The 72089-nt window shown below is 36.3% G+C and overlaps 2 protein-coding genes across 2 annotated transcripts; one reads left to right on the top strand and one right to left on the bottom strand.

The window, feature by feature from the left end:
- Nucleotides 1–17831: 17831 nt before the first annotated feature.
- Nucleotides 17832–20874, top strand: LOC143611718 (pyruvate dehydrogenase (acetyl-transferring) kinase, mitochondrial-like). Its single transcript, XM_077085880.1, has 5 exons — nucleotides 17832–18114; nucleotides 18197–18377; nucleotides 19327–19474; nucleotides 19558–19771; nucleotides 20592–20874. The coding sequence occupies exons 1-5, from the start codon at nucleotides 17943–17945 to the stop codon at nucleotides 20648–20650; spliced, it is 774 nt and encodes a 257-aa protein (XP_076941995.1). The 5' UTR covers nucleotides 17832–17942; the 3' UTR covers nucleotides 20651–20874.
- Nucleotides 20875–23442: 2568 nt separating this feature from the next.
- LOC143611720 (uncharacterized) lies at nucleotides 23443–29055 on the bottom strand. The gene is made up of 8 exons (XM_077085882.1): nucleotides 28702–29055; nucleotides 28396–28554; nucleotides 27984–28315; nucleotides 24613–24952; nucleotides 24379–24527; nucleotides 23794–23884; nucleotides 23648–23719; nucleotides 23443–23567 (listed from the first exon to the last, which is right to left on the bottom strand). Exons 1-8 carry the CDS (start codon nucleotides 29053–29055, stop codon nucleotides 23523–23525), a joined length of 1542 nt encoding a protein of 513 aa, XP_076941997.1. The 3' UTR covers nucleotides 23443–23522.
- Nucleotides 29056–72089: the final 43034 nt, after the last annotated feature.

The raw sequence follows: 72089 nt of genomic DNA, 5'->3' as shown, positions 1-72089 counted from the left end.
TATATCATACTATAATATCTTGAGCAATGGAGTTAGTTTGACGGGTCAATTGTCGATAGATTGAAAACTAGGATTTAGGTTGTCTAGATTGTTGTTTGTTGCGTTTCACGCGTTGTTTGAGGGGATTAACAACCAATTCAGATTGTGTAGCCTCGATATGATATACGGTCTATGAAAAAGTTAATTTTTATGTAAACGGGGCTGAATTGGTTGTCGGTTGCTCAAACGGGTTGGTACAACGCAAATTCTCATTTAATTAGTAGTTTGTACATTGTACAAGTGAATTGCCGACCCATTCAACCCGTTAAGTTTCGTGTGGACTTGTTGGTTGTAATTATACTAAACGTTATCCACACGGGGATGAGTTGGTTGATAATTACTTAAATAACTAGTTAACGCGCGTATTCGATATAATTAACGACTTTCGGGTGTAGTTTGGAAATCCTTTGTCCCCGGCTTTAGCTAAGGGTGGTTTTGGTAAATATAAGGCCTCGGGGGCTGATGTAATTGGAATTTGTATGAAACTATGTGTTAAGTGTATTCTATGCCTTAGAATATTTTAGACTCGTTTATGGTCATATATTCCTTAAGGTTATATATATTACTTATGTATATAACCGTGATCGAGACATATATTTTACTTGGGGAAGACCCGGGATGAGGAGGCCCGTATCACGTGTTTAGATTTGTTAAGACGTGACCGAGTCGAATATATTACTTGGGGAAGACCCGAGGTGAGGAGGCTCGTGTTGCGTGATTTGTTTGTGCTGTTAAACCGTGACCAAGTCAAATATATTACTTGGGGAAGACCCGGGGTGAGGAGGCTTGTGTTACGTGATTTTGGTTTTGTTAAACCGAGGCCGGATCAAATATATTACTCGAGGAAGACTCGTTGTGAGGAGGCCCGTCTTGCTTGTTTGACCAAGGAAAAAGTATTTATTTAATTACTTATGATTTTCTCCAAAATTTTTATATTTATTAAATTAAATTGTATAAATGTCGTTTATAAAAACGTGAACTCACTCAACTCAAGCTGATTTTGTGTGTATGTTAGTTTGACTTTCAAGTTAAGGAGTGGAGGTTACTGCTTGGACGTGCTGGAGACTACTCGGACGGTTGAAGGCATCTCTAGTCGAGGGCTTTTAAATGAAACGAACATTTTATTTATATTTGATTTTGGGCTTATTTCCCCGGTTTTGGGATTTGATACTTATGTATTTTCCGTTGCTTATTACTCTAAACTGGTTTTAATAAAATGAACTTGTTTTGGTTTTAAATTATTGAGAATTTTGGGTATGATGACCAACTGTTTAACTCTCGGGTTTCGGGGTGTTACATCCATACTCGGTTTGTTTGAAGTATAGAACTTCATCGGATTTCTTTTTAAAGTTATGTTCGTTCCCGTGCAAGTCTTCGCTTTCTAAATGTTATTATTTATGGGCTATGTTTTGGGTGATATGAATTTGCCCGGTAAGGTTCATCTAAACAATTGTTTCAAGTGCTCGTACTTTAACGGGTTTATTTTTATCTTTTCGACTTAAGGCATCGGCTAGTATATTAGTCTTGCCTGGCTGGTAACGAATTTCACAATCATAATCATTCACTAACTTCATCCATTTTCTTTGCCTCATGTAAAAGTATTTTTGGTCAAAAATATGTTGCAGACTCTCGTGATTTGTATAAACTGTACATTTGGTGACTTTGGGGTTTGCCAATTTTTAATGGCTTCGATTTTTCTTGGGTCTAGGTGAATTTCGTGTTGGTTAACAATATGCCCTAAAAATTGCACTTCTTGTAGTCAAAATTCACACATAGAAAACTTGGCATACTATTTCTCCTGCCTCAATAACTCCAAAATTATTCGTAAATGTTGCTTGTGTTCCTCCTTGGTTTTCGAATATATTAAAATATCATCAATAAACACTATAACGAATTTTTCGAGGTACAGTTTACAAACTCGGTTCATGAGGTCCATGAAAACTGCGGGCGCATTAGTCAGCCGAAAGGCATAACTAAAAATTCAGAGTGTCGGGCTCAAAATGCCGCTTTAGAAACATCTTCCTCTTGAATTTTAACTTGATGGTAACCGGATCGGAGGTTGATTTTCGAGCAGTAATTCGCTCCCTGGAGTTAATCTAACAAATCGTTTATTTCTGGGAGGGGATAGTGGTTTTTTTATGGTAATTTTGTTTAGTTCCCGGTAATTAATGCACATCCTAAAGTTTCCATCCTTCTTCTATACAAACAACACCGGTGCTCCCCAAGGAGGATAGCTAGGACAGATCAAGTCCTTGTCTAATAGTTCTTGCAGTTGACTAGATAATTCTGGCATTTCGGAAGATGCAAGTTGAGAGGTCAGTACGAAATCCAACTTATCGGGTTGGTAGTAATCCGGACAACTCACAGGGAAAGACATATAAGTGTTTATGTATTACTAGGACATCTTTTATACGTTTTTCATCGGAACACTTAATGGTTACCTTTGCCAAAATACCATGCACCCTTGGCGTAAACATTTTAACACCTCAAGATGGGACACAAGGGGTAATATTGTACCAAGCTTCTCTCCCTGTACCATAATCGTTTCATTATCCGATAAGGGAATTTTAACTATCTCGTTATTACAGATGATATGTGTTTTGTGCTCAAATAACTCACCCATACTGGCAATTACATTGAAACTTCCTAACTCTATAGGGAGTCGATCAATAAGAAATGGTTGGTCGTTTAGGGTAATAGGACAGTTTCGGAATATTTGGTTAATAGTTATAGGTTTACCTTCACTAATCGGTATATTTCTCCTGGATGAGAAGTTAATGGGAATGAGACTTCTATCGGTACCTATATCAAAATAAACTGGAGCGTATTAATAAGAAATTACGAATGTACCCTTCACCACATTTAAGTCTTGTCGTGTTTTATCTGATCCAATCACTAAACACGGCCTCTAGCCGAGTTAGACTTCAATGTTTGTTCTTGGTTTAACCTAGAACAGTTCTTTTGGAGCGTTTCGTACTGTCACACTCATAGCAAGCATGATGGTTTGTTAAAGGTTGTGAGCGAATTGACTGCGATTGGGGTACTGTCACACTCATACCAAATGTAGGGCACTCGGATCGGGACATTATAGGTCGAGGTGTGACATAAAATGAATATTTATATTGTCACTTATATAATGTTACGAGCTTATGAGCAATCTTTAACGTACCGCACTGGCGTATAATCTGCCCGTGGTGGGGGTGTTACATCAAGTTTGTTTGATTCTCTAAAATATGGGAAAAATACGTCAGCACGTAGCTGGTGAATGACGCTGACTCTATTGTAAAACATTTTACAATATCATTGTGAAATGAACAATAATACCTTCGCAACTACTCATTAGGCACCCAACTCAATTAGGAGAAAATTACCCTAAGTACGTGTACAATTAAATATATACATAAAATCATTTCTCTGAACAGCCAGTAAGCTTCCAAAGACATGTTGATATGATTTGCATGGCCTCAAGGAATGCTGAGTCACCATGTATGAATAAATCCAGATACATGTATATTCTAATCAGAGTGTTTGTTTCTTATTATTGTAACACAAGGTTTTAAGGATTCATAAATCCTAGGCAAACACTCTAACTCTTAATGAGTTTGTAAAAGTTTAGGGCGTATTCACTTTTTTGCTTATGATCAGTTTCTGTTACTGATTCCTGCTTTTAATTGTTATCTCGGACCTATAGTACGAGAATAGCCTTACATAAATATTTAAATCAAATGATTAAGCTTTAAACCTTTAGTCTCATTTCTATTGGTTTAAACATTGATAAATCATTAGTTTATACAAAACTTTTAGACATTTAAGAGCATTCTCCTCTTATCCCTCAAAATCTTGTGATTGTAAATTATGGGGTGAGGTTTTGAGTGTAAATTATAGGGTAGAGAGAGAAAAGGTAGTGATTTTTTGTAAATTTAGGAAAACAAAGTTTGCTCATATTTATTTTTTAATATTTGTCGAATTGGTTGTGAGTAGAGGAGAGAGAAAACTGCAATAATAAAAATACAAAAAATATTATTTAATTAAACAGGAGAGAGAAATGTAGTGTTTTTAGTATAATTAGAGCATTCCCAACTCATTCCCTAAAATTATGTGATAAGAGTTTGTAAATTATATGGTGCGATTTGAGTGGTTGTGAGTGTAAATTATATGGGGGGGAGAGAAAAGGTAGTGATTTTTTGTAAATTTGGGAAAAAAGTAGTGATTTTTTTGTAAATTATAGGGTGGAGAGAGAAAACTGTAATGATAAATGTATAAAAAGTATTATTTATTTAAACAGGAAAGAAAAATATAGTGTTTTTAAATGTAATTATAGAGATGAGGTTGGGGGACAAGCTGGGAATGCTCTTATAGAAATGGGGATGGGGGATATGTTGAGAATATTCTCAAACTATCCCTCATCCAAATCTCTATAATTATACTAAAAGACACGACATTTCTCTCTCCTATTTAATTAAATAATATTTTTTTTACTTTTATTATTACATTTTTTTTCTCCTTTACTCACGACCAATTCAACAAATATAAAAAATAAATAAAGTGTAACACCCCGTAACCGCAGCGGAAACGTAAACGGGATGCAACAGACACATCTGATATCAACAGCATTGCTTATAAAGAACACACCACCATTAATTTACACCACATTACATCGTTCTGAGTTTAGTTACCGGCTAGGCGTTAACACATAAGTTTTACCAACATTACATTAACATATTTAATACAAAAAGATCACTAAGCTTCCACAAAAAGCACGCATCGTCAAGCATGTAGCAATTATTCCAGTTTAGTGGTACCTAAAAAGCATGTAAAAAAAACGGGTCAACTACGAATAGTTGGTGAGTTTCACTGATTTAAATAAACATTGACAAATCATTATAATAATCATATATTAGCGATGTAATTATGCTGAGCCCACAAGTGAAACCTCTGACTATCACACACAACCTCGTGGCATACTCCGCCCACGAACCTGCCCCAAACCGCTATGCCTAACATTACATAGCAAAGTATATATAACACCCAAAATAGACATGTGCAACTGGCTGGGAAACATAAGCAAATCCATGCCGGATCAGTTGGATTTGTCAGACCAATAGTACTATCCACACTCTACCGGCTTTCAGTTAATCACTCGTGTTCCGGGGCCTTAGAATGTTAGCAACTCAGACAATTACCATCTTAGTACATTTCCGTACGATTCCTGTACAATAAAATATATATAAATCCACGCAATTCCATGCGTTCAGTATGTACTTAAACATTTCAGTAGTAACATGCTTCCGCCCCGGGAAAATATTTAAAAACAATTCAGGAAAAGGGGCTCGTGAAACTCACCTTATCGTAAGCAATTAAGTAACACAGTGTGTCAGCTACTAGTCCAGATCTGTAATACGATCCCTAAGTTCGTTACTATACAATCACTATTAATATAACTTTAACCGTGTTAACCGGTGCGTCTGTGAACATTGTTAACCCCGTACGGTACTCGTTCCGGGGGTATGTTAACCCATAAACACTTCTCCGGACTCAGATTGTGATATCGTTTAGAGTTCACTAGTCAAAATTACTATTAGTCGTTTTTTCCGTTTTGCGTGCCTAGCACGGTTATCCGTTTTTACGTTTCAAAAATGAGTTTGGTCACACCCGACCCGAAAATAGTTGTTGACTGATAATCTAATTATAGTTGTGAATTTAGAGCTCGGTTTAGACGCCCCGTTTGGCCGCGGGACCCGTTTCCGTCATTAGTGTACCGGAAACTGTTAAATCGGGTAAAAGGTACCCAAATCATCCGAATTATTTTCGGATGATTTATTTTTACTTGTTTAACTCAATTATATGAAAATAGATCATTTTTAGGGTTTTTATACACCAGTCAGCTCGCTTATGCGAACTTTACCGGTTTACGCGTTTTAAGCTTTAAAAGTTTGTTTTTGCACCAATAATTATCCGTTTAATCCCGGATCTTGAAATTTTGTACAAATCACTTTTTGACAGCGGGGAATTTTATAAAAATATTTCCAGAATAAATTTTTATATTTATAATTTATTTATCTATTTTTAAACACCATTTAAACACTAAATATGTCGTAAATACCAAACGATCTTAGAAAAATCCCAAATATTTCCTGGATGACCCCTGCCATCCACATAGTCCCCTGTAATTTTCTTAGAACCAAAATCTCATTTTACATGCCATTTTCACTAAAACCGAGCTAGAAAACCCTAGAACTCGTTTAACCGAAAAGCCTACTTAGACTTCTCCAACTGACCTAAACTTTTGTGTGTGACTTTTACATGTTATAAAAAGCTTATCTGGAATTTTCCAGAATTTTTCATGTTATTTAACTATTTTTCACCATTTTTAGCCAAAACCGAGCATTAAATTCACCAAATATTCATCCTTTGTCCAAAAATTACCAAATATTCACAGATCTCACATTTTCATGTGTAGATCATCTCTGTGAAATTTCGTAGCCTAACTCTAAACGAGCCACAATCTGTCCAAAACACAAACATCGTACAAAAACCGAACTACCTTGTGTTTCTAGCTTCAAATCGCAAGGATCTTGCTTTCTAGCCTTTGCTATCAACTAGATACAACACCTACAAGCACAATAACACCACACCAAGCAAGTTACACCCACAATCAAGCCATTTCTTTCATGGTTTCGGTTATGACTTAAAAATAAAGATTTAACCGTAAAAATTCGTTTTTAGTTCGTTTAACTCCTTTCTTGGACCAAGATCCCTTGTATAATCTGTATACATCACTTGATCATGCAAGAATCGGTTTAATCTCGGGTTTTCACCCTTTTTCACTTGAAACCTCATTTTCTTGTAATTAAACTCGAGAAAGGAAGATAAACACGTACATAACACGATCTTTACCTCGGTTTTTCTTGCTAGAATCCTCGGTTTTTAGCTCAAGGGGTTGAGAGGAAATGAAGATTGTTGAAAGGGTTGGATGAAAAAAAGAAATGAAAGGATAGGGGAAGCATCCCCATCCGATCGGACTACATGGAGGGGTGGGGTGGGACCCACCTCTTCAATCTTGGCCACTCATTTGGATATCTGTAATCTGGATAATGTTTTGGATAATCTGGTTCAGTTCGTTTTTCGGTTAAACGTTTAATTCGGCTTAAAACGAGGTTAAAACGGTAGTTTTTCGGCTAAAAAAAATGAAATTTATATAAAACCGATTTAAAAACTTTAAAAACTTAAACCATGACTTTCATTAACTTAAAACATCATATTATTAATAATTGCGCATCTTTTTCGGCTTGATCGATCGTCTCTTGCTTGGTTTGGTATTAAACGTTTCGTTTAACGTACCGACGTACCATTAAATCGAAATTATTTTTCTGTGCTTTAATTCACTTATCCCGAAGCTTTAACACTTCGTAAACATCACTACATATCATATATCTCGTCTATAGTGAAATCCTCGATTCATTCGGGCTTCAATAACCGTTAATCGGCTAATCGTATTTCCAATACGATTAACCGTATAATCGAGTATAATCCGTAAAGTGAATCTTACATACTCGTATAAACGCATTATAATTCATATATTCATTATTAAATAACACATAAATAGTATATACCGGCTAGGGTATACCTGAATTTGCCGGAATCGTTACATTCTCCCCCCGTAAAAGAAATTTCGTCCTCGAAATTTTACGCGTCGACTACTTCCTTTTGAGGAAATAGATAGGGGTATTTCTTCCGGAATTCGTCCTTTCGTTCCCATGTATATTCCGGGCCTCGTTGCGAATTCCATCTAACTTTGACCAACGAAATCTTATTGTTTCTAAATTGCTTGATTTTCCCGTCTACTATTTCTATGGGTTCCTCTACGAAATTGAGCTTATCACTTATTTGGACACCCTCTAAAGGTAACACCGATATCTCATCCGCCAGACATCTTTTCAAGTTCGATACGTGAAACACGTTGTGAACTGCACTCAGCTCATCGGGTAATTCTAATCGGTATGCTAACTTCCCCGCCTTTCCAAATCTGACTACGCCCTTCCAAGGTGATACCTTCAAATACACTTTATCACCTTTCTCAAACGACAACGGTTTTCTACGGGTATCGGCATTACTCTTCTGCCGATCCCGCGCGGCCTTCAGATTGTTCCTAATTTCAAGGATTTTGCTGGTCGTTTCTTGGACCAGGTCTGATCTAATAATCTGAGTGTCGCCCACTTCAGTCCAACAGAGTGGTGATCGGCATTTCCGACCATACAATGCTTCGTAAGGCGCTGCCTTTATACTGCTATGGTAACTGTTATTATAGGAAAATTCAACGAGTGGGAGATGTTGATCCCAATTTCCTTTAAAATCCAGTACGCATGCACGAAGCAAATCCTCCAGGGTTTGGATGGTCCTCTCAGACTGACCATCGGTCTGAGGGTGGTAGGCTGTGCTTAAATCAATGCGCGTTCCCAGCGCTTCTTGCACAGCTTGCCAAAGATTGGAGGTGAAATGGCTATCTCGATCGGAGATGATTGAGATGGGTATCCCATGACGGGACACAATTTCATTTATATAAATCTGCGCAAGTCTCTCAGTGTTATAATTATTTCTAATCGGGATAAAATGTGCCGATTTGGTTAATCGATCCACGATTACCCAAATTGCATCATGTCCTCGGGACGTCTTAGGAAGATGTGTCACAAAATCCATCGTGATTTGCTCCCACTTCCATTCGGGAATTTCCGGTTGTTGTAACATCCCCGAGGGTTTCTGGTGCTCCGCCTTAACTCTCGCACAAGTCGTACATTTACCGACATACGTTGCGATATCCTTTTTCATACCCGGCCACCAGTAGAACTCCTTCACATCCTTGTACATCTTATCCGATCCCGGATGTATGGAATATTTCGATCTATGCGCTTCGTCCATGATTAATTCACGAAGGTCATGGAGGGTCGGGATCCAAGCCCGATTTTTGAAATAGAGAATTTCGTCCACGCGCTGTTCGAAATTCTTCTCATTGTCGTAAAGTCCCTCATTTTCCAATTGTTCCTCTTTCAACGCCTCACGTTGAGCGACTCGAATCAGGTCCGAAAGGTTCGACTGGACTATCATCCCCAGCGCCCGCACTTGTAATGGTTTAACCCGATCTTTCCTACTCAAGGCATCGGCTACGACGTTAGCCTTGCCGGGGTGATAACGGATGTCACAGTCATAATCGCTTAACAACTCGACCCATCTTCGTTACCTCATATTCAGTTCTTTCTGATCGAATATGTGTTGCAAACTTTTATGATCGGTGAAGATGGTGCACTTCGTACCGTAGAGATAATGTCTCCAGATTTTAAGTGCGAAGATAACCGCTCCCAGTTCCAAGTCGTGAGTAGTGTAATTTTTCTCGTGTACTTTTAACTGTCGGGAAGCATAGGCTATAACCTTATTATTCTGCATCAACACGCATCCTAACCCTCTACGCGATGCGTCACAATACGCGACAAAACCATCGTCTCCATCGGGGAGACTTAAAATCGGCGCTTGGCACAATTTTTGCTTTAACGTTTGAAACGCCGTCTCCTGCTCTTCTCCCCATTCATACTTTCGATCCTTTTGAGTCAGGAGAGTTAAAGGTTGGGCGATGCTGGAAAAGTTCTCTATGAATCGACGATAATACCCAGCTAAGCCCAAGAATTGGCGGATTTCCTTTGGCTTCTTAGGCGCTTGCCAATTCTTAATTGCTTCAATCTTACTCGGATCAACGTGTATTCCTTGATGGTTTACAACGTGACCGAGGAATTGCACTTCTTGTAACCTGAAGTTACACTTGGAGAATTTTGCATACAACTTCTCCTGATTCAGAAGCTCTAAAATTATTCTTAAGTGTTGCTCGTGCTCTTCTTTACTTTTCGAGTAAATCAAAATATCGTCAATAAACACGATGACGAATTTGTCGATGTAGGGTTTACAGACTCGATTCATGAGGTCCATGAACACTGCCGGCGCATTTGTTAGCCCGAAAGGCATAACTAAGAACTCGTAATGGCCGTAGCGAGTCCGGAATGCGGTTTTTGGGATATCTTCTTCCTGAATTCTAACCTGATGGTATCCCGATCTAAGATCGATTTTCGAGAAATAGCTCGCACCTTGCAGCTGGTCAAACAGATCATCAATTCGAGGAATAGGGTACCTATTTTTGATTGTTAACTTGTTCAACTCCCTGTAATCAATGCACATTCTAAGGCTCCCGTCCTTCTTTTTCACGAATAATACAGGTGCACCCCACGGGGAATGACTAGGACGTATAAATCCTTTATCCATCAATTCTTGCAACTGATTGGATAATTCTTGCATCTCGGACGGTGCAAGTCGGTAGGGTGCTTTAGCAACAGGGCCAGCTTGAGGTATTAAATCGATTCTGAATTCGACCTGTCGGGTTGGCGGTAGTCCAGGAAGTTCTTCTGAGAAAACTTGTGGAAATTCGCGTACCACCGGGATATCATCCACCCGTTTCTCCTCAGAATCTGTGGCCGTCAAGCTCGCTAGATACGCCACGCATCCCTGGAGTATTTATTTTAACACCTTGAGGTGGGATATAAATGGTATCATTGTGCCCGACTTCTCTCCTTGCACTAACACCTCTTCGTCATCCGACACCCGGATCTTGACGATTTTCTTTTCACAGTTTATTTCGACTTTGTTACGTGCTAACCAATCCATTCCCACTATCACGTCAAAACTACCTAATTCTACCGGTAATAAGTCAATCAGGAAGGATTGATCGTTCAGAATAAAAGGGCAATTCCGAACTATCTGACTAACTATCATGGTTTTACCGTTAGCGACTTCTACGGTATAAGGTTCTATGGGTTCACTAATCGAAAGGTTTGCTATCGATAGGAACTTAACGGAGACAAAACTTCTATCGGCACCCGTATCAAATAATACAGAAGCGCAATGATCAGAGACGAGGAATGTACCTGTCACTACGCTGGGGTCCTGGCGTGCTTCGTTCGCCCCCATCACAAAATCTCGGCCTCTCACCGGATTGGACGACGATGCCTGACCCACTGTTTGTCTCCCATTTCCTCCTTGGTTCAGTTTCGGACAGTCTCTCGTGAAGTGATCTGTGCTGCCGCATTCAAAGCAAGCACGGCTGGTGGTCATCATTTGGTTTCCTTGTGGGTATTGTTGTCAGGCTGGTTGGGTCCTAAATGGCAGCGCACGGATAGGTTGCGGTTGTCGGTTCAGATTGTTCAGGTTCCTCCTACAACTCGGTGCGTAGTGCCCATTCCTGCCACACCGGTGGCACACTACCTCCTTGCACACGCCACCATGCTGGTAACCGCATTTCCCACACTTAGGGAACGTCCCTTTCTGCGATTCCTGCCTTCCGCCTGAACTAGTCATGGCGTAGTTCTGGGCAGCGGGCCAAGCACGTTTATTTTGCTGCTTCTCCTGGATCCTATTATCATACGTACCTCGCTTTCCCCCAGCAGACTCTCCTGCCACCTTCAGTGACCCACTCCTCACGAAATCGTATGTGACGATACCAGCTTGCGTCACCGCACCCTCAAACGTCTTGTGTCCCCCAGAGTTGACTATACTCCTTACTATTGGAGTTAGTCCCCAAATATAACGCTCAACCCTCTTTGACTCTGGGGTGACCAACCATGGCACCAATCGCAACAATTCATTAAATCGGTTTGTATAACCCAAGTGGTCTGCCCCCTGCATCTCCAGGTTCCACAATTCGTTTTCTAACTTCTGCAGTTCGTTTTTCGGACAGAAATGTTCCAGCACAAGGGCCTTGAGCTCTGCCCAGGTCATGCGGTTTGTCGCTGCCTGACCGCGAGTTTGCACTATTGTGTTCTACCATGTCAAGGCATGGTCCGTGAACGTGCAGGTAGCATACTTAACAACGTAATCCTCAGGGCAGTTGCTGATGTTCACAACGGCCTCTAATTTCTCAATCCACTTAACCAACCTATTTAGTCCCTCCGACCAGCTAAATTCTAGGGGCTTGCACAACATAAAATCTTTGATTGAACACCCCTTTGATGCAGGAGTCGGTTCAGTGCGGTTCGTTTCTACACTAGGTATAGGGCCATTACTGTCTGTAACGACCACCCTAGGCGGTGCGTCATACTCGGAATCGGGTTATCGTTCAGTGGAGGATTAACATTTTGTTCCCCCTCATTATTGGTGGTCGTTTGATAGCTCGCAGGGGCTGGATTGGTCGTATTGTTGATACTGGCGGCGATGCGCGATACTATATCCGGTATCGCCGCCTCTAACTGTCGAGCAATCAGACGGTCCACATCCACTTCTGACATTTGAGCTGACCGTTTTGGTGCCATTCTACACAACATTAAGAAAAATACATATAATTAATACAAATTCCAATCTCGATACATAACACACATTCCATTCATTAATAAACATTAGTACATATTACATAAACGTCAGTTCACATTACATTCCTACCATCATCACATAGATTAAGTTTCCATACATCAGTCCTACATTGGCATCATTTCGACATAACCCGCTATGGGTCAGTGCTTGAATGATACATCAAAAGTATCTACAATGATATCCCCAAAAAAGGCCCCCTATGGGCTAGTGGCTGTACTATAACTACCCAAGATTCACTCCATGTTAGCATCGCCACTAACTGCTTACACAGAGTATCAAAAAGCGGACCCTGACTACTACCACCCTAACATGATCTAAGCATGGTGGTACACCAAACACACCAACACTGCCACCATCACCACCAACATCGCCATCAAACCCCGAATCCGTGTCTCCATCCGGTCAATCATCCACTGGGAGTATGCGCCCTCCCTCCTCAGCTGGCCAATCGGGTACTGGCTGTCCAGTACGCAGTCCGCCAGGTGTCTCCTCCTCTGGATCCCCACCGTCAAGGCGATGGTGTGCTCAACCACCTGCTCGGTGAGCACTCGGAGCCATGCAGCCTCAGCGGAGGGACGCTCATCCCTCTCCAGCCTAGGGGTACCCCACACGGGTGGAGGCACAGGCTCAGGCTGGGGGCGGGAGGACTCGCCCCTGTGGTAAGTGGGTCTAGGTGGGGTAGAGGTAGGTGGGACATAAGGGACACTGATCCGCGCCGTGAGGCGGGGACCGGGTCTGGGAGGGGTAGGGGTGACCTGTGGTACGGGTGGGGTGGGGGATCTGGCAACCCTAGTAGGGGAGGACAGGCTAGCACTCCTACGGCTAGTCCCACTAGGCTCAGTGCTGGATGCTAGGCGTAAGCTCCTGGAGTTCCCGGAACTGACCTCCTCCGGGTCCTCCTCCACTGACAGACTTCGAGACCTCGACATCCTTACCTGTACACAAGTTAGCAAACATATAGTTCCTTCCATAATGTAAATCACAATTAATATACACATACTTATACAACTTTGTCACATAAAAATATTATCATATACTTACACATATGTTGCCTGTTTTACCTATTAATGTTCCCCGTGACTTCCCCTGAATTCCCTCGTGTGGACAAGTCTGTTATTATGTTCCGGACCATAATAACTCACTTGTCCATCCAAGTTCATCCAGATCTCGTCACTATAAATTATTAGTTGATATTCAGATCTTATAATACTTGAGCTACTGGTTATATTTTAGGTATCTTTTAAAGACATCCTAATTCTTTATAACCAATGGCTCTGATACCAAGTTCTGTAACACCCCGTAACCGCAGCGGAGACGTAAACGGGATGCAACAGACACATCTGATATCAACAGCATTGCTTATAAAGAAAACACCACTACATTAATTTACACCACATTACATCGTTCTGAGTTTAGTTACCGGCTAGGCGTTAACACATAAGTTTTACCAACATTACATTAACATATTTAATACAAAAAGATCACTAAGCTTCCACAAAAAGCACGCATCGTCAAGCATGTAGCAATTATTCCAGTTTGGTGGTACCTAAAAAGCATGTAAAGAAAACGGGTCAACAACGAATAGTTGGTGAGTTTCACTGATTTAAATAAACATTGACAAATCATTATAATAATCATATATTAGCGATGTAATTATGCTGAGCCCACAAGTGAAACCTCTGACTATCACACACAACCCCGTGGCATACTCCGCCCACGAACCTGCCCCAAACCGCTATGCCTAACATTACATAGCAAAGTATATATAACACCCAAAATAGACATGTGCAACTGGCTGGGAAACATCAGCAAATCCATGCCGGACCAGTTGGGTTTGTCAGACCAATAGTACTATCCACACTCTACCGGCTTTCAGTTAATCACTCGTGTTCCGGGGCCTTAGAATGTTAGCAACTCAGACAATTACCATCTTAGTACATTTCCGTACGATTCCCGTAAAATAAAATATATATAAATCCACGCAATTTCATGCGTTCAGTATGTACTTAAACATTTTCAGTAGTAACATGCTTCCGCCCCGGGAAAATATTTAAAAACAATTCAGGAAAAGGGGCTCATAAAACTCACCTTATCGTAAGCAATTAAGTAACACAGTGTGTCAGCTACTAGTCCGGATCTGTAATACGATCCCTAAGTTCGTTACTATACAATCACTATTAATATAACTTTAACCGTGTTAACCGGTGCGTCTGGGAACATTGTTAACCCCGTACGGTACTCGTTCTGGGGGTATGTTAACCCAGAAACACTTCTCCGGACTCAGATTGTGATATCGTTTAGAGTTCACTAGTCAAAATTACTATTAGTCGTTTTTCCCGTTTTGCGTGCCTAGCACGGTTATCCGTTTTTACGTTTCAAAAATGAGTTTGGTCACACCCGACCCGAAAATAGTTGTTGACTGATAATCTAATTATAGTTGTGAATTTAGAGCTCGGTTTAGACGCCCCGTTTGGCCGCGGGACCCGTTTCCGTCATTAGTGTACCGGAAACTGTTAAATCGGGTAAAAGGTACCCAAATCATCCGAATTATTTTCGGATGATTTATTTTTACTTGTTTAACTCAATTATATGAAAATAGATCATTTTTAGGGTTTTTATACACCAGTCAGCTCGCTTATGCGAACTTTACCGGTTTACGCGTTTTAAGCTTTAAAAGTTTGTTTTTGCACCAATAATTATCCGTTTAATCCCGGATCTTGAAATTTTGCACAAATCACTTTTTGACAGCGGGGAATTTTATAAAAATATTTCCAGAATAAATTTTTATATTTATAATTTATTTATCTATTTTTAAACACCATTTAAACACTAAATATGTCGTAAATACCAAACGATCTTAGAAAAATCCCAAATATTTCCTGGATGACCCCTGCCATCCACATAGTCCCCTGTAATTTTCTTAGAACAAAAATCTCATTTTACATGCCATTTTCACTAAAACCGAGCTAGAAAACCCTAGAACTCGTTTAACCGAAAAGCCTACTTAGACTTCTCCAACTGACCTAAAATTTTGTGTGTGACTTTTACATGTTATAAAAAGCTTATCTGGAATTTTCCAGAATTTTTCATGATATTTAACTATTTTTCACCATTTTTAGCCAAAACCGAGCATTAAATTCACCAAATATTCATCCTTTGTCCAAAAATTACCAAAAATTCACAGATCTCATATTTTCATGTGTAGATCATCTCTGTGAAATTTCGTAGCTTAACTCTAAACGAGCCACAATCTGTCCAAAACACAAACATCGTACAAAAACCGAACTACCTTGTGTTTCTAGCTTCAAATCGCAAGGATCTCGCTTTCTAGCCTTTGCTATCAACTAGATACAACACCTACAAGCACAATAACACCACACCAAGCAAGTTACACCCACAATCAAGCCATTTCTTTCATGGTTTCGGTTATGACTTAAAAACAAAGATTTAACTGTAAAAATTCGTTTTTGGTTCGTTTAACTCCTTTCTTGGACCAAGATCCCTTGTATAATCCGTATACATCACTTGATCATGCAAGAATCGGTTTAATCTCGGGTTTTCACCCTTTTTCACTTGAAACCTCATTTTCTTGTAATTAAATTCGAGAAAGGAAGATAAACACGTACATAACACGATCTTTACCTCGGTTTTTCTTGCTAGAATCCTCGGTTTTTAGCTCAAGGGGTTGAGAGGAAATGAAGATTGTTGAAAGGGTTGGATGAAAAAAAGAAATGAAAGGATAGGGGAAGCATCCCCATCCGATCGGACTACATGGAGGGGTGGGGTGGGACCCACCTCTTCAATCTTGACCACTCATTTGGATATCTGTAATCTGGATAATGTTTTGGATAATTTGGTTCAGTTCGTTTTTCGGTTAAACGTTTAATTCGGCTTAAAACGAGGTTAAAACGGTAGTTTTTCGGCTAAAAAAAATGAAATTTATATAAAACCGATTTAAAAACTTTAAAAACTTAAACCATGACTTTCATTAACTTAAAACATCATATTATTAATAATTGCGCATCTTTTTCGGCTTGATCGATCGTCTCTTGCTTGGTTTGGTATTAAAGGTTTCGTTTAACGTACCGACGTACCATTAAATCGAAATTCTTTTTTCTGTGCTTTAATTCACTTATCCCGAAGCTTTAACACTTCGTAAACATCACTACATATCATATATCTCGTCTATAATGAAATCCTCGATTCATTCGGGCTTCAATAACCGTTAATCGGCTAATCGTATTTCCAATACGATTAACCGTATAATCGAGTATAATCCGTAAAGTGAATCTTACATACTCGTATAAACGCATTATAATTCATATATTCATTATTAAATAACACATAAATAGTATATACTGGCTAGGGTATACCTGAATTTGCCGGAATCGTTACATAAAGGCAAACAAAGTTTCCATTTACAAAAAAACACTAAATTTTATCTTCTCATCCTATACTTACACCCTCATAACTACTTAAAACCTCATCCTATTATTTAGAATCTTTCCTCACAGAGTGGATGAGAATGGTTTTAGATTCTCTTTAAGAACCATTTGCACTAAAGCAGGTATAACCGTGTGGGATATCGTTAGTGTAAGGTGGTAATATTCCTCATCGTTTACATCGAAAAGTAGAAAGAAGGAAAAAAAACCCAAGAATGTGAGTGACGTGGCAATATACATACGAGTAATTAATTAGTCACAATGATGATAAAACAAACCCAAAGGAGGAAGGTAAGTTACAAAGAAAATCTGAGTAAAAGTAAAGTGTGTGTGTGTGTGTGTGTTTGTTTGTTATGTGGATGGATATGGATATTATTTGTGGCTGTGAATCGTGATATGTCCGCTGTTTGTTTTGTTTTGTTTATGGCCGCCAGGACGCTTTACGACTCGTTCTCGAAAACTCTGATCGACGAGGTGGGGCTCCATGAAGCAGACCGGCGTAACATGCTGGAGTTCGGCTCCAGGTTCACCGACCGCAATCTCATTCTGGCCGCTCAGTTTCTCCACAAAGAGCTTCCCATCAGGATCGCTAGGCGAGCCATTGAGCTCCAGTCCCTGCCATCCTCAAAGTATCTCAATTTCTTAATTTCATTACATTTGCTTCGTGTGTTTTCATTAGAATTACTTGGATTCTAATTTTTAACAATATGATTGTACCAAACTACCTTTTCAAATATGCTACAGTTTAATAAGGATAAAACTCATCTGCAGGTTCATTTGAAAACCATCTAGTGACATAAATACTGGTTCTCTGCTTGCTCTAATAATCATTCACTCTTATAGGTTTCAAGCCCTGTAGCATTATTGCTTGTCAAAAGCTAGTTTTATATGAATTTTCTTCACCTTTTTCCAATGTGACTGTGTCGTTTTGGCTGACATTTGAACAAGTGATTTCATCTGTTTATGACTTGCAAGGTGAGAGATTGGTACTTGGACTCTTTTCGTGACCTTCGATCATTTCCTGACATAAAAGACAAAAACGACTAGCAAGAGTTTACAAAAATGATAAATTTAATCAAAGTGCGACACAATAACGTGGTCCCCACCATGGCTCTAGGAGTTCAACAGTTGAAGAAAGATCTAGACCCCAAACTTGATTACAAGGACCTAGATGATATCCACCAGTTTCTTGATCGCTTTTATATGTCAAGAATCGGGATAAGAATGCTAATTGGTTAGTTGACTCTTTCTTATAATATTGGTTATTCTGTAACAAATAATAATCACATCCAAACTTTGTTGTTACTGTTTATTAGGGCAGCATGTGGCTATGCATGAGCCGAATCCACAACCGGATAGAATAGGTTACATACATACAAAAATGTCTCCAGTTGAGGTGGCAAGAAATGCCAGCGAGGATGCACGCTCTCTTTGTTTACATGAGTATGGAAGTGCACCTGAGGTTAAAGTCTATGGTGACCCTGATTTCACATTCCCGTATGTTTCTCTCAACTGCTTTTTAACATTTTACTTATGGTTTTGGTTGTGTTTTATCTCAAACGGGTTGGATAAAATATCTAAGCCAGGAGTGTTGAAAGTTGCCCAAAGTTTAACTTTATTCTTAAAAACCTTTTAAAACCATTTTATTCATAGATTATATTATAATCATGTTGATTATTCATATAAGATCTCTGAAAAAATTGATGAAAATGCAGGACTACTTCAAGTCTTCAACCTGTATTAAAAGATGACCCCTTAACCATCCCATCCATATTTCACTTTTTACTAGGGGTGTGCATGAGTTGGTCTTGGGTTTAAACTGAACCAAAAACTGAAATTAGGTTTTTGAGTTTTTGAACACCATTCGTTTTCGGTTTTTATGGTTTTGCCATTTGGGTTTGAAGTGTTGGAGCCAAAAAAAAAAAAGACTGACACAAAAATGATTTGAGTCTAAATCTTTTTTTTTTTAATATAATAATTAATTGATTATTATACATTTGAACTTAAAAATTTGGGTTACTCTATTAAATTCTTATGAATTACTTAAAAGTTCAAAATAAAAAATGAAAAGCCATAAATTCATTTCGGTTTTTACGGAAATATAAAAGCAAACCATTGGTTTTTGTTTGGGTTTGATTATTTCAGCTGATTATTGTTACTCTATCCTATTAATCTAATAAATAACTGGTTTTGCCATGTGTCACAATTCTGTGAACTCAAGGCTGTTTGTCCCGCTTCTCTATTTCATCCCTTTATATTTATAGTGATAAAACATAATATATTAAATACAGTAACCATTTAATATTTTCTTTATTCATTACCAACTACAATTACTAAATCTTCATTACTAACTATTTAATAATTCTTTCATTCAACCAGTGTAATACACGGGTTTCTAACCTAATTGATTAATATACACATGCTTTGGTTTGTTTACTTGTGACAGATATGTTCCAAACCACTTGCATATGATGGTGTTTGAGCTAGTTAAAAACTCATTGCGTGCAGTTGAGGAGCGGTTTATGGACTCAGACAAAATTGCACCACCTATAAGAATAATAGTTGCAGATGGGTTGGAAGATGTTACGATAAAGGCATGTTGAGTTTAAATGTTTAATAGATCATTTTGTATGTAATTAATTAGTTGGCAACATAGCTAAAATATTGTTTGTTGTAGATATCTGATGAGGGTGGTGGAATACCAAGAAGTGGTCTACCTAGAATATTTACATATCTCTACAGTACTGCCAAAAATCCACTTGATGAGCGGGCGGATCTCGGGACTGCAGAGGTGTCAACAATGGCGGGTTATGGTTTTGGTCTTCCTATTAGCCGATTGTATGCTCGTTATTTTGGAGGAGATTTGCAAATTATCTCCATGGAAGGCTATGGTATGTTTAATTTCAAATAATCGAATAAATTCTACAGTAAATTACTGTTTTGGTCCCTGGGGTTTGGCATGTTTAACCCTTTCTTTCAATAAAGGAATCTTTTAACTATTTTGGTTAACAAGCTTTGCATTTTGTAACGGTTTTGATCTCACACACCAACTCCATTGGATTTTTCTGTTGAAGTTAGAGGATATTTTAGTAATTTCATATTAAGGGACTATTTATGTAGTTTTTAAATGTTTTGGTCCCTGAGTTTGCTCATTTGAAGTTTTACTAAGTAACTATTAGTACCATAGTTATATTAGTTTAGCAATAAATCTTGATAAATTTACAAAGATAATAGTTTAATTTATATTGTTATTTATTATCTTAAGTTAATCATGCAAGCAACCCTTTAAATATTAAACAACTACATAAATAGTCTCTTAAATTTGAAGTGACAGAAATACTCTCTAACTTAACAAGAAAATCTAGCAATGTTAGTGTCAAGGACCAAAATGTTACAAACTGCAAACCTCAGGGACCAATATTGTTAAAAGATTCCTTTTTGTACTCTAAGGGTTAAACATGCCAAACCTTAGGGACCAAAATAGTAAATTATTCTTAAGTTATATTTTGAGGTTGCAAAATGAGTTGTTGTGTGGGTTGGGTAACAGGTCAAAACATGTAACTTTCTTGTACAGGTCGAAACAGATTGGTTTGACCTATAACATTTTCAAAACATGTTGGGTTTACCTGAAACTGTCATAGAATTTTGGCTGAAAAAAGATAATTAATCAGTTATATATGATTATTAAAGAGTTTTGTTGTGTTTTTGCAGGAACAGATGCGTATCTTCATTTGTCTCGTTTGGGAGATTCACAAGAGCCATTGCCATGATAATTGAATTCCCTTGAAAGATGTAAATGACTTTGTAATGCCTTGCTGAGATTACCTTGCAATTCATTATTGAGGAGACCTTGTAGACCGATAATTAGGTTGGTGTCGTAATGACATGGGTGGTTAATATTTCGAGCAAAACATAAATAATCATGTCATACTCCAAGTTGATATATGCCAACAACCTATTCAAGGTATCAATGTAATGGACATATTTGTAACGAGTATGTGGCGCACGATTTCAAATGGAACTAGCTGAACTATAGCAAGTGAGAAGTCAAAATTTAACTATAAGCACCGTATATAGAATGTGAAATGAAAGACAAGCATTTAAAAGCTTCTAATATCGAAAGCATCTACTTCAGTTTCAAGTTGTTTTTCTTTAAACAAAATCTCGTCTTCGTGTTAAATACAACTCCCCACTTTATTTGTAAGGTTAAAAATCCTTTCTACAACATTTGCAGCTTCAGAAAACTTCATATCTGTATCGTGCAGGTCGTGCTTGATCTTTTCAACCTGCTATTGTCTCTCGCCTATCACCATTGTTCCTTCAAAAAGCTTGTTTATCATATTACTTATAACCATGTTCAGATTCAAGATTTCTTGATTCAGTTCACCCAGCGTTGCTCATGCTTGAGATAATTCAGATTCCTTCAACGTAAGTTCAAAAATTGAGTGCTCGGATTTATACGTTCAATCTCTAACCTTGCTTCCACAAGTTGGCTTACACTTGAGAGCGTTTTGCATTGACTCGTATTCTGACTTCCAGTTTGTTTCTAAGAACTGACATTTCTTCAGTTGCTTGTGCAAGGCACAGTTTTCATCGTCTAAGCGATTTTGTAACTCTTTGATCACATCTTTTTCCATAACTAAATCCGGTTCAAGTTCTCGGTTCCAAGCCTCTGCAAGTCTAAGCTTAACTCTCTCACTTTCAACTTCCATTTTAGCATCTTTAATACTTTTTTGTGATCCAAGAATTCACATGTAATATGTTAAATTGTAAATATTGAATTTTTTGGTAAATTTTAAAGAAGAGAATATGTTGGGATTTAATGTCAAAGTGAAAAGAAAGCAAGTTACTTGATGGGCCTTAGTAGAACATATCCGGGATGATGTGTTAAGTGAGGAAGGGTTTGATGATTTCTAGGGTGTTGTTAACGATTGCCACATGGCAGTTGACAACACAAAGGAGGTTGAGGCTACGATTAGGTTGCCTCGTGACTTGGGGATGAATCTCGAGGGCATGGAAGATCTTGTTTGTAAGGTTATAGAAGAAGGGTTTGGATCCCTAGGTTGAGGTTGCTTTAATGGTTGTTTTGGTTTTTCCTTATTAGTTTTTTAGGGGTTAATTTTAGTGTTTTGTTGGGGGCTTTTTGCTAGTTTCCCTAGCTCTTTTTATAAAATTTTATCCGTTCAAAAAAAAAAATTGATGGGCCTTAGTGACATGCTTGCGGACTCTAAACTGCTTGTAAACAAAAGACGTAAGAGTTTGACCTTGGTCAACACTTGCACAAAAAGACATTAGATCAAGTCCTGAATCAATATAAAAACACAAAAACCTATCTTAATAACTCCCAAACTCTTTATTGATAAACGAAAAAATATAACTTAAAATTAGTTACAATTTATAATTGGGTTTATATATTCTAACCTAGACTCGTTAGACATTAATTAATATGTACTGCTAAATAATCTTCTATCTTCTATATATAATAAATTAAATAATAAATAAAACTACTTTGTAGGTCACCCAATGGTCAGTTTTCCAGCCTCCATCTCTCTATTAAATATTAGTTACCACGTGAGTTATATTCTTTAAATTATTGTAGAACATCTTCAAGAAATATATGATATGTTATTTAAAATAAGTATTTTTAAAAAAGCATTTTTTCCACTTGTTTAATACACAGGTTTCTAATCTAATAACTAAATTATCCAACTCAGCTGGCACCTAACTTATGATATGTTTTTTACTAAACCAACTTGTAGTCTAGCTTGGATACTTAAGGTCCAGGATCACCAAAGTTAAAGAAGCTTACTAATTACTATTGGGTTCTTGTATATGAAATCTACAAAGAAGCATAAAAGAGACCGTCTATTTTTAACCGACTTGAAGATTGAGTGATTTAAAATCAAGAATAAAGAATGACACTAGAGCAAGACGGGGATCTTGAAGCAAGTGAGAATGGATTCAAGCTGATTAAATTTTGTCTCTTTGACCCGTTTGATATTGCAAGTTGGCTCTAGCAACATCAGACAACAATGGCTTGATTTTGTACCATTTTTTGTTTGGTTGTTTGTGATTTTTTAAACCTTGGCTTGGGGTTTAAAATAATTTTGACAAAGCAATCAAAAAAGAGTTTTAAAACTAAACACGATCAAAATGGAGAGATGTAACAAGAAAGTGGCATACTAGCATGTTCATCAACTACGCTATCTTCTTCTCTATTTTCTTATGAAACACCCAATACTTAAGTTATAGAATTACTTTGTGATTCGTTAATCTTTTTACTGTCTGTACTTCTATTACTACAGAGAATAAAAGTTTATAACAAAAAAATAAGTTGAAAACTTTTAATTTTGACAACCTAACGTGTTTTTGTTTTAGAGTACAGAACGGCTATGAGACCGGAATTACGAATTACGAATACCCTTACCTATACTACTATTTCCTACTGAAATCGCTATCTTCTCAAACAAGTTGAAGAGACTAAAATATGATTTCAAGTGCTCAAATGTTTACCTGTAACAATAACATCGATCCAAAATTGAAATGACTATTTCTACCACAAATCCGGCACACACTATTATCTTAATACCGTCTTTAATGCATGCAAAATAAAAAAAATAAAAAAAAAACCAAGAAAAGAGTTTACTCCAGCTTCACTCGGTCCAGATCACCAATCACTGCTTCAAGCTGCAACAAAGTACATCATACCGTAACCTTCTCCATATAATATATTCACATAATAAAGTGGAATAAAAAAATTAGCAAACCTTAACAATTTGACGCAAAAAGTAATCACCATATTGCTTGGGTGTCTTTGATTCAACCACATGAATCAAATCCTACAAGAACACAGTCAATGATATATTAAAAAATAATACAAGTGGCATAATTTAAAGAAAGAAAGATATATTACATTTTCAATGTAGAAATCAATATCAGCATTGGATATGGTCTTTCCACCAGCAATAGAATGTGTCTTGTGCTTGTATGTCATCAAGATCGTCCTGTACAAATGTAGTTGATCATGACTCGAGGGCAATTTCATATATACCCCTATAAACTTGGAAAATATCATATGCACTCATGCAAAACCAAAAAATATAAATATACCCTCATTTTACTAAAACTTCAAAATTCCATATGGATCCCATCTTTAACTTCAAAATATTTTATTTTACCTATTTTCAGCTTTTTTTTACCTATTTTTATTCTAAAATTTTGAAATTTCATATATGCCCATACTGCTTATCGTCAATGTAGATCAAAATCCAAATTAAATATAGGGTTTAAATAAATATCATGGACAGGGGTAGAATGGACATTAAACAGGTCATTTAAGTTGGGTATATGTCAAATTTTTAATGTTAGTAAGCTTATATGTGAAATTTATTCAAGATTAAAAATGCATATCTAATTAATATATTAAGAACGTATTTTGTGCTCGTATGTTTTGCACTTTGCGACATTGACAACTATGAAACAGACAATAACTACTAACCTTAGGGTAGCTTCATCAACCTCCATATAACTTGCAAGCTTTTCAATAGAAATAGTTGAATAAACTTTCAAAAAAGTCCTGACAACTGACAGTTGCTGCTGCTGTTTTACCTCATAAAGGAACAACTTTAACTGAAGCCTATATGCATCCTATAACCATATGAAAACAACATAAAAAAAAGTCAATAACTTAAAATACATTTTCACATTATTGTAGTTTAGAAGATACTTTCACCTGGTTGTAGTTTACAAGTGGTTCTTCGTAGCTTGGTGCAGAGGGTGTGATAAATTTGGGGCATGCATATGAGAAAAGCTCATCATAAAGAGCAAATGATTCATCATCATAACGTTGCATTCTCAACATTTTTTCACCGTATTTCTCTCTTAGTTGAGAGTTGACCGTTTCATCAACAAGTTTGACTTGAGGACAAAGTGAGAGGCAGATTGTAAGCAGAGCATACATCTGTTCATTCTTCTTTAGTATTTGCTCATACTGTGGTGATTTCTGGTGATACTGCTTCGTCTTGTAAATGTACAAAAGGATTTTGTTGAACTCGTGTATAGCCTCCACATACCTGCATTATCATCGAGGCTTGTTAACTGGCAATTATTATGATGTCCGTCATTAACAAGTTTAGCAAATATAAACTCGTGTGGGCGTGTTAAATACAAAACCAACTAGAAAACCTTGAGAACCGCACAAGCACTTGTACTTTAGCGCATGCCAGATTAAGTAGGAGAAAGAATGGCAAGCGGTTACACAATCAGCTTATGTATCAAACGTAGAAAAATAAATACAAGTGGTTACGTGATTTCATAGTTCTCTACTTAAAATCATTTTTTCAAAAAAATGATCCTCTCTCCACACATACTATATGTGTGCATGTATATGTATGTATGTGTATATACATATGTATGTAGACATGAGAGCATTTTCAAAAGAACAAAATAAATCATTAACATTTTTCATTTTTAAAATACAAAAAAAATGATTGAAATGCAAGTTTATTCATCTTTTCTAATATTGTAAAAATAATAGCTACATATATATGTGGGAAAGTGAATATGGGGTTTTTAAGCCTATAACATATTTCCCCCCCGCCTAAACAAGCAATTACATATTTCCCCTTTTCATATCAAATTACTAAGTTACCCATGTCCCTTACCATTAATAAACTGATTAAAAAACAAAGTTATATTAATAATTATAGAGTTAAGGCCACACCATCTGATCATCTTCTCCAACCTACTTCCGGCAAGCTCGATTTTTCGGACAACCTTCCGGCCGTCTCCCTCTACCTGATCTCACCGGAGACACCAATTCCCTACCCCACAGATCTAAAACACATGGTTACGTGACTGTCGTGCTGTTGCGGGAGATGGGATTGAGCAAACCAATGGTGGTGGTGAAAAGGTTAAAAAAAGCTTACCTCATGTGTATACTACTTCATATGAAAAGAAAAAAAAAGAAGAGTTTGAAGAAGAGAAAGTAACAGAAAAGGCTAAGGAACCAGACTTTACTCTTAACAATGGTGATGTATAATTTGTTATAATATTTTTTTGTTTGTGTAGTAGCAGCTTCAGTTACTTGCTGAAAATACTCATGTTTATTATATTGGAGTTGTTTTTATTGGTAAAAAAATTAAATCAAATACAAAACGTATTTATATTTTATATTTGCCGATGATTAAAAAGTTCAACGCCAATTGAATATATTAATGTGCAATATGTTCGTCTTAACACCGGCTCAGTTTGGGTTGAAATTGAAGAGATATGTAATTGATGTTTTTAGGAAGAGAATATATGTAAATAGTTCTTTAAGTAGTTCATTAAGGGTAAAATAGTCATTTAATTAGTTAATTTAATGAAATGAGGAGATATTAGATATATAATATATGTGGTTTAGGGAGGAGAAATATGTAATCGATTTTTATGAGATGGGTAAATATGTAATAAGGGAATTTAACAAGGGGATATATGTAAATGCCCCTTTATTTATTATATTCTCCTTTCTTTCATATAATTTCTCATCCCAAATTTGTGACGTAAGCTCCATTACAGATCTACATCCCTGCCGCTACGCATCATAAATCCTAAATAATGATCCTCGTTCAAAAACGTAAACATGTTACGATCAATTACAATCCAATAATATCCAAAATCCTTATTCTTGCCTTTCCACATGCGGTTTTAATTTTTTTATCTGTTTTCTTTTTAATTTATGTAAAGCAATTTTTCTGTTAACCATGAAATTATTGCTACCAAGCATTTTTTTCTTCCATGTGATTTCATAATATGGGCGACATAGTAGGGAAAACCTGTTAGTTGCCATAGAAAATCTAAGCTATATGAGATCGCCGAAAACTAACGGATTTTCCCATAGAAAAAAATTCTTGGTAGCAACAATTTCATGATTAACAAAAAAACTGCTTTACAAAAATTAAAAAGAAAACAAATAAAAAAACTCATACAGCAGGTGGAACAGCAGGAATAAAAAATTTTGATATTATTGGATTGTAATAGATCGTAAGATGTTTACATTTTTGAATAAGAATGATTATTTAGGATTTATGATGCATGGTGGCAGGAACGTAGATATGTAATAGAGTTTACGTCACAAGTTTGGGATGAGAAATTATAGGAGAGAAAGAGGAATATAATAAATAAAATTATTCTTTATTGCTTAGAACCAAAATATAATAAATAAAATTATTCTTCATTTCTTAGAACCAAAACTACGTAGTTTTGGTGGTTTCAAATCTAAGCTTATATGCTTAACAGCCATTCACTTTCCCCATAAATATATACATATATAGAAGTGAGATCCGATACAAATAAAATTAACATACTAAACAAACAAATAACCAGAGTAATTATCTTATAAAAGATAAAACGCCCTATTTGCGGTGCGCGCATATAATGTATATATGTGTGAACCCTCGGGTGGGCAAAAGTGAAATTGCACTAATTTTGACGTTATTTTACTAATCTCGTGAAAATAACGTTAAAAGTGGCGGAAGGTTAATCAGGCATCATGTGATGGCGTTGATAGCCAAAAGACAAGGAAAATGCACCAATCGACAAGGTTAATCAGCCTCTCTATTCCTACAGGGTAGAGGTAAGGCTGTCGACATCTTACCCTCCTCAGAACCTACCATAGCTTTGCTATTGGTGGGATATACTGAGTACGATGATGATGATGATGTTGATGATGATTAGTTAAAAAAATATAGTGTACAAATAATTACTCTAATGTTAGCATAATGACTCTAGTTATTTGTACACTTCTCACAATAAAAGTCATTTGTATTTGATCCAAACCCTATATATGTGTATATATATTTGATTATTTACAGAACTTGCACATTTGTAAGTATAATTCCTATGCATAGCCTAAACATGTGTAGAAGTTTATATTAAAATGAACCATTAACAGGAAAAATTAAATGCTTTAGGTTTGTTCTTTTTGTTCTTGCAATAATTTAGTCAATTATAGTGAACCACACCCTACACACACACACATATATATATGCGTACACATAAACATATACATCTATTCAAGTAATAAAGATGAAGTTCCAAGAACAGAATAGACATAGAAAGTACCTCCTCAACATAAAATTGGCAAATCCATAATGATAGATGGTGGTGATGTGACTGCCAATAACACTGGTGTAAACTCCTTGTTGACTTATATCAATTGGAAGTAAGCATTTAAGACCAGTTTGATAATCTCCCAACAAGCAATGAACTCTTAACAAACCAACCATGCTAAAGTAGCCCAAAACCTTCAAAACATTACTTCCACCACTATAATCATACCCATCTGTTGCCGTGAACTGTTCAAGGCCTTCTTTTTCCTTGTCCAGAATCTGAATGATGTTGGACTTTTCCATCAACGCTTGCAAAAAGTTGAGTACACCATACACATTCCAAGCCTGTTAAAAACATTGTATGCATTATTAATCTTTATTGCGGCCTCTAAACGTAAATTATAATGTTTCAGTGTGTTTGTTACCTGATCATGTTGCCTGAGTAGAGCGATCTCCTGCTCCGTTTTGCTTTTCATTTTGGCACGATACTGACAGAAAGACTGATATTGGTAGACAAACTCATCCACCATGTCCCAGAGCCACTGGTTAGGTAACTGCATGTTCACAACGCCATGCAACACCACCTGCAAAAGAACAGAACAATAATAATGTTTGGTAGAAGAGGCCACTGGTTGTTAAGTAATATGCAAAAACTGAGAAAATGCAGAGTGCATATAATAATAAAGTTGTTAATGCAGTAAATATTAATTAATAAATAAATAAAGCCAAACCTGGAAGAGACTGCAATAATTATCCCAGGAATCAATCCTCTGGTTAAGCGTAGGCGAGAGCCTGGCATAGAGATGGCGATACCACATCTCCCGGTAGAGTAAACAAAAGACGTGGTCGTTGTCGACGTACTGAGCGACGGCTTCAACGGAGGGCCAAGGCGTGTCCTTGAACATGCGGTCGCTGAGGGTGTGGAAGGAGGTCTCGTACATCTGGTGGATCTCGTACACGTTCTTCTCCCGGATGTGACGGTACAGGTGCACCACGAACGTCTTCACCGGGTCCGGCACGAACGACGGGTCGTAGGACTCCATCGATTGCACTCCCTCTTCGTACTCGTAACCCACCGCCGCCATGCTTGCGATTAGATTAGGGTTTCTTTTCTTTCGACTGTGTTAACACTGAGAGACCAGAGTGTGTGTGTGTCTCTTGGGCCTTGGAAATTTACTCATCAAATAGGCCACTTGGGTCTAAAAGCCCATATTGCTCTATTTCCACATGAATTTTTTTATTTTTCTTTTATCATGTCTTGTTTTATCTTACTCTTCTACTACTACTAACTAGCATAACTACCCATGCGGTGCTACGCAAATTATCTCATTGTATTGGTTTGTAGTGTTTGATGTGGTGTGTAACGTGTTATCAGTACGAGTACACTGCCGCTTGTTTATATAGTTTGTTGGATGCTGTTTTTTTGTGTAGGTGTGCACATAAAATATTGACATGTGTCCTAATACTTGTAGCAAGAACTAACAAGAATGTCATTAAACCATGCAACACCTTTTGGTTCTGTCCAAATTCATCATTTAACATTCTTATGCTTACACGTGCGTTGAGGCGGGATGCACATTACACTACAAAACAGGTCGATTATTCACTATATCTTCAGATGCTTAGAAAGTTCAGCATGATAAACTTTATTGGATAAATACATCCAAATATGTAAATTTTCTTTAAGTGTTCATACAAAATTGATCTAGAATTGGATATGTACTTGTCTCATTCATTACTTAAGTCAGTCTACATGTAAGTAAAGTAAACGAACAAAGCACGCCTTTTACATGGGTTATTTACACATCAGTCACATGACTAATCAACATAGCCAAAACTTACGACACTTCAGCTCACATTGTCATCACTTTTCACCCATAAATCACAAACAAATTTAAATCAATCAAATAAGGAACCAAATCCATGCTATACTCAAATCATCCCATCTTTTTGTCGTATTCAAGTTGTCGAGATAACGAAAAAAAATAAAAACCAAAACCATTCGCATAATTAGATCGTTGTAGAATCCTAAATTCCAAACAAAACCCTCAACATACCTTGACAGTGAGCGAGGTCAAGCGGAGCGCGTTATGCAATCAGTATTGATTCTTCAAAAAGTGATGCAAGCATGAGTTATGATTAAAAAAAGTCTTCCATTATTGCTTTATGCTTTTGGATGTAATAAGCACATAAGCGTTTTAAATAAGCAATCCTAAATCAAAGTGGCTTTTCAAATGTCATTTACTTGTAAAGCCACATGCCTTCACGAAGCTCCCTTTCTCTAGTTTCCTTTCGTTCCTTCTTCCTCCCGTAATTTTGCATATGAGTAAATGAGCATTGATCAAACAACACAATTTTAGCTACAAAACAAAACGAATTGAAAGCAGATACTTTTTACGCTATAAAACTAAGAAATGAAATGGCTGGTGAGGTGTTTCCTAACTTCATGATTGGATTTAAAGCATTGTAGAGCTAATAATTATTAAAAACCATAATAATAATAATAATAATAAAGTAAAATAATTGAAATACGAGTTATTTACTAAGAATAATGAGCTTGCTATGAATCATGGGTTCTAGAGTTGATAGTTTTAGATCTTCAACTTCGACTTTCACATTATTAAAGAGCTTATCAAAATATATCACATATTAGTATTTCGTTGTATGAATAGAAAACGACGATGAAGCATAAGTTTTTTTTTACCTTTTAGTTACGTTTTTCCATAAGCAACTGCTGCTCAGCTTTATGATTTTGCAGTACTCCAAACTCTGTCAGCACTTGATCTTTTTTCTAATTTCAAGAAGCCGTTTATGGAATTTATGAAAATATAGGATTAAAGAATTAATGTTAAGTGCAATATATTTACTTGATGTCCAGTAAGAAACTAAATCAATAAATAAATTGATGCCCTGATATCATCTATAGGCACTGTAGTTTGACCAAACTCCTTCACTTTGACCCTAGTTAATCTCTTTCCTTACTAAGTTTATCATCTTTTTCACATGCATTTCGGTTATCCGAAGAAACAATTTCTAATGCGGCTAAATACTTAAATGAATGTAAACGAACTTACTTAACAAACATATATCAACTAATGCAAATGAATGCAAACGAACGGACATAAAAGAATTTAAATGAGCGAACGTTAACATGGACGAACGAGCGAGACCATTCTTCATGTTCGTTTGTTTAACTAAATCAATCAAAAGTTTATAGTGGTACTGGTTTTAAGGTTCTGATGCCTACTTCAAACTCCAATAACATAATGCAATAATCAATTGGGACTCAAAAAGGCATCAAGCTTAAATAATATCCATATACTCGGTTAAAAATTAGTTTTCATGGTCCGCTGAAGTTCTTTGTAATATTCTAATTCTACAGTCGATGCAAGTATTGGGATGGTAATTGAAACCTACAAATCCAATTTTTGGTCAACAGACCGGGTCAACCAAGTCAATTAAGATGATGGGTTAGGTTGAGAGTTGAATTCTGAACTTGTTTGCAGCTCATGATGTTAATGAAGATGGCTTCTAATTAAACTTTACAAGTGTTTCCGCTAAATTCCGAGATTTGGAAGCCACGGGAGCATATAGAAAGGCATATAACTTATTTGATTAAAAAAGTATGTTACTTTTATTTACCATACGTATGCTTTAAGTTACATCAGGATTGTTGTATATTTTAAATAGTTTACAACATGTTATTGTAGACGAGTTCAAGATATTCATGTACTTTCTAGAAGTTTGACCATATTTAGAGAGATTTACATGGACTTTATGGAAAGTTTGACCATATTTAGAGAGAAAGCTCTCGCTGAGTGTGGTCAAATGTTTGTTGAAATCATTGAAGGTCAAGTTGATCTTGATGCACAATTCAATGTAAGCTTATTGTCACGTACCAAATATTCGAAGATCGAGATGCTTGATTTGTGTTGTAACGCTTGGGTTTGTTGGCTCGTCCCGAACTTCATTGGGCACGACCTCAACGGGAAAGAAGGAGTACATGCCTAGTCGTGCTTGCATGACGAGCGCATCACTGGTTGCGAGCTGTTGCCGCTCGCCTGTGAGTCCAAGGCAGGATGAAACTAGCAGACCCTGGTCATGAGCGGACCGATTGGCTGGCCTTCGGGCGCCCCACGGAGTCTGAGGGGTAATTCCGTGAGATTATGCTGCCAACTGTTGTATCAATATAAGTATTAAGTTGTGGGTAAATGGAGTGTGGGTTTCATTTTTATTGAATATATAGGAATATAAATTGATGATTTATTATTATAATTAATATGTGTTTAATAATGGTTATAATTTCTTAGAAGAGCGTAAAGGTTTGAGTGTAGGGTTGAATGGGGTGTTAATTGGATATATTCTCCATTCATTATTATAATTTATAAGTATAGTTAATTCACGTAGGGTGAACTACTTGAGTAATGGGTGGGACTTTGATGAAGTGATGAAAATATTTCAACCAGAAAGGTTTTGAAAATGAAACATAAATCATGGTTGTTTTCGGTCTGGTGGGCGTATTAGGTTCGTTTTGTTGTATAAAAGTGTGGCCTCCTAAACATGTTAGTGTTTCCGAGTTGGTTGTATGATGTATTCTTGTGGATTTGTAATAAATATTGGTTTTGCTTGACGTTAAAAAATATAAGTAGTTTGAAAAATAAGATGGTATCGTTCTCCTATGGGTTACAATGTGGTGTAAATGATTTGTGCTGTAAAAACATGTGAAGAACAATATATAATAAGATTATTATGAGTAACATTGAAGGCGTTAAATTAGTACATTAGTATAAGCTAATTTGGTAGTTCAAAATAGAAGGAAAAAAGAAAGTTTTGGTTCATAAGGTGGATATTAAAAATAGCAATTTGAAACATAATAATAATAATAATAATAATAATATAATCTATATTAATATCCAAATTACATTATAATACATAACCCTTCGCCTCCTACTTTCTCTGTCTATAAGACCCCGTATAATTAAATTGTCATTAAGACTGGCAACTATCCCAGCAAAGTTAACAATGATTCAAGAACCAACTGTTCGCCTGAGCATTCCAACCGACTCCCTTCAATCTTTTCAATTAGTGCTTTGCCTTTGAATCATTTACCAATCAATTATCGGTTACAACTGAAACCCCCAATCATCAAATCAGTTACAACTGAATCGCTACCTACGGTTATATATACTATCTGAATGAGTTCCTGGCTTGTGGGTGTTCTCCTTCCGTTGACTGTGTGATTCCGGCTGTCTAATCTACAAATGTTTCTACCAAATCAATGGATTCAAGGTGATTACTATTTAACTCTATTTGATTCTATGTTTAACCTAATTATGATCAAGACACTGCAATTTTATGACTAACGATCATAAACAGGTGGTGTGTGACCAATTTTGATCTGGTCGACTACTCCAAACACAATTCAGGTTTGTCTTGTTCAATTTTAATTCAATAGATTTCTTTAATTGCATATTGGTTGTGATTTTGTTAGATGAAGAAACTGGATATTAGGTTTTGGTTTCAAATTAGTCATTTGAAAGTGATAATATCATATTCTGATGATGTACTCTATTAAATAATCACTTCTCAACATGTTTCTATATTTTTTTTGTTAATAATTTTTTATTTGTTTTTCAGGGTCTAATAGTTCTCTGGCTGCTCGCTTACGTGCCAAGAATTGATTTCTGTAAGCACTGCCTAAATCTAACGTGCAACTGCTTATGAGGTTTCTGGTTTGTTCAATATTTCTTTAGTTTAATGAAATGTTTAGGGTTATGATTGAAATTGAAAAAACTCTCTATGAAGATGAGTTTAAATGAAATCTCAAAGATTATAGTATATTAGTTCTTCAATACAAACTTTAACGGTCAATAAGCTCTTTGCAGAGTTACCTATATTACATTTAAAAGATATAAGGATGACAGAATAATAATTGATAATTTCCGGCGAGACGCCGTTAAAATTTATTACCCTTCACCGGCCGGCCAAACTATACTCATTTCTCATTAATGCAATATCAAAGATTCAGCCTTCCTTACCCCAAGTTGACGTCCATTACGGATCAACCCTATGGCTCACCTTCATACTCATATGCTGAGGATTCAATGCGATGTTGCTTCACCTTCCGTGTGTATTCTTATAACCAGGGTTGTGAAATTGGGATTTCTGAAAGTGTAAATTACACACTGGTGAACTAAATTCCCCTTATTCGACTGCTTAATTATCGATTTCTCTTATGTGAATTCCTACCATGATTATGAACAAATGATTATGCTTTGATTTTGCTTCAATTTCATAACAATTATGATTTTTTTTTGTTTAATCTGCTTCAATTTGATAATAATTGTGAAGAAAAATATGGAATATTTGCTTCAAGTGGATAATTACTATGAATTATTTGGTTAATTCTACCATGAATTAATGATAATTATATTATATTTGAAGAAAAAGCGTTTGCACATTACTCGGAATTAATTTGTGAGGATTGCTATGAGTTCTCATATTTAATTTTGAATTTGTGAAGGGATTAGGAATGGATTTGGCATTCATATATCATAATGCAGTCTTTTCTAATTGAACAAGGCAAACCCAAAAGGAAACTCAGCAGAATAGGGTTCTTAGTGAAGAAGGAGACATGCTCCTCATATTCAGTACTCAGGGACATCTGTGCTGCTCGAAACTGAAAAACAAACTATTGTAAGGTATGAGTTATGTTAACAAATTATGCTTACTTTATTCGAATGGGCCATGGATCAAAAATTGGGAGTGTGTTGTGTTGGTTCCCTGGACGGATCGCACGAGATATCTCGGTCTACTCAGGTGCGGAATCCCTGCGTAGATCGTTACGAGTATAGAACACGAATCACACGAACACACGTTATATATTATAACTCAAACACGTGATGTAATATCACTGTTACAGACTCTCGTCCTCACGTTACAATGAACTCGAACAACTGACACGAACTTAAACGACCATTACAAACCAAGCCGTAACCTAGGACTATAAATACACGACAACTTCGCCTGGCATGTTCAGGCGAAGTTGTCCATAACTTCGCTTGACTAACAAGTTCGCCTGTTAAGCGAACTTGTCAGTAACTTCGCTTAAACATACAAAACATAATTAAACAATACAGACTCGATTACAGACACTAGACTATGAACTACTGACATTATGCACCAACATGTTGGAAGCACGGATTCCTACATTCCCTTCAAATCTGTTCTCAAGAGCTTCCCAAAGCTCTCTTGCTGACGTGTACTTTCTAAACGTATGAAGGATCTCTTGTGGAAGAGCCATAGTAATAGCAGCATGAGCCTTGCTCTCGGCCTCATACATCTTTTTCTCTTCTTCTTCTTCTTCCATTTTGCTATATTTTTTTATTTGATCACGACCTTCATACTCCATAACTGGTGGAATATAACCATCCTGGATGCATACCCACATCTTCGCATCCTGGTACTTGACATATTGTATGAACCGATCCTTCCATGCAACGAAATCGGTTCCCTTTAGCAATCTTGGGGCCTTAGTAGCTGACCCTGCTTCAACTTCCATCTTCACTAACTCAGAGATGTTAATCGACGACATCTTTCCCGAAAAGTAAGAAACCCGAAAAAATCAAAAAATTTTCTGAAAAGTACTGTAGGCGAAGTTACGGATAACTTCGCTTAAGCCTTAACTTCGCCGCTGATTAACTTCGCTGAAGAACTTCGCAGAAGATTAACTTCGCTTAAGGTAAGCGAACTTAGGAGGTAGGCGGAGTTGTAGAGAACTTCGCTGAGTTAGGCGAACTTGAGAAGGTAGGCGAAGTTGTGGATAACTTCGCTTAACCTTATATCTTCGCCGAAACCCTACGTATCCTGACGGCAACTTCGCCTGATGAACACGGACGTTTCTGCAGATCTGAAATCTGGATTTTACGAGGTTTTTGACGGTGCAAAGGCTTGAACACGATGGTAGGAGGTAAGATTGACTCAAAAACACAGAAAACACGTCCCGCGAATAGTCGAAACGGGACGATTTCTATACCCGCGTGAATATCCCGAACCACACAATCGAGCAAATGCTCTGATACCAATTGTTGGTTCCATGGACGGATCGCACGAGATATCTCGGTCTACTCAGGTGCGGAATCCCTGCGTAGATCGTTACGAGTATAGAACACGAATCACACGAACACACGTTATGTATTATAACTCAAACACGTGATGTAATATCACTGTTACAGACTCTCGTCCTCACGTTACAATGAACTCGAACAACTGACACGAACTTAAACGACCATTACAAACCAAGCCGTAACCTAGGATTATAAATACACGACAACTTCGCCTGGCATGTTCAGGCGAACTTGTCAGTAACTTCGCTTGACTAACAAGTTCGCCTGTTAAGCGAACTTGTCAGTAACTTCGCTTAAACATACAAAACATAATTAAACAATACAGACTCGATTACAGACACTAGACTATGAACTACTGACATTATGCACCAACATGTTGTACCCGGCTGACATGTTTCAATCAGACTTCATTTATGGTTGAAGATTCAATGCGTCTATGCTTTGTAATATAGGCACTCAATGCAGGTTTCATGGGATTGAAGGACTTGTTCAGAGGAATAAATGACGAAGTTTTGCCCGGGTAGGTAATTTAGTTCCATTTTGACCCAAACCAACTTCCCTTTTGCCCATTTGCAACCACATAATACTCCAATTAAGTCCAAGTTTGTTGTAGGCATTTCCGCAGGCGATGAACTGCGTGTACCTTACTTTGTGTTACTTGCAAAATGTTGGAATTGAAGATGGCATTTTTATATATCTTATATTGAACATGGGATGAAGTTATTACCTACTAGCAGGAAAAGTGCATTTTATTTGAGTATGTATTCATCACCGGTAAGTGTCAAACATGTTTTTTTAATGTTTTAAAACATATTGAATATGAACTTTTTAATTTGTTTCTTTTCCTTTATTTTTTCGAAACGCATATGCCATAAACTTTAATATAACTTTTCATATTAAATTTTCAGAGCTCAAATAACACACCTTTAGCGACTGCAGCAGTTGGTTCAAGTTTTTAGTTATATATTTAACGACTAATTCTCTCAAGTGGCATGGTTATCAGTAAGTTTTATGTTGTTTTGTAATTATATTTTACGCACCAATTATTTATATAACTGAATAATGAACGCAAGGGTCTTTCTCCTGCCTGTAAGGCTATTCATTTGACTGAACCAATTTTCACCGGTTACTTGCCTGTCCATTTTCTACCTTTAGCTTCTAAGTTCAAAAAATTCTTCTGAAGTTTTACATTTATTATTTGACCAATTATGTGTTGTGATTTCATTTAGGGATGCACCATATATATTCTAAGAAGCCAAACATGTGGTAGTTTAGTGGACAAACAACATCAAAGCCTGGACAAGCTGAATTCCTTAGCCGCCCAAAAAAGATGGGAAGCCTGTGGAATGGTCCAACAAATTCTTCCTCGTCTGACTCACCAGTCAAAGGAACAGGTTTTCTTTCTTTCTTGTTTTTTGGTTGCAACTTTTCTTTTCTTGACAACTTGTTACATCCTAATTACTCGTATTGTAATTTGCAGCCCAGTGGCAAAATGTGTTAGGTCGGTCATGGGTCAAAATGGTTGTTTTTGTACGCGTCGTGTCAGTGTACATCTGTTTATTATTAGTAAATTAGTTTAAAAACGATGTACTTGCCGCGAAGCGCGGGCTCCTTTGCTAGATGAACAACATGGTAATTTGTTACAATTAAGACGTTGCAAAAGAGACACCGCTATATAATTGTAACGTGAATTCAGTAAAAAGGAAAAGACTCCAGATGCAAAGGAATTCGCTGCTGTTCTTGGTGATAGATTCTACTGGTGGATAGACCCGGTAGGCGCTATTATTCTTGCGGTTTATACGATTTTAAACTGGTCGGGAACGGTTATGGAAAATGCAGGTACATATTTTTATCTATGGATTGAAAGTTTCAAGTCAACAAAACTTTATCTTTGACTGATTGATATATGCAGACGATGATGAAATTTGCTTCATTGGAGACAATTGTGGGAATGTTGTACAAGTATGCGATCCCAACACCAAAGAACGAGTGCGGCAAATCCCTGCAACTTGGAGTTACTTTTGCTGGTGGATATGTGGTTGGTGTCTTCTGTGCTATTGATGCACGCTGCATCTTTTATCTAAGGATTGAAAGTTTCTCAAGTAATTTTAATCAATATTACATATTGATGTTGGTAACTTAAAAAAACGTAATTGTGATTAGCTTCTTTTTTTTTTAATGATAGTGTTATACAAATTTCTTTTTTATTTTTGTGTGATAAATTATATTGCTAGAAATTTTTACATCACCAATGTTAGTACCATAACGAATGAACCTCTACCGAATAAATCTGTCTTGTGTCCCCGCAGCAACGCGCGGGCTCTTTGCTAGTAATAATATAATAACATAAAAGTGCATCAACCTAAATGATTAATGGGTTTTGATTATTGATAGTGTTATACAAATTTCTTTTTTATTTTTTTGTGATAAATTATATTGCTAGAAATTTTTACATCACCAATGTTAGTACCATAACGAATGAACCTCTACCGATTAAATCTGTCTTGTGTCCCCGCAGCAACGCGCGGGCTCTTTGCTAGTAATAATATAATAACATAAAAGTGCATCAACCTAAATGATTAATGGGTTTTGATTATTGAAGAGATGGAATGGGAATTGGAGACTCCGAATTGAATGAATTAATTGAATCGAATAGGAGCCAGAGTTGGATGATGTTTTCAATAATAACAAAATCAATCCTAGACCTTCATCATTTGTATATTTGTATATCTATATCTATATTATATTCCAATTTTGTCCTTAAATAATATAATAATAACATAAAAGTGCATCAACCTAACAAAGCAACATAAGTCATTTAATATAAGTTGAATGAACGATTATTATTTTAAAAGTAGTCGTATGCGTCACATCTCATGTTTCAATATGGTGCCTGGGATCCTTGGTAGAAAGACTGTTTTTCCTTGGTGTTCCCCGCTAGCTATCTCAGCGACAATCACGTTATGCCCGAACGCTTTGCAGATGAGCCTTGTTCCATTACATAGGCCATTTGATGTGTCAATGTTTCTTTGCAAAATGATAGGACATCCGATCTTTAATTGTAGTTTGGTTGTGTTGATGGTGGATGTGGGTGTTGCTGAGAACCAAGAAATTGTTTTTTGTTAATTAAAACAAACCATATAATTTGCATATTATATGAGCAGTAAAATATGGTGCGGGTGTACCTGGATTTGGTTCATACGGGAGTTTTGTTGTTGAATCCTTTGTTGGAGCATAACTCGTGTTTGTTTTGCTTGGTGGTGTATGTGTTTTCCTTTTATCATATGGCATTGTGGGTGTGGGCTTTGTTGAGGTAAGGTGAGTGGGAGGTTTGGTTTTGGTTATGTTTAGTTGGATCATATAAGGGGTCTTGATGAAAATAAAACGGTCATTCGCATCAATAGGTGTTAATTGTTGACTTCATGGAGTGGGGGTTTCATTTCATGAATATACAAATTAATGAGTTATTAATATATGACTTTAAGGTATAAATTAAAATACATACATGGTTGATGAAGATTCTTTATTAGTTGTTTGTGAGCTCCTAGATTGATTTTTTTTGGAGTTTCCACTTTTTGAAAGAGTTTTAACCAAGTTATTTAAATATATAGTAGAATATATTGTAGTAAGAAAATATGACGACAGAATTAAAAAATAAAAAAAGAACACCTATCAGCATATCTTAAGGTATTGAGAGTGTTTTCATAGTGTCCAAAGAATGTTGACCCGAGGATAGCAATAAACATGGATCCAAGCCCGTTAGAATTTTGAGTTAGGGTAATCTGGCCTCACATCGTCTATGTTCCGGACCCGAAAACCCAGGCCGTTTAAAACTTTAAGTTTCATTTTATGATATTTTATGTTAGTTTATATTTAAGAATTATTAATTTATGATGTTAACCAAATTACAAACTAAATTACATGTATTTTTGTGTTTAATATTGCATTCTAGAAATTCAAGAGATACCTTTGAATTTTTTGATGTAAAATTGTAACTTCAAAGTATCAATGTACAACAACAAAATGAAATAAAATGAAAGCTGGGTCAACCGGGTCTTGTTTGTGTTAACTTGGCAGGTTCGCGAGTTGGCCCGCTTAACCCATTTGCTTGATCAAAATTACCGAACTTGACATAAGGTTTTATATAATTATAATGTAACTCCTTTATATACATTTGAATTTTTTTGATGTAAAATTGTAACTTCAAAGTATTTAATGTTTCGTGCGCGTATTAAATATCGAAATCATTATTCGGTTTAAAAAATTTAATTTATTGAATTAATTTGTGGTTTATGAATAAAAGAATATATAGTTCTTTATAATAGTTATAAGGGTTATTTGAAAATTTTAAAGTTTAAGTGCTATTTGGAAATGTTCGAGATTTATGGGGGCAAAATGTAAAATGGGTATAATTATTTGTCAACCATGATTCTGAGTTTCCTGTAAGCGCCCCATTAAGAAACAAAAGGACCAATTTATTTTATGGATTGACTCGTATCTTAAAACAAAGTTGTACTCGGTCCCTATAACGCACTTTCAGCCTGTCAAACCTTCCAATTCGAGTTCGTTTCTTCAACCAAAATTGTGAAACGCGTTTAGAACCCTATTAATACTAATGGATTCCCTCATGTTTTAACAAAACCCACCTCGCAAATTTTACCCTTTTTCATTTTCTTTCTTTTGCCGCCGTCGCTGCGGGTTTTCTCCGGCCAAGCTCCGCCGCTAGTTGGTTTACGCACCAATCTGAGGTAAGAATTATATTGAGTTGAATTGATATATCATTTCCAAAAATATAATTACATTGTGTACAGATAATCCAGGCATATGGGTATTAAAATGCTAAATACCAACAACAGAGGCAGCCAAACAATACATAAAACAAATGGGAAACCATAATAAAATGTGGTCCAATTTCTAGCAGCCGTTCCACATCCGCAGTAACATACTGCCACAGAACAAATCAATCAAAGCAAAAAATCGTTAATAACAATACGAGGAACACTTACCTCCATTGCAGGGAGTGAGAGGGGATGAGGAATTGTGAGGGCAAATATCGACCATATTTATAGCATAGAAGAGAACCTTTTGATTGCACAATGATTAATGGGTTTTAATTTTCTGTTGTAATTGAAGGGAAGGAATAGGAAAAGAAGAGCCCAACTTTTTTTTTTTTTTTTTTTAATGTTAATGCTTTCCTCCTATTATTTACATTAAACCACCATTGCCAGAAGAGCCCAACTGATTGAAGGAGTTGAAGGGTAGGAACGTTTAAAGGGTATTAAATTGCCACTACCGGCTTTTATTTATTATTGTATAAACGTTGGGTTATTAAAGAAGTATAAAGGGTATTAAATTGCCACTACTCACTTGTTATTATTCCCGCTAACCTAAAATCTTTTCATTGTTATTATTCATCATTATCATCATCACAATATATATCAACCATAATCCTTCATTTGTAATATTTGTAAACATATATATGTTGTGTTCCTATTTTGTCCTTGAATGCTTGCATTAGAAAGTTCCACCAAGCACTTGAAGAACGAATCGAGGGGTTGGCAAATAACTTTTTCTGCCCAATTGTTTATTGTCTCTTTTTTCCCTAACCTCTAATTGTGAAATTACCATGTTGTCCATCACTCTTCCTTAATAATAATAATAATAATAATAATAATAATAATAATAATAATAATAAGTCTTAGGTATGAAACCCACATTCAATTGTAGCTTATCTTTCACTCCTAATACTCTAATCTCTTATCTCATTCATCCTAAGGGCCTGTTTAGCAACTATTGAGCCATTAAGTGCTGAACTAGTAAGATGTCTGAATGGTTAAGAGGCTCTGAGCTAGTAAGTGGTGTTGAACCAGTAAGCTGTTGTTTAGTTGGATGTCTGAATAACTATGCAAAATGACTATTTTACCCCTATGATATGTTTTGTGCTGAATAAAATGTATTTGTTTGGTTACAACTCTGATAGATGAATAAGCATAAAAAGAAAATACATAACATCATAGAAAATCCAAATTACACATTGTTACTTCAGATTCCATTAAAGCATACTAAAATACAAATAGAAATGAATGCTTTGCGTACAACATGAAACTTATTCATTAGAAATTAGTTGAGTAGCTGTCTCATCACGCAAAGTAGTCATATACTCAACGCTTGGTGAACCCCATTCTATGTCGTGAACGAATTGACCATCACTGTCTCCACCTTGTATTTCAAAAAAGATAGTGTTCTCATCGTATTCCATAAATAACTGATTATGAATATACATTTTCGTATAATTATGGACAGCGAAATAAGCAATCACTCTGTCTCTTTGTATTAGAAAAAGAAAAGAGAGTCATTTGCTTTAGGATCGGGAATCTAGCCTTCAAAACACCATGGGAGCGCTCGGTAACATTTCTGAGTTGTGCGTGAGCATGATTGAATCTTTCTTCCTTAGTTAACGCACATTGTCGTCGAAAATCGGCTAACCAGTACCTCGTATTATGGTAGGGAGTCATAAATCCACGAGTGTTGGTGTATGCAGTGTCACAAAAATAGTATTTATCTGAACACGTTAATATAAAAACTATTACAAAAAAATATATAATGTATTTAATAATAAAATTTGAAGACTAATTAAAATTAATAACCTGGTGGGGGAAAGGAAAGCCAGAATTTGGGTTAAATGCGACTTCTTTTAAATCTCGTGAATCATGTGCAATGCCCTCCCGTCCGGCCCATACAAACGTGAACATTATATCAAAATCACAAATTGCTAAGACATTTTGAAAGCATTCACCTTTTCTTCTTCCCGTATAACGAGTTTGTTGATCAGCAGGCACAACCACATGTGCACCTATTGCTCCATGAAATATTTGTTTTAAGTTTCTATGTCGGTCTGAGGTATTTGCGATTGTATTAGAAGATGTTGGAATTATAACTTCTCTTGTGAATTTCATCATTGCATTTAGGACCTCATGAAAACACTTATGAATCGTTTCAGCTGAGTGTTGAAACCTTTGTTTAACCACTCGAAAATGTTCATTATGTCCTATAACAATTAAAAACATAGCCACCTTTTCTTCAAAACTTACCGACCTACTACTTTGCAACCAATTTATTTGCTTAAAATAATTGCAAAATAGTACAAATGCATCACGTGAAAGATGCATCATCTCACAACATTATGTAGATGATCCATGCAACAATTCTTGCATGTATGCATGATCGGGTCAATGCCAAATTCAGGTCTTTTATCCTTTCAATTCTTCTTGAGGCTAACCCTAGGCAATGCCAACAAACGAAAATGAACACTATAATCTCATCATCCGAATCCATAGGCTACCTGTTATAAAAATTTCCAACATTTGAAAAAAAAGTTCCGTAAGATAACATTCAAATAATCCATAACATAACATCCACATAATCCATTTCAAATCCTACATAGCATAACATTACCAAATCCTACATTAAAAAAAAAGAAAAAAAAACCTACATAACATAAGATCCAAAAAAGTCCTATCCACGACACATAAAATCAACACAATTCATACTTCACCCCCATATTTTTAACCCATAACTCACAAACGTGCGGTTGAAGTCACAACCACACTTTCCTCAAATCACCACTTTCACCAAAAAGCAAAAGCGCCGGTTTGATATTTGGCATCAAGTTCTCCCCATCCCAATGTCTCCAACTTCTCCATGCATGCATCCATATCATTAAAAAGGTTGTGTTTTGCAATCATCATCTTTGCCATCTTGGTAATATGGTTCCCAACTTCTATTAGTTTTGAATTAAATGTTTCCTTAACTTCATGTTTCCCCCTAGACCGACCGAATGACTCCTCACTAAAATCTTGAGTTGGGGGGGCGGGATTCCATTTGAGTGCATTCGAAATCCTCAGGATCATTTAAATTATGGAGAAACTTCCTCGGAAGGTTGAGGAAGTGCAAAGGATGGCCCCCAACTATCAAATCCATTTGAAGTAGAGCCCTCAAACAATTGAACACAAAGCTCGGGGAAAAGAAGTGGCGTACTTCTCAAAGAGTCTACTAATTTGTTTGACTGTGTGAAAAAAATTGTAAAATAGATTATTAAATAATAATAATAATAATAATAATAGTAGCTTTTTAGACAAAAGAAATAACCTTTATCTCAATTTTCCATTCTTCTTTCGGCAAGTTAAAAGTGTTTGCTACGGGATTATAGACGTTGCCGGTTTTGTTTTTTTAGCTTTGACTAAGCTGCAAATTTTGATTTTAGATAGTCATAGTGGTTCTTCATTTGTTTTTGATCCACAATGAATTTGTGTTCCGTTTTCAGTTTCTCCGCTGTATTCTATGTAGGGGTGAGCAATTTGCGGTTCCGTACCGCGAGAAACGAGGAACCGGAACCGAACCGCTAGATCCGAACCGTATTCTTGTATTTCGGTTTCAGTTCCGGTTCTTAAATTTGGGTGAAAACGTTCCCGGTTCGGTTCCGGTTAGAACCGACGGTTCCAGTTATAGAACCGCTAGAACCGGGTTAGGTTTAAACTTTGAAAGTTATATTTAAAATCCTATTTATTTAGTAGGCTTTCATTCTTACATGTGCGAGCGACCATCCATGTTATCACTTTCCCGGTTACATTTAATACCTTACAATATCATAAACGATAATCATCTTCCACGGCCCTAAATCTGTTTTAAAAAATAATTGTTTTTTGAAATATTTTGAGTCATTCTAATCTATTCTCAACTTCTTTCATTAAAATATAATGTGTTGATATGATAATGTATTATTTTATGGGTTGTCGCTTGTTTCTTACAATATCTAATATTTTGTATTTAGAATTTTAAGTGAAAACCGATACTGACAAGAACCGTTTACACAAGAACCGTTTAACTCGGTTTCGAACCAAACCGGAACCGTTAAAATACGGTTCGGTTCTGGGTCTTATATTTAGCATTTAACGGTTCTGGTTCGGTTCCGGTTCTGGTTTGGTTCTCACTGTTCTAAACCGTTGCACAGCCCTACTACCATGATTTTGGCTTAAGGTTACTTCTTTGAAGTCGAGTGTTATTTCATGAAGACATGTTTAAAGAAATATTTTGACAACACACTCTTACTTCCAACAAGTCCTAATCTTTTCTCTGTCATTTCTTTGAACAATTCAAAAGAAAATAAAAAAAAACAAATTTATTCAAGATACTTAAAAAGTGGTTATACTTTATATATGTGAAAGTTTAATTTTTTTATGATTTATTGAAAGGGTTTGTTGAATATAAAGACTCATGAACAATAAGAATGATTTATTGAAAGGGTTTGTTGAATATAAAGAACTAGTTTTTAACCCGGCACGTTGTGTCGGGAAGGTCGGTAAAACTCAAATGATAGTAAAACCCAACCAAGTCTTGAGCCGGTAAGTCGATGCGAATTTAATCTGTGACGTACTTTATTGTACTGTAATTAAAACCAAATATAAAACAAAAAAACTATAAAAATTGAGGTGGACCAATGGGATGGTGTCGACTGGTTAAACTCGAGCTTTGTTAAAACCCAACCATTGTCAATCCTGGGTGTTGAAACCGTGAGTCTACGGGAATTCGGTTGTTTTCCGTCACGTTCGTTATAGTACCGGAACAAAAAAATTGGCTTTCGGTCGGTCTCCGTTACGTATGTTATGATGATTGAACTAAAAACAAAATTTGCGGGTTAGTTCGGTGCCGCCAAGTGGCCCAATAGGGCACTTGCGGCACCAAACTTTCCATTTGTAATAGTATAATAATGGTAAACTTTTGGTATAAACTGTAAATCAAACCATTTGTTATGGTTTGAAAACTTTGAAACCGACCGACCAAAAACATCTATAAAAACCAATCGCGAAACCAAACCGACCCCTAGGGTGTCAATTCTTGACACGACCCGAAACACGACACGAAAAAATATAGGTTTTGGGTCGGCTGACACGACCCGTTTTCTTAAACAAGTCAACCGAACCCGACACGTTTAAAAAACAGGTCAACCTGAACCCAACCCGTTAAAAAGTGGGTTGACTGTTAACTTGTTTAACAATTTTAGATTAGTTAATATTTTAATTTTATAAATAAGAAGTTTTAAAATTTAAAGTTAAAGTATATACATTTTAATTTTTCTTATATCAATTAACTTTTAAAAGTATTACTAATTTCTTTTTACTTATAAGATTTTCATTTTATTAGTTCTAACTACCTATTCTCTAGTTATTTCATTCGTTTGTTCTTATCTTGAGCTAAATATGTGAACCTAAGTTTGTTAATTGGGAATGAGATATAAATACACAAAAACAATTAGATTTATCAAATTATTAACAAGTTTTTATGAATAAGAATAATTAATTGTTTAATTTGTTACCAAGTCAATATGTATTACTCATACTCATATATGAATGTAAAATGGGTTGACCCGAAACACAACCCGAACACGACACAAATTTAAATGGGTCGACATGACACGGATAAAAATATGGGTTGGGTTAGGGGTGAAGAATCTCAACACGCTGACCCACCAACCCGAAACCTATCAACCCGTCAACTCGCCAACCCGACATGATGGACACCCCTACCGACCCCTTAATATAAACACAAACACAGAATACATGGCTAATCCCACTTTATTTCATTTTGATGAAAAACAGAATTGATGCCTTAATCCCTAACATAATCATATCAATATGATTAATCCATGCTATAAACTAAAAAAACACAAAAATATACAAGCATAGCAGATGGGAGAACAAAGAACGAACCAAACGGTTCATCAATTTTGAAAATCACAAATTGCTATTGCAGAAAAAAAAATTACATGGGTAGAGATGTGTTTGAAGGGATGAGCAGGGCTGATTTCCTGGGTAGCAGAGTAGCAGATTCGCGATTCAGGATTAGAAGGATGGAGATGCTATTAGGTTGAGGGTAGAAGGAGAAGGAACGTTAGGGTTATTCTGGTCTTTATTTCATTCAGATCTCATTCAGCTTCATTTTATCACTTAACAAATCAGAGGTTTAGAATTTCATTAAGATGTATTTTTTTAAACGAGCCAAACGGTCAAAATAGCCCTTATATATGAGCAAATAAGATGTATTCACCTGAATGACCCAATTAAGTGGTTTGCCAAATAGCCCCTAACTGTCCTTAGGTAATGAGTCAAAACAATTTTGACAATTGGGTTATAAAATAGTAGTAAATTAAAAGTAAAATATTTATTAAAGATCAAATAAGTAAAAATATGAAAGTTAAACAAGTAGAAAATAGCCTAGAACAACATTTTTTAAGGTTGGTTTGTTCCTTTGATATCCAGTTTTTTCCCATGAACAATGAGAAATTTGTGATAAAACAACAAATATCGTATATAAAGATTTTTTCTCAAATTTATAAATTTGAGTATCTAGACTTCTTAATGTTTGAATCATATATTTCATTTCTTTTTTGCATTCAATATTGTTATTTATTTCAAATTGCATATCATATTTATTTTTTTTATTTTGACAAATCATGTGTAATAAAGAGTTTCAAAAGCTAGTTTGTTACTACTGAAACTATTCTTAACCACATAAGAAGGGGCACATTACACACCTTGATACATGTTAAAGCAAATCCTTACCCACGTGAATATGGATCATGATTAACTTTTGAATAAAGGAATAGATTATTAGTAGCCTAGTAGGTGACGAATGACATATATTTGAGAGAAAGAAAACATACACATACAGGTGTAAAAGTACGAATGTATTAATATATCGTATGGTTACAAATACAGTTGTGTATTTATTATATAACGCATATGGTATCTACATTCATACTATTATATTCATTGTCCCCGTGGGACCTATACCTGTTGTAACATTTCGGTTTTTCCATTTCATGTTTTGTACCCGACCCGGTTCGTGTTAGGGTGCATTATAAATAAAATATTTCTTTTATTTAATTATTCCTTTTATATATGTATTAAACTATCAACAAATGAAACACCATGTTTCAATTTTAAGTTATGTTATGGCAATTTATTCATGTATTTACTTATTTATTATTCCTCATTACGTCAACACTTATAAAATCATGTCTCATAAATGACTCCATTTTCAACCTCAAATTGTTAGATAGAATTCACAAGTATCGAATTACACAAACTCAACCTAAAATTGTTAAATAGAATTCACAAGTACCAATTTACAACATTTACCCAAGTCTCATAAATTTTACACATTTTATCCTTACAGTATGTCTTCTAGTCTCATTAACCGTAAACGCCGCGTCGGCAACTCGGGCCGTCACATGTCGTCCCGCATTACAAAGGGAATCGTGGAAGCCCTCCCTATGGTCATCTCTCAACTCCAAGCAGTGAATGCCGCTAATGTTCCCGCAAACTCTAATGTTTTTACTATCAAGCAATTCACCAACGCTAACCCGACCGATTACTTTGGGACTGAGGGTGCTACAACCCTTCTTCAATGGTTCGAACAAATGGAGAGCGTGCTCCTCCACTGTGCATGTCCAGATGACAAGAAGACCAAGTATGCATCAAGTGTTTCAAATCTTGTGCTCTTACTTGGTGGAATAGCAAAAAGAGAGACCTTAGGGTTGAGGTTGTCATGGCCTTGCCTTGGGATGACCTCAAGAAGCTCATGTTAGACCAATTCTGCCCGAAATATGAACTCCGGAAATTGGAAGAAGAATTCTGGAATTTGAAGCAAGAGGGAGGTGATAATACCGCTTACAACAATCGGTTCCACGAATTGAGCGTCCTTATCCAGCATATGGTTACTCCTTTGGAGCGTGCCATTGATAAGTACACGGGTTTGCCGATGAAAATCCAAGATTCCGTCCTTAGTCGTGACCCGAAAGAACTTCATGATGCCATCACCCTAGCCGGTACCCTCACCGAAAACCACGTTAAGGCCGGGACCTTGACGCGGAAAAGTTCCAAGAAGCCCAATGACAAGCCCGCATCCGAACCCGTTAAAGAGTCCAAGCCCGAATCCTCAAAGCCCAAATCCTGCAAACACAACCACAACCACAACTCCTCTCATTACCGCAATAACAAACGAAAGCCCAATTCACAAAATTTTGTTACAGCTCAACTACAAGCCCAACAAGCCCCTCCAATCAAGAAACCATACACCTGCCCACACCTATATTGCAACACTTGCCAACGTCACCATCCGTCACAATCCACTTGTCGAGTGTGCACCAATTGCCACCGATTCGGCCACCTCACCCAATACTGCCGAGAAGCACCCCATGTGCATGCCGCTCCACCGCGGTTCGCACCATCAAACCAACCCAACCGAGCCATCCCTCGTGCTCCAATCATTAATCCCGTTAGAGCTTGCTATAATTGCGGTGATCCAAACCACCTCCGTAACGCGTGTCCTCGACTCGCTCAAGCCCATCAAGCCTATGTTGCCCCACAACCCTACTACACCTCCCAAGCCTACCAAGTTCAAACTTACCAACCTCAATTACCCCAACTAATGCCTCCTCCAAATCCTCAAGCTTAACCCATGCTCATGCAAGCCTACCAAGCTCCAATCTTTCAAGCTTCAACTTCCCAAACCCAAGCACCTCAAGGAACTCAAGGGCGAGGTTTCACCATCAATGCTCACCAAGCTCGAAACTCGAACGATGTGGTGAACAGTACGTTTCTAGTTTACAAGCATCATGCATCGATATTATTTGATTCGGGAGCCGATACGAGTTTCATTTCCTTTGATTTTGAGTACATACTTGATGTGCCCTGTAGTAAATTGTCTAAGCCATTCACGGTAGAGATGGCTAACAGTAGTTCAATCGTTATTGACTCCATTGTCCGTAATTGCCCGCTCACCCTTAATGGGCAAAAGTTCTCCATTTATCTCATTCCGATGCAAATGGGTAGCTTCGACATCATCGTTGACATGGATTGGCTCTCTCTCTTCACCATGCCGAAATACTATGTTTTGAGAAGATTATTCGTATCGAAGGTGGTGTAATTCTAAACGTTGCTGGAGAAAGACCATTCTCAAAGCTAAACCTCATGTCATGCCTTAAGCCCAACGTTATTTGCGCAAGAAGTATGTCGCTTTCCTAGCCCATGTCACCAGAAAGGCCCACGAAGAGAAGCAACTTTCCGATATCCCGATTGTTCGCGATTTCCCCGATGTATTTCCCGAAGACGTTTCCGGACTCCCTACCATACGTCAAGTGGAGTTCCGTATTGATTTTGTACCCAGAGCAAACCCCATAGCCAAAGCACCTTACCATCTTGCACCCTCCGAGATGCAAGAACTCTCAAACCAAATCCAAGAACTCACGGACAATGGTTTCATCCGCCTGAGTTCGTCTCCATGGGGCGCACCCCTTTTGTTTGTCAAGAAGAAGGATGGTACTCTTCATATGTGTATCAATTACCGTGAACTCAATACGCTTACTATTAAGAACCGCTATCCCCATCTGCACATCGATGACCTATTCGATCAACTCCAAGGAACCGCTTGTTTCTCCAATATTGATCTCCGCTCGGGTTATCACCAACTTCGTGTCCACGAGGATGACATACCTAAGACCGCCTTCCATACTCGTTATGGGCACTTCGAATTCCAAGTTATGCCTTTTGGGTTGACTAATGCTCCCGCTGTTTTCATGGACCTTATGAATTGTGTTTGTAAACCCTACCTAGACAAGTTCGTGATTGTTTTCATCGACGACATCTTGATATATTCTAAATCCAAGGACGAACACAAAGATCATTTGTGCGCCATTCTTGATTTATTGTGAAAAGAACAACTTTATCCTAAATTCTCCAAATGCGAATTTTGGCTAAAGCAAGTTCAATTCTTGGGCTACATCGTCAACGACAAGGGAATTCACATTGACCCTGTTAAAATCGAGGCTGTTAAAAATTGGAAAACCCCGTCCTCTCCAATGGAGGTTCGCTCATTTCTTGGTTTAGTGGGATATTACCGTTGTTTCATCCGTAACTTTTCAAATATTGCTTCACCCCTTACCGCACTAACCCACAAGGGGAAAGTTTATGAATGGGGTCCCGAACAAGAAAAAGCGTTTCAAACCCTAAAGGACATGCTTTGCAATGATCCTATCCTTGCTCTTCCCAAGGGCAACGATGATTTTGTTGTGTTTTGCGACGCTTCTATTCAAGATCTCAGTTGTGTTCTTATGCAACGAGACAAGGTCATTGCCTACGCTTCGCGTTAACTCAAGGTTCACGAGAAAAATTACACGATGCACGATCTCGAACTTGGTGCGGTCGTGTTTGCCTTGAAAATTTGGAGACACTATCTTTATGGCACGAAATGTGTGGTCTTCACCGATCATAAAAGTTTGCAACACATATTATACCAAAAGGACCTCAACATGAGACAAAGACGATTGGCCAAGTTGTTAAGCGATTACGATTGCGAGATTCGCTACCACCCCAGGAAAGCAAATGTCATGGCCGATGCTCTTAGTCGTAAGAGTCACATTAAATCCGTCTTGCTCAATTGTGTCACCATGCAATCCGACCTTCAATACCGCATCTTCGACGCTCAACACGTCTCCGTCACCGAAGGAAGTTTATACGACGAGATTTCGTGTGGCGCCAAACTCCAACTTGAAACCAAGTGTAACGGTTTGCTTTGTTATTTGAATCGTTTATGGGTTCCCGATCATGACGGTATTCGTACGTTCATCCTTGATGAAGCTCATAAGTCACGATACTCGATTTATCCCGGTGCGGATAAGATGTATGCCGATCTTCGTCCCATGTTTTGGTGGCCGGGAATTGATATAATGCTAAATATATATAAATCCCGTGTACATTTTATATAATATTTTATTAGTTTATGTTCGGTTTTTATTAGGATTTGGATACTACTAATATAATTGAATAATGTAGGTTTAGGGACTTGTTCATGGTTAAAAGGGCGAAAAAAGAGCTAAAACAAGCCAAATCGGTGAACCGGAGCATCAGAATTGAACCGGACCGCATCAGGAAACGAACCGGACTGGTCAGCCCCCTTCATTTTTTTTTATCACTTTTGGGCCCAGGAAACCTATATAAACACCCCTAAACTTAATCATGAGCATACCCTGCGAACCAGAGCCGAATTTGGAGTTTCCTGGATCTTAGGATTGTAATATTTTGTGGGTTTGAAGACTAGGAATCAGCCGGCGAAGTGCTTATCATCCAAGAACGAAGACCACGGGTTTTATCGCCTTTAATCTTCCGTTCTTATTTATTTTCGCCATGATTTCCTTTATTATCGTTTTGTGTGCCTTTATGATGTTAGGCTAAACTTTATAGACTGCCTAGGCTTATGATGAACCTTTGTTGATGTTTGATTTTGACTGGGGATTTATTTATCATTATGGTTTTATGAATTAGTAAAAGGATTAATTATATTAAATTGATGCATATGTGTGCTTAGGGTAGTTTGTTGAGTTTTATTATTCCATAGTTGCCTTGATTATTGTTTGTCATTATGATAGGTTGCTATTACGTCATCTACTTTGTGTTTTTGACTATTTTATGATTGATTTCGAATAAGATCATAGAATAATATTATTTAATTAAATAAACCTAAGTGTGCTGCTAACCTAAATAGTTGTAAGGTGCTAGGTTATTGATAGGTCTTTGTTGATTAGGATTGCTACATTTAGTTCTTCGTAAGGAGTCCGTCCAGGTTTAATTGATTAACTTTGTCTATCAAGTCAATTGAATATATTAGACTGCCTTTGATTTCCGCGCTGTAAGGTATGATTTCGTATAAAGGAACTAGTTTGTAATTAATTAGGTGACCGTAAGGAAACTTGATTTTTAATACTGGTGTGCGTTAAAACTTATTAGAAATCCATAGGTGTCTCTTGAGAAGGGTCAGGGGTCCTGTTCGGGTTTTCTCTTAAGCGTCTATTTTACGATCCCAGTTCCATAACTAAATAGTCTCCCGGTTAATTGATAACTGAAACTTAAGGGATTCTAGCCTAGGTGGTTGTTCATCATTATCTGAATTAAGTCTAAGTTATAAGTTTAGTCGTCTTTAGTTTTCTTAATTAGTTAAAATTAGTTTAAAAATAGTTTATTAGTAACCCCCCCTCCCCTTAGGCAAATAATAAATAAATAGTCGTGTCTGTAGTTGAGTCTAATTTAGCTAGTTTACGTAATTTAAAGAGTCTCGTGGGTTCGATATCCAGACTTACTTAGCTGTACTAGAGTTGATCGGTTCACTTACCGGTTAGAAGTTTAGTTAAGTTTAAGAGTCTAGAATTTATTACTTAGTGTCTAGATTTGCGTTTATTTAGTTAATAAATTAATAACTACTTTTAGCACATTAAGTTTTTGGTGCCGTTGACGGGGACTCTTGGCAATTGAGTTGTTAGTTTTGATTAGATTTATCTGCTACATACGTGCTACTTGTTTTGTTTTGTTTTTTTTTTTTTGAGTCGTTGGACTCTAATTAATTGTGTCTAATTTTAAGATTAGTTTTTTTATTCTTAGTTTTATTTTAGCATTTAAATAGAGTCTATTAATTTGGTCTTGTGTGCTTTTCAGGTTTATGCCACATCTTCGATCGCAAGGACCATCTCTGTTAAAGTCAGAAATCAGATCACCCATCATCATAGATTCTCCACCAAATTCATCACCACACAGTTCACCGCCGTCGAGTTCCAGAACCATTCCCAATATTCAAATGGCCGACAACCGAACCGTTTACCAACAAGCCTTCGAGGGTCACACCGGAGATCACTCGCCCATCATCACCCCGCAAGCAATAACCCTAATTCCTGGCAGATTCCATTTTATGTCATAACCAGTCTCACCCAGAGCAATCTATTCCATGGCCGTGACGATGAAGATGGACCAGCACACATCAACCGCCTTACCCGTGTGCTTAGGACGTTCAATTTACAAGGTGCTAATGAAGATGCCGTTTTCCTCCATTTGCTCCCATTTTCACTTACGGGTCGGGCTTCCACTTGGCTCGATTCACAACCTGCTGGAGCATTCACTACTTGGGAGGCGTTGCGTACTGCTTTCTTGAAGAGATACTTCCCGCTTGCCAAAGCATCTCGTCTCCGTGATCAGATTCATTCTTTTCATATGGAGTCGGACGAGCCGTACTATCAAGCTTGGGAGCGCTTTCAGGGTTTACTGGCTCGTTGTTCACAGCATGGTCTTACTCCATGGGCCCTGGTCGAGAATTTTTACAATGGGCTGACATATGAGACACAAGCTCGTTTCGACACTGCTGCTGGAGGTAATTTAATGGATAAGAAAAGTGTAGTAGAGTGTAATGAGTTATTTGAGAGTTTTGCCAGTCCGAGTCTGCTAAAAAGACACGTAACGGGAATTCAAATCTCGTCACTACTAAACCCTCATCCGTCCGAGGTGTGCACCAGGTTAATCTGGATACTAGTGTGGCTGCTGCCTTAGAGAGTCTAGCCAATGAGACTAAAAACCTTAAGGCTAAGATAGATAAGTGCGAGTTGTGTAGAGGAGGGCGTGGGACTTCAGATTGTCCGTTGAAGAGTCAGGAGCAGGTAGAGTTCATAGGAGGGCAGAGTAGGGTTCGTAATGCATTTAATGGTAATAATAATTCAAACTGGAACAACTATACAAATAATAACTATAATTCTAATTGGCGTTCTTCCGGTACACCCCTGGTTTCCAACCAAGTTCAAATCTTAACCGGGGGCAGGATCAATCGTTTAGTGGGTATCAAAGTATTCAAGGTGGGAGTAATGGGCCTGTTCTATGTAAGAAGTTGGATAAGATGATGCAGCAAATCATTACTAGAGATCAAGTTACTCAAAAGACTCTTGCCTAGCATGATCGACTTCTTAAGAATCAACAATCAACTATGCTCGACATGCAAAGGACCGTAGGTGATATAGCCCGACGTTTAGATGAGAGACCCCCAGGTCAGTTTTCAGGTTCTACTCAGCAGAATCCGGCCGCTCAAATAAATGCCATTTCTACTTGTAGTGGTAGGGTTTTAGGTCCGGAGAGAGAGATTGAGGTAGAGGAGAGTGATGAGTTTGTGGATGAGGAAATAGTGTTGGAGACTCCTGGGAGGGTGCAACCTAGGGTAGACCCAACAAGTACCGCACCAAACAGTAAGTCCATAGTTAGAGGAAGTGAGGAAAAGAAACCGAGAGATGTTAGGCCTTCATCGCTTATAGATCATGCTTGTATGTTGTATCCAGCCCATGTTAAGAATCAGAAATTCAGAAGAGAGTACGGGAACTTCCTAGATATGTTTAAGCAGCTTAGGATTAATCTTCCATTTATCGAGGTCCTCCAGCATATGCAAAAATATGCCAAGTTTTTGAAAGATCTTCTTAAACGAAAGGAAAGTCTGGAGGAGCTTTCGACCGTTCCACTGAACGGAGAGTGTTCGGCAGTAGTGCTCAATAAGGTTCTGGAAAAGTTACCCGATCCCGGTGTTTTTACTAGTTCCATGTTTGTTTGGTAAGGATACCTCGTGTCAAGCGTTAGCAGACCTAGGAGCTAGTATAAACTTAATGCCATATTCTTTGTTTGAGAAGCTAGGCCTAGGAGAACGCACCCCAACCCGCATGACATTGTCTTTAGTTGACCGTTCGGTGAAGTACCCAAGGGGGGTCATAGAAAACTTGCTCGTGAAAGTCGATAATTTAGTTTTCCCCGTAGATTTTGTGATTTTAGATATGGAGGCCGATGAGAGAGTTCCTATTATTTTAGGTCGTCCATTCTTGCGTACTGCTAGGGCACTTGTTGATGTTTTTGATGGTAAGATCACTCTTAGAGCTGGCGACGATAGTGTCACTTATGTTGCTAAATCCATGAGACACCCGAGTGGTCAAGAAGGTCTCTTTGATCCATGTCATCTAGTTTATGCAATTGAGTCTTTTATTCCGGGCATGAATCCACGTCTTGATCACCCCCATTCCGTTAGAGTTTGTTTAGAGGAGGAGAGAGAGGTCGCGAGTTCTCGAGAGTCGATGGAGTTTGATAAAGAGAGAGGTGGTGGTCTGCAAAATTTTGTGGAGTTTGGAAATATTGAAGATGAATGGTCTGGTAAAATACTTAAGTGTTTAACATCTATCGAATTGATAAGATATTTTTAGATATTGTATGTTGTTTTTGCCGCTTCCGTTCGTGTTTGAGAAAAGGAGATACCGTTTTGATGAGCATGTTCGGAGTTGGAGGGCATTCATGGAAGAAGACTTTGGCATCATATTGTCATGCGCATATTACCAGCTAAGTATCTTCCATTAACTATCTTGCTTGTTTATTTTTTATTTTTGTTTTTACTTTTAGGTTTTAGTTTTTTTTTGTATTTAGATTTTATTTTTTATTTTTTGTCCTTATCCTTGCATTGAGGACAATGCACAATTTAAGTGTAGGGATAGGACATTTGAGTCGTAGTATAAAAAAAAATTGAAAAAATTTTGAAAAATGTCCCTTGATTTTGTTTTTTTTTGCACTTAAATGGGAGATGAGGATACTTATCGGAAATCGGTTTTTCAAACTACTAATAATATGAGATAATATTAAAGAAGGCATACTTAACTTGGGATGTGTCGATAGGCCCAACTAGTCTTGAAAGGTTTTCCATTGCATATTCTTAATAAACCTAATTAAATATTAGATTTTGTGAGTTCTCATCCTAAAGGGGGACAATGAAGTTGAAATTCGATAAGGTATAGAGAGTATTACCATAAGCTGATTACCCTAAGGTGGTGAGAATTGAATGCACTTTAAAATTAGCACGCCACTCCGTTTTATGAAAATAAATAAAGAGTGGTGGTGCCCGCAAATGTCCAATTTTATACGAGCTTCAGTCTTTAGTTATATTTTTAGGTTAAAGATGATTAAGTGCACAATAAAAAAAATAAACAATGTAAAAAAATAAATAAATAAGAAAAGCAAAAGTGAGAAAAGTTATGTAAAGAAAAATGCCAAAGAAGCATTCTTAAAAAATAGAAAAAGAGGCCAAAGTGCACATACTAGACGAGACTGAGAGTTTACGTGTTACCAAGGGGATGGCGACTATGATTATTCACTATTGGGGCTTGAAAGTTTCTAGTTATAATAAGTGTAAGATATTTTAACATCACTTTTATACAAAAAAATCTGGACACCAGCCTGATCTACATAAAACCCAGCAAGAACAAGGTAAAAAACTTCATTCTTAGCTAATTTTTAACTCGTTTAAGCTCGCTTAATCACTTCTAAACAAAGTTGATTACTAAAAACCATTCCTAACCATGTAAAACCCATAAAAATGGTCCATAAACATGTTTTGATCATACACATGGTAAGGAATCTGAATTGATAGTTTTTTTTTGCCATAAACATGGATTATAGGGTTGAAACGACATTTTTACGGTTCAAAAGTTCGTTTTTACATACTAGCCGAAACCCTAAGTCAAGGGCTGTTATGTTGATGAAAATTTGCTTAATTTGTGATATAGGACTTGTACCTAGCCTGCATAGAAGCACAAGAGCTTGAAAACTTGATTTGAAAGGCGGAAACGAACCAAACCCGCTAAGGTAATACCGAAACACTCGATTACGAGCTGTTTAGGCTAAGGTTGTGATGGAAATATTTTTAGGTCTTGAAATTTTTTAGGGACATCAGGACCTTATAATTGAGACCCTGTTTAAATTTGGTAATTTTTCGACCATCCGAGAATATTTGGCGAATTTATTACCGAATTGGGACGTTTAATTGAGAAAAATAGTTAAAATGCTTGAAAAATTATGAAATTTGGGATCATTTGGAAAAGTATAAGGGTGCTTTGTGCATATGCGTTCGTATGGATTTTTATAGCCGAATTTGGGCCGAAAATAATATTGAACAAGCTTGTTACATTCTGGAATTGACACAGATGCTTTTGGGATATAATTTGAACATCCAGGAATTTTTGTGGAATTTATGGAAATCATTTGGGATAAACGGACGATTTTCAGGCTAAATATAGCTGATAAAATGAATTTTTATAAATTAATAAACCAGTAAATAATTCCAGAAATATTTTTATAAAAATCTACAAATTTTATTTGATAAGTGGATAAATTTTCATAAATTAATGATTAACAGTTAATTAATTATGCTAATTTGAAGATTAAACAAACTCAATTCTGATAAAAACTGGCAAGTTCGTGATTAACGAATCTGCGGGAATATCAAAACACCAAGAGTGATCAAAAATCATATTTTTGGATTAATTAAGTAAAAACAAACCTTTTTGTGAGAAACCTGGACAATCTGGATAGATTGTGCGCGTTTCTTCTTAAATCAAACTGAATAAACGAAAACGGGCCCCGTAGCTAATTCGGGACCCCAATGTATGATCTTTCTTTATAACTTAATCATTTTATCGACCAACACATTTACCCAAGCTTACTTCCCCACAACTGTTTTCTGAACACATAAACGAGCAACTTGACCCAGTTGGGAAAACGGGAAAACTGAGCCAAATTCGGTTTTAAGTATTAGACATTGAACAACATCACAACCTAAGCCAATTGACACTTTCTGGGCGTTCCAGCTATATCCAGATTAGACATACAGCCCAGTTTAGTATTAAGATTATAATAATATTAAAATATTGATTATAGGAACTATTGATAGCAAATCGAACAAACCGCGAGCCAACACAGTGCCGTTTATCTACTAAATAGTGAGTTTCATGACCCCACTTTCTGAACTATTTTACGAACTTTTGGGTGAAAAGCATGTTTGATTATGTATACATATCTGAAACTTGTAATGATGTGAATTATCTAAGTGCTAACACACGAAAGTCCCCACGATCACAGCGATTAACTTCGAGCCAGTGGCTTGTGAATAGTACTATTGGTTTGATAAACCCAAATGGAATCGGCCTGGTTTCCGTGTCACATAGCGCCATTTGTACATGACCATATTTATATAAACAGGCTATGTAGTGTTAGACATAGCTACTGGGGCATGTTGTGGGCGGAAGGGGAGCTACAGTGGTTGATTGAGCGTGGAAATAGATGCACGCAGCACATACAGTCAAGGCTTCACTGTAACTTAGCATAATTACATCATTTACATACATACATATTTATGTTGTAATTACAAGCGTTAACTCGTGAATATTCATAACTGTTTTCTTGAAACTCGTGAAACTCACCAACTCTAGTAGTTGACCCGTTTTAAACTTCTTTCAGGTGTACCTAAATCGGAATGATTTGGTGATCTGTTACTTGTCCAAGAGTGTGGTTGATGCTATGTGAATAGAAGCAAGGGTGTTAGTAGTAAGATCGTATAGTTTAACGAACTAGTTTTGTTTGTACACCTAGACTGTAAAACAATGATAGAATAATATAATGTAATATATTGTAAATTAGTTTGTAATGTTTCTTTATAAACAATGTGTTGATACCAGGGGTGTCTGTTACATTTCCGTTTTACACTTCCGCATTGTGCTAGTCGGGGTGTGACAGAAGTTGGTATCAGAGCCATTGGTTATAAAGGATTAGGTTATCCTTTAGTGTACCTAAAATATAACTGTAGGATCGATTAACTCTGGGAAATAATTAAATAATAAATTAATATTATATATTGATGGATGCCGAGATGAACTTGTAGGGCAAGTGAGTTATTGTGGTCCGGAACATAATAACAGACTTGCTTATATGATGGAATTCAGGGAAAAGTCGCGGGACGTGCAGGTAGGTAAAAATGGCAACATATGTGTATAAAAAGTAATACTGAGTACGTATGTATATATATGTAACACTCATACATGCTTATCTGAATCAAAGTGTACGAATACGTGTACGTACGATACTGTCGATAACGGTAAATTTTATTATGAATATTATATTCATTTATATTCAATATTAAATTCTAATTATAACTATAATTAAAATTTTAATAAAACTAATATTATATTCTAATATAATTAATATTAAATTTGGCCTAATTAATTAACCTTCCCGACAATAGTTAGCACTAGCAATAGATATTATTCTTATAACTTACCTTTGTGCAGATCCATAGCAAGGAATAACGACTACGTACCGGAAGAAGAACCGGTAATATCTGTTGAGGAGGACGTGGAGGAGGATCTAGAGGAGGACCCAGAAGAGGATCCGGAGGAAGAGCTGGAGGAGGATGAGGAAGAGGTTGAAGAAGAAGTAATTTGTAGAGAACTACCCAGTAATGTGCCTGACCTGTCTGGCTACAGATGCGATAGTTACCCACCCAGGTCACAACACAGAGGTCAAGACAAAATTACCAGTCAGTACCATTCACCTGCTAGAGTAGCCAGATCACCTACTCCACCTATCCACCTATCCCCGACGACTTCAGCCGCTGTACGAGTCCGGCAGACTGCTCGTATTAGGGTAACCCCGATTGACCCTACCTCAATTCCATTTAGATCTACCCACTATCGGGGAGAGCCTTCAGGTCCTAGAGCAGACACTTCATCTTCCCGTTCGTTGAGTATACCTACATCTAACTCTGATCTCCCAAACATAGATAACAATTCTTGGATAGTAATATTTGGTGGTTTGAAGGCTAGGAATCAGCCGGCGAAGTGCTTATCATCCAAGAACGAATACCACGGGTTTTATCGCCTTTAATCTTCCGTTCTTATTTATTTTCGCCATGATTTCCTTTATTATCGTTTTGTTTTCATTATGATGTTAGGCTAAACTTTATAGACTGCCTAGGCTTATGATGAATCTTTGTTAATGTTTGATTTTGACTGGGGATTTATTTATCATTATGGTTTTATGAATTAGTAAAAGGATTAATTATATTAAATTGATGCATAAGTGTGCTTAGGGTAGTTTGTTAAGTTTTATTATTCTATAGTTGCTTTGATTATTGTCTGTCATTATGATAGGTTGCTATTAGGTCATCTACTTTGTGTTTTTGACTATTTTATGATTGATTTCGAATAAGATCATAGGAATAATATTATTTAATTAAATAAACCTAAGTATGCTGCTAACCTAAATAGCTGTAAGGTGCTAGGTTATTGATAGGTCTTTGTTGATCAAGATTGCTAGATTTAGTTCTTCGTAAGGAGTCCGTCTAGGTTTGAATGATTAACTTTGTCTATCGAGTCAATTGAATATATTAGTCTGCCTTTGATTTCCGCGCTGTAAGGTATGATTTCGTATAAAGGAACTAGTTTGTAATTAATTAGGTGACCGTAAGGAAACTTGATTTTTAATACTAGTGTGCGTTAAAACTTATTAGAAATCCATAGGTATCTCTTGAGAAGGGTCAGGGGTCCTGTTCGGGTTTTCTCTTAAGCGTTTATTTTACGATCCCAGTTCCATAACTAAATAGTCTCCCGGTTAATTGATAACTGAAACTTAAGGGATTCTAGCCTAGGTGGTTGTTCATCATCATCTGAATTAAGTCTATGTTACAAGTTTAGTCGTCTTTAGTTTTCTTAATTAGTTAAAATTAGTTTATTAGTAAACCCCCCCCCCCTAGGAAAATAATAAATAAATAGTCGTGTCCGTAGTTGAGTTTAATTTAGCTGGTTTACGTAATGTAAAGAGTCTCGTGGGTTCGATATCCAGACTTACTTAGCTGTACTAGAGTCGATCGGTTCACTTGCCGGTTAGTAGTTTAGTTAAGTTTAAGAGTCTAGAATTTATTACTTAGTGTCTAGATTAGCGTTTATTTAGTTAATAAATTAATAAGTACTTTTAGCACATCAGGAATGAAGGAAGATATCGCGGTATATGTATCTAAATGCCTCACTTGTTCTAAGGTCAAAGCCGAGCATCAAAAGCTGTTTGGCTTGCTCGAGCAACCACCAATCCCCGTTTGAAAATGGGAGGACATAGCTATGGATTTTATCACCAAACTCCCCACTACTCAAAGCTGCAATGATAGTATTTGGGTAATTATTGATCGGTTGACCAAGTTGGCTCATTTCATACCCATTTAAGAAAAGTTCTCCGTGAGCCAACTAGCTCAACTCTATGTCAAGAACATCATTTGTCACCATGGAACACCATTGACCATTATCTCCGATCGTGATGGTCAGTTTATCTCTCACTTTTGGAATTCGCTGCAAACCGCCTTAGGTACCCGTATTGATCTAAGCACCGCTTATCACCCGCAAACCGATGGTCAATCCGAGCGAACGATTCAAAACGCTTGAAGATATGCTCCGCTCTTGTGTGCTAGATTTTGGTGGAAATTGGGATACTCACTTACCACTTCTAGAGTTTTCCTACAATAATAGTTTCCACACTAGTATTGGCATGGCACCCTTTGAAGCTCTCTATAGTCAAAAATGTCATTCCCCGATTTTTTGGAATGAGATTGGTGAATCGCATATCACCGGTCCCAAGCATGTTCAAGAAACTTCTGACCGGATTGCTCTTATTCGTCAAAATCTCCTTGCCACTCGTAGCCGTTAAAAGTGCTACGCCGACAAGCACCGCAAACCCTCGAGTTTAATTTTGGTGATCGAGCTCTCCTCAAAGTATCTCCGTGGAAGGGAGTAGTTCATTTTGGTAAAAGAAACAAGTTATCTACTCGTTTTGTTGGCCCATTTCAAATCGTTGAAAGGACTGGTCAAGTTGCTTATCGTCTCGATCTTCCCGAAGAGCTCTCCAATGTTCATCCGACTTTTCACGTTTCGAATCTCAAGAAGTGCTTAGCCGAAGGGAACCTCCACATACCCCTCGACTAAGTTCAAGTTGACGAATCTATGTGTGCGTTCGGGGAACCCGTTGAAATCATGGATCGTATGGACAAAGAAACTAAACGTAGCCGCATTCCGCTTGTCAAAGTTCATTGGGAATCCAAGTATGGTCCCCAGTTCCCTTGGGAACGAGAAGACCAAATGAAATCCAAGTACCCGCACCTCTTCGTTACGGCTTAATCTCTAATTCCGGGACGAAATTTTCAAAAGTAGGGAATGCTGTAACATTTCGGTTTTTCCGTTTCATGTTTTGTACCTGACCCGGTTTGTGTTCGGGTGAATTATCAATAAAATATTTTTTTTACTTAATTATTCCTTTTATATATGTATTAGACTATCAACAATATGCAAAACTAACCCCTAAACTAAACTTTAATCCAATTTTGCATCACACATCAAAAAGCAAGGACCAAGTTGCAAAATAACTCAACTTCTTCCCTCCTTTCTTCCTCTCATCCCGTCACCGACACTAAACCCCCCCCCCCCCATTGCTTGATCCAAAATTAACGAGTGTAATTGTAAAATTGATCTCACTAAATCCTTTCTTGATCATAAACGATTCCACCGACAGTTCTATTGAAGGAAACGATCTTAAATGGACAGCGAATTCGTGTTAAGTAATCAGCGGCTAGGACGAACCTCTTTACACTATAAATACTCAATGAAAACACAATTAATCATGCACACACATTCCTCATAGCATTGCGGAACTAAACCCTAAGCCAATTGCTAATTACATAGCCGTCAAGACCTGCTCCCAAGCCAAGCTCAGCCGCGACCCAACTGTTGCCCGTTAACCCTCATCCCGCAACCATAAACGGTAATTGAAGCATGCTTATGATTCGTTTTTGATCCATTAACAATAATCCCAAATCAATTCTAACAAACGTCAATCAATTAAACGAATTTGAATTTCTAGAGTTTATAATTGAATTTGGGTACTGGGTTGTGTCTGTGTATATATTTGCAGAACTGATAATGCTCACAAACTAACATACCAGCACGATGGCTGGTGTGTGAAAGCTAAGACACGGGAACCGGTCCAGGCGTGGGTTCGAACCCCCTAGACCCGGTTTTGCATATTTATTTTTATTTTGCTTAAATCCTTGTTTTATTTTTATTATAATCATAATATAATAATAGATAAACATTATTTTAACGAAACCAAACCTCGAAAGTTTTATTTTGGCCATGGCTTCGCATCATAAGTATGTATACACACATACATATAAACATACAATACTATTAAACAAATATTATTTTAATTATTTTTTTATTCATATCTATTTATTTATTTATTTATGGTACTAAACCGATCTAGTATATATACAAATTTGTTTTTAAATTAATATATAATGTTATCAATGCTTAATATCGGTTATGTATTATTAAAATTCATTTACTTGAAAATATGAATATGATATATCACTTATAGTAGTTACCAAATAATAATATTAACACTAATAATAATAATAATAATAATATAAATACTAACAATAATAAATATAATGTTTTAAAACCCTAAAAGACGCCAAATCTTTCAAACCGATTAAATAAAAATAATGACATTGAAACTAATAATATCCCATCAAAATTAAATTGTTATGTTTATTAATAATTTTTCTCATTTATTAATTATACTATCGTTAACAATTAGGGCACCTTTGTTGACGTATCTCGAAGCCTTGAACGTGTTCATCCTCATTTTCTTTTATTATTATCTCATCCTCACTAATCAAATCACTAAAGGTAAGTAATACACATCCCCCTTTTTACCGTTTTATATTTTGGGGACGTTATGCGTTAATCAATTTTTCACTACAATTCCACTATTTGTGTTATATGATATTGCTCAATTAGTTATACGTGCAAATGTGACTATGTGTTTAATTTATGTTTTGGTGGTTGGTATCTCATCCTCATCCTCATTAGTATGATCATACGCTGTCGAAGTAGCTCGCTATCCGTGGGATTCGAGTGAAAAGACAACTTTTATATTATTGTTATACTGTTGTTATGCTAGTTGTAGTATTTCATATTATCGCAAGGAATTGTCATTTTTATATTATATGTATTCAAAAACCATGATTACTTGCTCAACTTTACGTTGACAAACTATGTATTTTCCAGTATGGCGCAGGTAGCTATATTGGATGAAGTATCAAGGGATTAAAGAGTAGATGGACCTTAGGATGCATGATGAATAATGATGAACTTTATTTCTATTATTTTTTTTGTTGTAATTTCTTTTGAAACAATGTTTTTGCTTTACGTGTTTGGATTATATGAAATAAATAATTTAGATATTGATACGTGTATTTACTTTAGTGTATTTTGAGCTATGATACAATTATGTCGTGCCCCGGCATATTCCGCCATAGGTTGGGGTGTGACACCTGTCACTATCTTTGAATATTCATGGGTCTCTTTGGTGCTGTTTGTTTTTTAAGACAAAAACCGTTTGCAATCTAATTACATCTGATTTCATGTCTGCAACTGAATATGTGGTTTAAAGGTCTGTAATCTGAAAATATAATACTATTTGTTTTATAAACTAGATATCGTCTGCATAAGTTGAAATTTAGTTGCATATCATACATATCACAATAGATAGATGTCATTTAACGTTTGTAGAATGCCAAAATAATTGATGGTGGTGTACGAACTGTGGAAGTGGGTGGTGGTGGATGATTGGTGGCAGAAGATTGAGGTAGGTGATGAAAGGTGGTGGTGGACAGTGGGTGGTGGTGATGGACGGTTGTGGTTGATGGTAGACGGTGGTGGTGGCCGATGGAGGTGGGTGGTGGTGGCGGATGGTGGGTGGTGGTGGTGGTAGTGGACGTGGTTGTGGCGGACGGTAGATGGTGGTGGTGATAGACGGTGGTGGTGGTGGTTGTAACATTCGTCAATTTCGGACCCGGAAACCCGACCCGTATAATTTTTCTTTCTATTTATTATTTTCATTTTTCCTACCCAGATATTCGTTATCTAATAAAAATCACGAGTTATTATTTGGTTTTGTCTTTATTTCCTTTACGCGTCACTCGGTTACGATTACTCGCTAACTATTAAACGTTCTTTGTTTTGAACTAACTTGACTAACCATGCTAACCCAAGGGATCTAATTACAAGTTTCAAAATACAACTATTTCCCCCGTCACCCTCCAAACCTGTCGTCCATAATACCCCCCCCCCCCCCCCCTTGCTTCTTGATCCAGTAATCAAGCTAGAATTCACAGAAACGGTCATATCTACGCGTCAACGATTCAATAACGCGTTCAATTTCGTGCTAATTATGTAAATAAACAGCTAATGGACACCAATTACAACTACGATGAACCGCTGCTGCAATTGATCTTGAATCACTATAAAATCCCGACTATAATTCAATTAAATGATACCTCACACTCCTCTCTTCATCACGAAACTAAACCGTATTTCAATTGCAACCCAGGAGCTGTTTTTAGATCATTTTGATGCGTGTTCTTAGTCGCACACCCTAGGTGGCCGTTCTCCACCATTTCGAACTAAATCAGGGTAATTCTTTTAGTGTTCATGATCGTTTTTGTCTGCATATCATTAGCCCTCTGTCAATTTAAATTGACAGAGGCTTAAATCGTTTAGGGTTTATAGGTTTGGAGATAAATTCAAGTAACAATTTAAATTATTTGGGTTTCGTGTTGTTAACAAGATTGCCACCTACCCTAGTGGCAAGTCCGTTTGTTCTTAGGGGCTGAACCGGCTTGGGGCGCGGGTTCGTTTCCCCCCGGCCCGGTTTATTTATTCATTTTTATTTCTTGTTACTTTTTGATTATTTTCCTTTACTTGAGGTATTATCATTATTAATTAAACTTTAACTAATATTATTCTAATTGTTTTGAACAAACCGAACATCGCTAAAACTCTCCAAATAAATTTTCGTTTATATGTATGTATATATATATATAATTTATAAATTTATATATCTCTTTTACCACTTAATCTAATATAATAAACTAAAATGGTTTTCGTCGTCTACACGAACCGATCACCGTTAAACTTTCAAAATAGCTTTCGTTTGATATGTAAATATATTAATATTAAGTTGACGTTTGTTGTTTAAAAATCGAAAATAAATCTTGTAATAATAATTAAATGGTTTATGTTTTAATCCAACTTTTATAAATTTATTATAAAATGTATCCCCAAATCCATTATAAACCCATCATCATGCCATGTTTTGTTCCTTCATATCGTTAGAATATTTATTTAGTTATGTCTTTAAAACTAGGACATGTCGTCAAAGCTTCTCGTGGAACTAACTAGTCTGCCTAACCATTACCATCTTCACATTAACGTCCACCTTATTCAAGGTGAGTAATCACATCCCCCTCTTTCTTTTTTTTTTGGGAGCATTATTAGCATTAGAAATTATTATTATTATACTAATATGCTAAAACCAATTCCATTATTAGCATGGTTGTGGTATTGCTCAATTAATTGTTGATTGCTATATGAATTACGTGTTTACTGCTTTATGTTTGGTTGGTATCTCATCCTCGTCATCATCCTCATCTCATCCTCATAGTATGATCATATGCTGTCCGGTAGACATGTCCGAATCTAGTGACATGTTCCAAAAGTCACTTTTGTTACTTTTATTTTATGTTGTTTATTGGTTGCGAATTCGTCCGAGTAGGCATGTCCGTATTCTAGTGGCATGATTGAAAAAACACTTATACTTGTTTATATTAATTGATGGTGTTCACAAACGCAAGGAACTGTTTATTTCTCATATTAATATTATTATATTTACACCAAACTGTGAATTACTCGCTCAACATGTGTTGTTGACAAATTATTATAATGCATAATGCAGGTTGTTATAAGAAGTTTATTAGGAGTGAAGGTATAGACTTGGACTTTAGGCTAAAATTTATAAAGTTCAAATGTTGTATCAAATTCTTTTAAATTTTGAATTATTTGTGTACGATTGATATAAATAAATAAATTTACATATTGACACTTATTATTAGTGTATTTGAGCTGTGATACAATTACGTTGCGCCCGACATATTCCGCCGTAGCTTGGGGTGTAACAGTGGTTGTGGCGCACAGTGGGTGGTGGTGGTGTTAGACATTGAGTGTTGGTAGAATGTTAAGAAGTGTGAATAAGTTGAACAATAGCTTATTTTTTAAGACCATAAAAACAATTTTCAGATTTTTTTTTAAGACAAACAGTTTTCAGAAGCTTATGTATGCGCGCCCGTAGACATAAGCCTCTTACAGACGTTTTAAGCAAAAACAAACAGAACCTTTGTCTTCTGGCCGTTTTGTATGGATTTATGTCTTTACCTACTAGGTGGGTGCCCGCGCAATGCGGCGCATATTTGAAAACATGTCTTGGTAATCACGTAACAATTATAGGTGTTTATTGTTTGGTTTAAAATAGTGAAACCGTGGTCGTATTTTGGTTTCACAGTTTTTTTTTATCATTTACTTTCAGTCGGTTGGTCGATTCCAAAATTTTCAAAATGTAGTAAATGGTTTAGTTTGCAATTTATAACGAAAAGCGTCCATATGAAACCAAAACATACTGTAAATGTTTAATGCATTTTAATCTTTTTAATGGTTTAGTATTAGATATGTTTTGTTATACACGCACACATATATAGGGTGAGAATCCTGAGAGAACTTTTTGAAATTAAGATCTCTGAGAACCATTTTGTGTCAAAAAAAAACCTTAAAAATTATAAAAGAAATTATAAAACGAAAAAAAAAGAAAGTTTTAAAAAGTAAAAAAACCAAAAATTTTTATTTTTCATCCAGGTTTCATTAAAAAAAAACCCTAACAATACACATACGTATATTTTTATTTAATCTTGATTTACATAATGTAAACATATGTAAATTATCATTTATCTTAAACTAAATTTACTGTTGAAGCTTAAACTGTGAAACCAAACCAGAACCAAACTGTTAGTAATGATTTGGTTTTAATTTTCAATTGTTCAGTTTTAATTTTCGGTAATAAAAAATTCGTTACTAACGATTGAGCTCATATGCTAAACTTAAAAATATCAAAACTGGCATTGAACACCCTTTGGTAACATATCAATTTTTTTAAAAAATTGAAAAAACTATAATAATATCATGCTCAAATTCAAGAGCACATAAATCTCGTTTTTATGATGCAATTTTTATACAAAAACACTAACGTATGAAAAGGTTATAGTATTTTAAAAGTCGTAAGGGGTGGTTGGTTGAAATTGAAGTAAAAAATATAATATGGTTTAAGATGAGGGGGTAAACTTGTAAGTTGGTTGAATTGTGTTTAAAAGACAAGTTTACCCCTTTTATACATGTACATTATGCATTAAAATGTGTAAAACTTTTAAAATCAAATGTCTTAATTTACCCTTGTCTCATGCATTATATATATAGTATACATATATTAGATATAGTTAAAATAAAACTTGAACAAAGTCTTTTTTTAATACAAGTAAACTTGATTATTACATCTTTAAATTAACCCAATTTTAATATATATATATATATATATATATATATATATATATATATATATATATATTGTAATATGTATTCTTGTTACGTCTTCCATTAAAGTTTCCCATTTATGTGGCAAACATTTTCAGTATTTATATTAAGATCCTATTAAGTATCATATTTTGTTGATGTTTAGTCATAACTGATGGTGCAATTAGATTATAATTATCTTAAACTAAATTTACTGTTGAATCTTAAACTATGAAACCAAACCGTTAGTAATGGTTTAGTTTCAATTTTCATATGTTGAGTTTTAATTTTCAATAATAAAAAATTCGTTACTAACGGTTGAGCTCCTATGTTTAACTTAAAAATATCAAAACCAGCATTGAACCCTTTGGTAACATATCATTTTTTTTAATTGAAAAAACTATAATTATATCACACTCAAATTAAAGAACATAAAAAATCTCATTTTTTATGGTGCAATTTTTGTTAAAAAAACACTAACGTATTAAAAAAATGTAGTCTTTTAAAAGTCGTAGGGGGTGGTTGGTTGAAATTGAAATAAAAAATATAATATGGTTAAAGATGAGGGGGTAAACTTGTAAGTTGGTTGAATTATGTTTAAAAGGCAAGTTTACCCCTTTTTATATATGTATATTATGCATTAAAATATGTAAAACTTTTAAAATCAAGTGTCTTAATTTGTTCTTTTCTCATGCATTATATATGGCATAGACGTAGATGCCATCCTTTGTTCATAGGGGCGTTACCCCCTACAATACTGCTTAAACCACACACATTTCTTGTAGTTACATACAGTTTCCCGAATGATTGGTTTGTAATTTAATGAATTTTTAGGTCTTTGGTTTGGTCATGTTCAAAAGAAGGAATATCCTATTGTACTCTTTTACTAATTAAAAGCTCGTGTCAAAAAAATTGTATTTTATGTCATTAGTTATTAACAAAATATTTTTTTATTTTATTATGCAGTTAATACCATTAATATTTTAAATATCTTGCTAATATCATGTATTTTCTCAATAATTAAGGAGTTACAACTATTTGTGTCTAGTAGAAAATATGTGATGTTACAATTCCAATTTAGAACAAATCAAAATGTTTATCGTAGTTAGCATCTCTCATCTTACGTCCATATAATCTCAAAACCTTGGTCAAACACCCTATTTTTGGCAGAGGTGCATAAAAAACCCGAAACCGGACAAAAAAAGAACCTGAAATCGGTTTTTTTAATACTTGGGTTTTTAATACCCGAACCCGTACTCGACCCTACCAGTAGGGTACGGATAGGGTATGCATTTAAGTACCAATACCTGTACCCGGAATCGGACCCAATTTATACTCGGCAATACCCGAAAATCGGAACCGGTTCCATACCCGGAACCGGGTTTTTCCAATACCTGAAACCAGATTTTTCAAATACCTGATCTATACCCAAAAAATACATAAAAATATTTCTTACCCAAACATACCACTAAAAAGTGCAACCCCTTAAAAAACACAATCTATACCCGAAAAAAGCCCCCAAAAAACCTGAAAATAGGGTTTTTTCAATACCCGAAAATAAGTTATTCAAATACCCGACTTTAAAATACCCGATTCTATACCCGACCCGAATACGATGCATAGGGTATGGTTTTTAGAAACAATACCCGGACCCGACCCCGACCCGGGTATTGCCAATACCCGACTTTTCAATATCCGGTCATACCCGAACCCGGTTCCATACCCAAACTCAATTCTATACCCGAAACTGGGCATTTGAAAAACCTGATTTATGCACCTCTAATTTTTGGGCATCGTTCAAAACCAAGAAATGATCAATACTTGCCCGTATCAAAATCAACCAAAATTAAATAATCCCAATGGTGATTGAACTCTAGCGATGGCTTTGGACCCCAATTTCAGAAAAAGGGTTTTCTAATTTTCTTTTTTGTCTAAAAAAAAGAGTGTCGACCCAGATTAAATGGCAGTCGACTGACGGAGGGGCATAAAAGGGCACACCGGAAAAGTTTGATGGCGCAGATCAATCAATTTGAGAATGAGACATGTATAGTGCCCTCGCTCATAAAGCACAGGGGGCACAAATCATATTTTTCTCTTTTTTAACAAGTTTTCTACCCGCGCTTTGCATCGGCCAATATTGATATTTTGTTCAATTTGTTATGATAAAGATGTAAAAATGTAAGTTAAAAAAACAAAAGTTTCATTACTAAAATTAAGAGGGCAAAAAGTACATATGTGAAACTTTTGTTAAATAAGTCTAATTAACTAAAGTATTTAACTAAATTTTAGGGGTCATATATATATATATATATATATATATATATATATATTGTGACCAAAGTCTAAGAACAACATCTAGTATATTGTCATTTAAGTGAGGCCAACTTGTATATTGCCATTTAGCAGGGTCAAATAGTATATATACTAAGAGGCCAAATAGTTCATACAACAAAATTGTGTGGCTAAAATCTAGCAAACAAAACTTGGCAACAGGGCCGGCCAAACAGGTGTGCAAGCCGCACCCTCGTCCGGGTCACCTTGTTTTTCGGGGGGCACAAATTTATATATATTTTTATATATCTATATTTTTAAAGATAAATCCTATGTAATATAATTGATTTTGATCATTTAAAAACTATCGTGTCCCAAAATTTTTTTGATTCATAGTCCATTTGATAAATTCTAGGTTATTGGGCCCAAACCAATAAACCAAAATCAATAAGTAAAAAAATAATAATAAACACGTAAAACAAATAAAAAATCCCGATTAGAAGTCTAC

Source organism: Bidens hawaiensis, unplaced genomic scaffold, assembly GCF_021521415.1.
Source record: "Bidens hawaiensis isolate Kalapana, Puna unplaced genomic scaffold, B.hawaiensis_p1.1 tig00032062_1, whole genome shotgun sequence".
Classification (NCBI taxonomy): Eukaryota; Viridiplantae; Streptophyta; class Magnoliopsida; order Asterales; family Asteraceae; genus Bidens; species Bidens hawaiensis.
Note: the sequence above shows the minus strand (reverse complement) of the source record. Positions and strands in the feature narration are given on the sequence as shown.

Excerpts from the sequence above, each read along its gene's own strand:
- LOC143611718 (XM_077085880.1), top strand. The coding sequence starts at position 17,943 with ATGATAAATTTAATCAAAGTGCGACACAATAACGTGGTCCCCACCATG. Across the intron at positions 19,475-19,557 it reads TGGAAGATGTTACGATAAAG|ATATCTGATGAGGGTGGTGG; the intron begins GCATGTTGAGTT and ends TGTTTGTTGTAG. Across the intron at positions 19,772-20,591 it reads TATCTCCATGGAAGGCTATG|GAACAGATGCGTATCTTCAT; the intron begins GTATGTTTAATT and ends GTGTTTTTGCAG.
- LOC143611720 (XM_077085882.1), bottom strand. The coding sequence starts at position 29,055 with ATGGCGGCGGTGGGTTACGAGTACGAAGAGGGAGTGCAATCGATGGAG. Across the intron at positions 28,316-28,395 it reads TACTCAGGCAACATGATCAG|GCTTGGAATGTGTATGGTGT; the intron begins GTAACAAACACA and ends TGTTTTTAACAG. Across the intron at positions 23,568-23,647 it reads TTTTGCGTCAAATTGTTAAG|CTTGAAGCAGTGATTGGTGA; the intron begins GTTTGCTAATTT and ends ACTTTGTTGCAG.